This window comes from Rhinolophus ferrumequinum, chromosome 4, assembly GCF_004115265.2.
Source record: "Rhinolophus ferrumequinum isolate MPI-CBG mRhiFer1 chromosome 4, mRhiFer1_v1.p, whole genome shotgun sequence".
Taxonomy (NCBI): Eukaryota; Metazoa; Chordata; class Mammalia; order Chiroptera; family Rhinolophidae; genus Rhinolophus; species Rhinolophus ferrumequinum.
The window spans coordinates 58,969,671-59,041,759 of record NC_046287.1 but is presented as its reverse complement, the minus strand read 5'-3'; the positions used below and the strand labels follow the sequence as shown (position 1 = coordinate 59,041,759).

Here is a 72,089-nt window from a genome sequence, read left to right as displayed (position 1 = left end):
ATACCAGACAAAATAGACTTTAAAACAAAGACTACAATGAGAGACAACAAAGAACCCAGTGATCCCACCTCTGGGTATTTATCTGAAGAAACCGAAAACACTACTTTGAGTGAACATGTGCATCCATATGTTCATTGCAGCATTGTTTAAAATGGCCAAGATGTGGAGGCAGCCTGGGTGTCCATAGATGAAAGAATGGATAAAGAGGAAGTGATACATACATACAATGGAATATTGCTCAGCCATGGAATGGAATGGGTTCTTGCCATCTGCAGCAGCATGGATGGTCCTGGAGGGCATTGCACTGAGTGTCATATATCAAACAGAGAAAGACAGATGCAATATGATTTCACTTTTATGTGGAATCTAAGAACAAAATTAACAAACAAAACAGAAACAAACTCATAGATACAGAAAACGTTTTGATGGTTACCAGCTGGGAGGGGGCTTGTGGGTGAGGGTGAAAGAAGGGGAAGGGATTAAGAAATACAAATTGGTTGTTACAAAGTAGTTGTGGGGATAATCATAAGGGTTATGTAGGGTTCATCATAAGGGATAGAGCCAATAATATTGTTATAACTATGTAAGGTGTCAGATGGGGACTAGATTTGGTGATAGATGGAAGGGGGGTTCGGGGCAGAGTGAAAAAGGTGAAGGCATTAAGAAGCACAAACTGGTAGTTACAACATAGTCATGGGGATGTGAAGTATAGGGAATATAGTCAGTGACATGGTCCTAACTAGGTATAGTGCCAGGTGGGCACTAGACGAGTCAGGGGATCACTTCTTAAATTGCATTAATGTCTAACCACTATGCTGTACACCTGAAATTAATATACAATAATATTGAATGCCAACTGTAATTGATAAATTTAAAAAGAGGGGAAAAGGAGAAGGGGAATAAGAGGTCCAAATTTCCAGGTATAAAACAAATACTTCATGAGGATGCAGTGTACAGCATAGGTCATATAATCAATAATATTGTGATAGCATAGTACAGTGTCAGATGGTTGCTGGATTTATCATGGTGATCACTTTTTAGGTATATAAATGTTAAATAACTATGGTGTACCCCTCAACCAAATATAATATTATATATTAGCTATATTTTTTGTAAAAATCTTAGAAAAATTTACACAAATGGTTAAAAAATAAGCAAACAGTAACTTATGCTTATTGTAGAAAATTTGGAGGTATAAATATAGTGAGAAGTTTAAGAATAAAATAATTATCACCCAGGTCTCTCTTCTCCTCCCCAAAATAATTACTGCTAACATTTTGGTGTATTTCTTTCTAAGTTTTTAAATGTGGTCATATAAATATAAACTAGTTTTAGTAAAATTGAATCACGTGGCATGTGTTTTATTACTCTGCTTTGTTCTCTTAATGTTTTATATTTTGTTGCCATTAAGTTCTCTTTCTGAATAAAATTTTTAGGCATTCAAGTTGTTTATATTTTTTTTTACTATTATACATAGGACTCTGATGAACATCCTTATATATAAGTCTTTTATCACATTTCTGGTTATTTTTTTCAGGAGATAGTTCAAAGTGTGACAAATGACATAAAGATTTTTAAGAAAATTCCTACTGCCAAATTGTTTCCAGAAATGTCCCAATTTGTGAACAGTATGTTAGTGCAAAAGCACTGCAAAAACAAGTCAGTATTTTTTAATGTTTTTTTAGATTGATAGGAGGAAATGGCATCTTATTATTTTGATTCATATTTCTTTGATGAATGTTCTATTGACCAATTCTTAGGTTTGTTGGCCATTTGGATTTCTTCTATGAATTGCTTGTTAATTTTCTTTGGTCATTTTTCCATTGAGGCATTAGTGTCTTTTTATTGACTTGATATAATTAAGGCTGTTTATTCTTTGTCATATTCAGTGCAAATATTTTTGCCATTGTTTTCATTTCACTTTTAATTTTTATTATAGAGGGATTATTTTTAAATACAGAGAGTTTGGGGTATTTTGTTTGTCTTATGTAGTTAAATCTAATAACAGATTCCTTTGTGATTTATCTCAGGTATTTATGCTTATAAAGCTCTCCCCATCCCAAGATCAGTTAAATGTTCTCTATATTTTCTTTTAGATAATTAAGAAGACGTATAAAATCATAATGTATAAGAATTGGAAAAGCTGTCAGTGTTCTTTGCTATATAAATAAGAAAATTCAAGTTTAGGAGGTAAAGCAACTTCATAAATACAGGTCACACAGCCAATAACTGGTAAAGCCAAGATTTTATTTTTATATTTAAGTACAATTAGCACACAATAAATCCATAAATTTGATTAGTCTTAACAATTGAATACACTCTTGTAACCACCACCCAGACCAAGATGCAGAATATCTCCACCACTATCTAACATCTTTCGCTATAGACTCTATTTGCCTATATGGGATTTTGCAAAATTGCAATCATAGAGTGAGAACTTTTTTGCGGCCCCCTTCATCACTTAATATAAAATGTTTAAGATTCAACCATTTTGTTGGGTCTATAAGTAGTTCCTTCTTTTTTATTGCAGAGTAGTATTTCATTATATGAATATGCTATAGTATGTATATCTAGTCCCGTTTATGGGCATTTGTGTTTCCAGTTTGGAGCTAGTATGAAAAGGGCTGATACAAATATTTCTGTAGAAGTATTGGTTTAGACATAGGATTTCATTTCACTTGGCAATGGAATTGCTGTGTCTTTGGATAGGTGCATGTTTTAAAGCTTGGGTTTGCAATATGACTAAAAACCACGCCATTGGACCACACTTCCCATCACAGATCCAAGCTTTAAGATGTCAGATTTAAATTCTATTTCTTCCATTTCTTCACTGTAGAAACTTGGGCAAATTACTTCAGCTCCTAGTGCCCTGTTTCCTCATCTGCATCAACCCCTGTTTGTTGTGAAAATTATATATATGTGATGCCATTTAAATAAAATTTGAAAAATGCAAAATCATGCTATTGTTATTATGTTCATGGTTATGGATCCATACTATGTAGCAACAGTTCAAATATATATAATTATATATATGTTCGTGTACATGTATACACACACACACACACACACACACACACACACACACATATAAAATACCATGAGAATGAGAGACACTAAATTTAAGATAGAAGTCACATAATGTGCGGACAATACAGATAACTGTACTTTATTTGTAGAGAATAACTGAAAGTTTTAGAGTGTAAATGATTTGATCAGAGCTGCAGTTAGGGAGGTAAATCTTATAGGAGAAATAAGGAAAAGGTTTATTCATTGAGTGACCATTATGTGTCAGGCATTGTTACAGGCACTTGAGAGATATCAGTGACTAGGCAAAAGACGCTGCTGTCACTGGCGTTCTTGTTGCGTTCTAGGCCTCAGAAAGGAAAGCCTATTACACAGAAGTCCAGACAATAGCTAATGAAGGACTGGAGGTATAAAGGAAAGAGTGAAGAAGAGGGCCAGAGAAATCACCCAGGTAGAATACATAGGCTGGGCAAATGTGCAAAATCCTAGGAGAGGGGAAGAAAAGGTACTGAGTCGAGTATGAAACTGAGGTTTTGCATCTGGATAATCTGAAGGATGGGTGTCCCTGACAGAAACAGGAAACACAGGACAAAAAAGAATAGGCTCCTGCTCTAGGCCTAGCCGTGCAGCAGAGCCCAGCTCTGCAAAGGATAGCGTGTTGCCCGCCCCCGAGGAGCTCACAAATTCTTTGACAACCATTCATTCACCAGTTTGTTCAGCAAATACTTTCTGAATAAGTGTGCTGAAATCTGCACTCGATAACTTGTCATCCTACCAACCTAGCAAGAAGTTGATCTACAGACCCCGAAGGCTATGATTTGGGGGGGCCTTTGTGCAGAGATAAGAGGCGCCCTGGCTCTGGAAAGGAATGAATGTGAGAGAGTTACGATGTGCACTTGCCTCCCACTCCACTCAAGTACCTGCTCCTCTCTTCCTTAAACACTGTTAATTCCCAAGATCCTGGTCCCTTGATGGCTCAGCCCCCAGAAGCAGGCGGCCACAGCCATAACTTTTCAAACTCAAAACATCCACTCAAGGAAGATAAATTTCTGGTTCTAGGAGGACTGGGAAGGGCTGTTAAAAAGGCACACCCATGGCGGCTGGCTGCTCCAGTGGACTGAGTGTCAGTCTGGTGAACAGAGTCTGTCAGCGAGTCAGAGACCTGGGTTTCAGTCTCAGCTCTGCCACTAAATAGCTGGGTGACCTTGTGTAACCCAGCTCCATGCTTCAAGACTTGAAGACATACTTCGTAGACTTGAAGACATACTTAGAGCTCTTTGGGCCGCTCCAGCTACCATCACTGTATTAGTTTGCTTCGGCTGCTGTAACAAAGTACCACAAACTGGGTGGCTTATAACAGTAGAAATTGTCACAGCTGTGGGAGCTGACAGTTCAAGATCAAGGCTTCAGCAGGGTTGGTTCCTGCTGAGGACTGTGAGGGAGAATCTGTTCCAGGCCTCTGCCCTGGCCTCTGGTGGTTTGCTAGAAATCTTTGAGGTTCCTTGACTCAGAGATGCATCACCCTGATCTCTGCCTTCCTGTCCATACGGTGTTCTCCCTGTGAGCTGTCTCACCACATGGCATTCTTTTTGTAGGACACCAGTCATATTGGACTAAGGGCCCACTCACTCCAGTATGACCTCATCTTAACTAATTATACTGGCAATGATCCCATCTCAAAATAAGGTCTGCACCCCTTTCTGGGACTCCAATTACATGTACATTGACTGATTCATGTGTATTATTCTACATGTCACTGAAACTGTTCAAGTTTTTCACCCATTTTTCCCTTGTCTTTCATTTAGATTGTTTCTATTGTTATGTCTTCAAGTCCGCTGACCTTTTATTCTGCAGTATATAATCTGCTATACTCACCATACTGTGAAGTTATTTCAGATATTGTATTTTTTAATTCTAGAAGTTCTATTTAGCTCCTTTCTATGTCTTCCATTATCCTTTTTATCTTCACATACTCTACTAGATCTTTGAGTATATTTATTATAGCTGTTTTATTTAAATAAACTTTTTATTTTGGAACACCTTTAAATTTACATTAAAATTGCAAAAATAGTAAAACTTCCTATATACCTGGCCCATGTTTCCCCTAATATTAACATCTTACATACCTATGGCACATTTGTCAAAACTAACAGAATAACACTGGTACATTACTATGAACTATACTCTTGGCCTTACTTGGATAATACCAGTTTTTCCACTAATGTCCTTTCTTACTCCAGAATTTAATGCAGGATACCACATTGCATCCAGTGCCCCCTGCTTCCCTTTTGCAATCCTCCTGGATCAGCATTGTCCTGAGGCCTGTCAGGGGAACTCATCAATACTCTCTTATTTCCTGCTTCACTTCCTACCCAGACATGGATATCAATAACCTACTCAGTGGTTATTTCTGTCTGTCTTACCTTCCCTATGAGATTATAAGAGACTTGGGGACAGGATTTATTTCTGCTTTATCTTTGTAAACTTCATAATAGCTGGCGCAGTGGCTACCCAATAAAGTTGACTTTTATCAGTGATTGAAAACAGCAGAACCCTTTCCCTCAGTCTGGCTGGAGCAGGCTGGGAAGAGATAAATAGCTGTTTGTCTGTTATTCCTACCTCAAGTGCCAAGAAGGTCTAGGCCCTGATGGATCCCTGCCAGGGAAATCCCAACAGCAGTAAGGAAAATGGTTGGTTGCTAAGTGGACCCTTTTGAAGGGCTCAGTGCCTCTCTAAACTCTACAGAAAATGAGGACACCAGCTGTCCCCTGTCTCAGTCAAGCAGGACATTTCCTTTCATCTCTCTCAGGCCTCTTACCACCCAGCAGGGTGTCAGAGCCCAGTGACAGTTGTCCCAAGATGGAGAAGCAGACTTGACAGCTGGAAGATAGGTTAGCATTGTGTGAAGGGAAACCACTTTTGTTTAGACCCCCATGTGCATGGTGGGCACAAGGCTTGATTACAGGGTGATGAGCTGTGGAAGGAATGTGCCGCCCAAATGGAACACAATCATGGGTTGTTTAGTTCCTGCCTCTGAGGATGCACTAGGATGCGTGTCCTCATGCAGGCACAATGTGCCACATTTCATACCTACAGGAACCAAACCTGCCTCCCTCCAGCCTCTCCGAAAGGCTGTAATTCCGGGAGTTCCCCCAGGACGCCCCTGCCATAAGTCAGGCATAGCTACCCCCAAGTCACAGGCAGTTTGAATGAGGTGACTAAGAAATGTGAGCAGGAGGGACAGCCTCCTGTCTGGCTTTGCCTATACAGATGAGGCTCCCTGAACTTCCATGGCAGTGACAGATTCCATGAATGTGGCCCAGCTCGTGAGAGAGTCCCTGAGCCAGACCCTGCTGTGTCACGACTCAAAACAAGTGTTCCTGTGCCAAGGATTGTATCAGGTTGTGAAAGGGAACAAAGGAAGAGATAAAGACAAGGAAGGAACAAGAAAAACATACAGAAAGATTGCAGGTGGGGATAGGAGGGGCCAGAGGAACAGAAATGAAGGAAGACAATTTAAACAATTTTAAAAAAGAATGGAAAAGAGAGAAGAGAGAGTGAGCAGGGGGAAAGAAAGGGAAAGTAGGAAATCTGGAATTCTAGGGAGAAGACATGACAAATAAGAAGTAATGTTCTTGGTAACTGTTTTGGAAAACCTTGTTGATTGATAGAAACTTTTTCCTGGATACATATCCCCTCCAAGGTGGAGTCTTTGGTCCAAGCTCCCTCTATTCATTCCAGTGAGCAGGGCCATACAGGTAAAGCTGTGAGTGTCTCAATGAAGCCAAAGGAAGTTCCTTCCTCTTCTTCCAGGCAGCCCAAGTCCTACCTAGGAGGTCCAAGGAGTGAGTTCAGGGCTCAACCCCAGCCTAGCAGGAAGACCAGGAAATGGTTCATCTCATGGAGAATGTCTGCTGAGCTGGCTGGAAAGTGTGTGTGTGTGTGTGTGTGTGTGTGTGTGTGTGTGTGTGTGTGTGTGTGGGTGTGTGCGCGCGTGCATGTGCGCATGTGTGTGCATCTGTGCACATGTGGGTCCGCGTTGAGGGAGAAATAAGATGCTTGTCTGCTGGGGTTGGAAAATCTTGCCACTGCAAGAGTTCCGATCACTTTTGATTTGGGTGTAGCTGTTTACCTCTTGTAATCCCCAGTGTGGTAAGCAGAAGGAGGTGGAAAAAGCACTCCATGAAGTTTTTTCCATTTAGGAGGCCACTAAACTGCATAAGTAATTCAGAAATAAGGATCTGCTGCACACATAACTTCCAACTCACATATTCCTCTTTTGTCCCAGAAATGCCCAGGAGAGAAGGAACAATATTTTTTAAATTATTATTTTTTTCATATCAATTAATCATATCAGGGCTTTATTTTTTATTCTTTTTAAATTTTTATTAAATTCATTGGGGTGACATTGGTTGGTAAAATTATGTAGGTTTCAAGTGTACAGTTCTGTAATACATCATCTATTTGTCACCTTATGTTCACCACCCAGAGTCAGTTCTCCTTCCTTCACCATATATTTGAATCCCTTTACCCTCTTCTACCACTTCCTCTCCTTCCCCCTTACCCTCTGGTAACCACTAAACTATTGTCTGTGTCTATGAGTTTTTATTTGTTTGTTTGTCTTGTTCATTTGTTGCTTTCAGTTTTATATCCCACGTATGAGTGAAGACATATGGTTTTCAACTTTTTTCTTTCTGACTTACTTCATTTAGCATGATAATCTCAAGATCCATGTTTTAGTTGTGGTTAACACACCTAATAAAATTTACCATTTTAACCATTTTAAAGTATATAGCTTAGTAATGTTAAGTACATTCACATTGTTGTGCAACCAATCTCCAGTTCTTTTTTCATCTTGCAACCTTAAAATTCTATAACCATTAAAAAATTCTTCATCCTCCCTGCCCTCAGCCCCTGGCAACCACCATTCTACTTTCTGTCTCTGTAAATTTGACTACTCTGGGTACATCATATTTATTAGTGGAATCACACGCTATTTGTCTTTTTGTGACTGGCTTATTTCACTTTGCATAATGTCCTCAAAGTTCATCCATGCTGTAAAACATGTGTCAGAATTTCCTTCTTTTTTAAGGCTGAATAACATTCCATGAGTGAATATATCACGCTTTGTTTATCTACTCATCTATCTGTTTGCTATTGTGAATAATGCTACTATGAACATAGGTGTACAAGTATCTTTTCAAAACCTCACCTTCAGTTTTCTTGAGGATATATCCACAAGTGGAATTGTTAGATTATATAATAATTCTATTTTTAATTTTTTGAGGACTATCATATTTTCCCACAGAAGCTGTACTATTTTACCTTCCCACCAACAATGCACAAAGGTTTCAATTTCTCATATCTCTGCCAGTAATTGTGTTTTCTGGGTTTGAGGTATTTTTGTTGTTGTTGTGATTTATTTTGAGGGGGCTATTTTTTTGATAGTAGCCATCCTGATGGGTGTGAGGTGGTATCTCATTGTAGTTGTCATTTCCCTAATGATGAGTGATACTGAGCATCTTTTTATGTGCTTCTTGGCCATTTCTGTATCTTCTTTGGAGAAATGTCTACTTAAGTCCTTTACCCATTTTTAAATTGGGTTGTTTGGGGGTTTTTTTGTTTTGTTTTTGAGTTTTAGGGAATCTTTATACATTACGGATATTAACCTCTTATCACATACATGTTTGCAAATTCTCCCATTCTACCAGTTGCCTTTCAGCTCTGTTGACTGTGTCCTTTGACGCACAGAAGTTTTTAATTTTTATATAGACCAATTTATCTATTTTTTCTTATATTGCCATAAGGAAGAGTATTTTAAGCCAACTCCAATACTATGGATCTTTTCAAGATGCCACTGAGTGAGAGAAAAAACAAGATAAAAACCCTGTCCCAATGAATGCAGTGTGTGTGCCCCAGTGTCTCAGACCAGCAAAAAGGGAGCAGGCGTGGACCGGGTTGAAAGCTAACCCTTCCTTTCTGCTAATTCCCATGTTAGAGTTTGTATATGAGGTTATCAGAAATCCTTTCTTCGCAGACCAATGTTAAATTAGGATTTTGTTTTTTAACTTCATTGTTTTGTTATTGCTGGTTGGGTTTGATTTTGATGCTGGTGATGTTTTTTTTCCTGGCTTCTGAGTACGCTTTTTCAAGTCCTACAACAAGGAATCTTGAAGAATTAACTTCACATAAAAGATCCAAAATGAACCGCTTATTTAGGAGACAATGTCCCAGATTTTCTGGCACTACTTGCACCAGAAGGGATCATCCTAAAAAGTCAATAAATGGTCCCAAGGCTGGTGAGCCAAATGCAGACATTTAACTGTTCAGAAAGATAAGAGTTGAAAGTATCTTATGCGAAAATCCTCAGCATTCAGGGTCCTGGATCTATGCTTTACGAGCCCTCCTTCTGATCCAGTGTCAGTTGCCAGGTCCCCTGCCAAAGAAATGCTGGAAAACCAGCTTCTCCCTAATTTCATTGGTATGTCAGCAGCTGATGTACACCGTCTGTGAAGTCAGACCAACTTTTAACACATTCAGATCTGCTGGCTTGAATTCACCATTTTCCTCTCATAATGGAAAAAAAACAAAGCTAGTTTAATTGAAGACACCTTCAACCCAATGTGCCAATAAGTGGTGAGGAAGGAGCTCATGGGCAGGGACAGCAAAGCCATTGGAATCTGCTCAACTTCTTGACCCTTTAGAGTAACTTTCCTTTCTCCTGAACCTAAAGGCCACAATCTGCAAAACTCTGAAGTCCAGTTGTTTCCAACCATTCCTCTTCTTTCTTAACCATCCAACACAAGTTACTTGAGTATAAGCCATGTGCAAGGCTCAATTTTGAGGGCAGTGGCCATGATGAAGAGGCTATACAGAACTAGTCCATGTATGGTACTAGTATAATGTATTATAATGTATAGGACACTCGTATTATACCTCATGGTATCTACAAACAGATTGATATGATTAAAACATCCCAGAAACAAGAGTGATCAATACGAGACAGACTTGGTAGCACACAATTTAACATTTTAACATTCCATTGTACGTCAAACATAGTGGATGTTCGGAGAAGAGGGACCGGTGAGGAGGAGGCAATCCTGGAAGTGGCCTCATTTTGGAGCCACATTACAGAGACAGCAACACAAACTCAAGCACACACATCCCAAGGCCAACACCTACACACTTTGACACTGATATACAGTCACACCCACACACATGTAGACACCCATCCTTACACATTCACACTCTGAAAAGAGATGTGCTCCTGGCACACCAGTTCAGGGATACATTTTTTTAAGTTCCTCTTCTAAAAGAAATAAGAAATGGGCAAAAGCCCAGGGTTTCCTGAAGAAGTTTGGTGGCCCAAGAGGGCACTTGTGGCTGAATTTATAGAATGTCATCATCCTCTTGCCCCTTTCCAAACAGGTTTTTTGTGCATCCCATAAGAAAATGCACTCCAAGTTCCTGGAAGGGTTGAGTTCTTGAAAGAGTAACTTAGTGTTCATGGGAGGTGATCACTGAAATTACAAGTGAAAAAGACGCAATATGCGGTGTTTATCCCAGAATTCCAAGTACTCTCCATAGAGACACGTTTATTCCTGTAAACAGATGATGGTCTTTCTTTTTATGTACTCTGGCTCATTTTCAGCACAGGTCAAGTTCAAATGCTTTGTGCTGCCTGGAAAGTGACTGGGCCATGAGGAAGTCCAGGTGGTTCTGATTAGGTCTAGAAGCACATGACTTGTCCAATATAGAACCCAATCGATTCCAAAGGCCTATGTTCCTGTCCTCTCAGTCCAAGTTTCATTCCTGATGAATGCAACACCCAGTTCAAAGGCAAAAACTTTGATTTCTTCTTCCCACCTACCCCACTCACAAAAAGTCGTAAGGAAAAAAAAAAACAGGCTGGCTTGGAATAGAGGCCCTAGAGATTTGTTTGGACATCATTCGTCCTTTATAAATCAACATTTTAGTGAGTTAAGTGCACACGAATCAGAAACACAGGGTCACATTTCCTCTGAAATACTTGGGGTGAGGGTGCAAAACGTACTCCGAATCTAGCCTAATCCAAAGTCAGGAGGCAGGCCAGGCCCTTGTCAAGTCTCCCTTGTCAAGTGTCCCAATATTTGGCCCAGCAACCAGGAACCGCAGCTGGTCTGGACAGAGCTGTAGCTCACAGCCCTGAATTCCTGTGACGGACTCCTGACAGCCCAGACTCCAGAGGGCACAGCTGCCTGAGGCCTGCCTGCAAGGGGACCCCGCATGGGGCCCCATAATCGATACCAACCATACCAAAGGCACTGTGATGGGCCTTCTCTGGCAGGCAGAATATGAGGCAAGCGATAATGAGAACAATGAAAGGGTCTGACATGGAAATTTCAGTAGGAAACAAGCAATTACATGAGAACAAACATGCCCAATGCCACTCACAATCATCCGAACACATAACAGTGATTATGAAAACGAGACCAACAAATGCAAACTCGGAGCAGTCTGCGTTTTTGGAAAGAGTCCTCCTGCGGCAGAACAACGACCCTCCCTGGGAACATGTGTGACTATGTGCGCGTGCGCCTTTTGAAACACATGAATTTCATTTGACTTGATTTAAAGCTGGATCTCTTTCTTCTGCAGTTGAAACCACTTTTCCTGAAGAAACACATTTCCATCCACCAGGCGGAGAGGAAATAGTGAGTCAGAAAATAGGATTTTCTGTGGACCTATTGTAAGTTCAGTCTGAGGCTTGCTGGGAAATGTCCAGACCCAGAGAGAACAGTCCCCTGGTGGAGAGCTGTGCTCTCCAGCTCAGGGTGAGGGGTAGGATGGAAATGAGGAGGGTCGAGGATGCAAACATTTTGCTTGGAACCAAACCGACCGGGACACACAAGCTGTCCTTTTTCTTCAAGATTCACAGCACAGTCAAGCCAGTTCTGAGGTATTTAAAGTTGAGTTCTTTCTTTCCAACCCGTTGAGTGGAAACAAATGCAACTCTGGGTCCTGGTGTACATCTAAGCTGTCCCTACCTCGTCTGTATCATGGGATGCCTTCAACACCCATCTCCAGCTCCATATCGTAAGAGCTGGAAGTCCTGGCACTGCAGGGAAGAAGCATCTGAAATAAGGAGGCTGCTGGAGAGAATTATGAGAGGACAAGGAGAGTTTCCATGTGGCGGCTGGCAAGCTGGGGGTAGAGCTAGGAAGGCTTCATGCTGACATTAATTTCAGTTTACAGGCTGGTGCTTACTTTTTCTCTAGCCACTTACAAGCTGCCTCCTCCTGTTCCTCTGCCTCCTCTGCATAGGCCTTGGGGCCTCCTTGAGGCCTGGCCTAGGTCAGACAGAACCTGACTTGCCATGCTGGAGGGATGTACTGCTGCTGGAAGTCACTGAGTGACGACCGAGAATGGCAGCCAAATTTAGTGGCCTCAGCTGCCAGCCTTGGGAGGCAGTGCTGACCTCACAGGAATCCAGTTAATTCTGTGGAACCTACCCTGGATGTCCCTGGGTCACATTGCGAAATAGGCACTTGGGTTTTTGCCTGTGATAACTTTGTTACTTCAGATTATGGGCTTAATCTTTTAGACAAAGGCAAAATTACCCAGAGCTGCATAAACTCTCCAGAGAACTAGGCAGCAAAAATGGAAACTGGGGCCCTTAAACCAGTCCTCACCCCTAATACATTTCCAGGTCCAAACAGTGACAGTGTATGCCATTGAGAATTAGTAAAAAGTGCAACAGAGATGGGATCATGCACAAAGCATTTCAGTAGGGTCTCCTCTTTCCTTTCTAATTTTATGTTATTTTATTTTGTTAAGGAAATCTAACATGCAGTTCTGGGTTTTGACTGCTTTATCTTTAAGTCCTGATATCCATGGCATCTTGGGGAAGCTATGGACCATAACCCCACCTAGCGAGCCAATGAACAGGCTTCCTGAGCATGCACAGCTTTAGGGCCCAGGACTCAGGTGCTCCAGGGAAGGGAGGAGGTAAGAACCTTACCTTAGAGTTCACAACTGCCCACAGCAGAGCCTAGCTGAAACCCCAAGGACAGAACCGTGAGAATTGCGAATCCTTCACCTTGCTTCCCCCCGCCCTCCCCATCAATTCTGGTGCTCAGGTAATGGGAAGGTCATCCTACCTAATTAAAACCACGTGGTGGGGTTTCAGCCGTGGAAAATTGCTGGATCCTTTCTCCTTCTTCCCACCTCCTCTTTCTTTCCTTAAACATACACATGCAACTTTCCCTCCCTATATTTAAGCAAACAACTCTCTCCATGATTAAGTACAGCCCCTTCTTATCTAAATAGTCCACAGATGTATAAAAGACACAGGAGCTTTCGGCTCCTATTTGGAGCTTGCTCTGGTACCCATCTTCTCCAAACCTACAAAAGGCAGCCTTCCTTGGCCTTCGCTGACAGAAATTCCTAACGCCTGTTCCCCCAGTAAATCAGGCCTGCTTGGCAGCCTGTCCTCAATTTATCAAAGAGGTGGGATTTCCCCTCCAGATACTTCAGTTTCTCCCCAACCCCCTTTGCTTGGCCTCTCCCATAATCTGAGCTTGAAACTGCCCAGATGTGAACAAATGGAACATGAAAAGTCCCAATTCTGTTGTCAAATTCTGATATTACTTTAGAAGCCGAGGTAAATACCACCAGTTGGTTAACTCCCACGACCCCTGGTGGTCCAGAACTGGGGGCTGGGGAGTTTGTTTGGGAAAGGACGGAGACCAGATTGCTAAAACTTTGCTGAGGAAGAAAAAAAGGAAGGGATCTGTGAGTTTCCAAAATAAATGTAGTCTGAGGAAAAAGAACCCACTCTCAAGGCCCGGGGGCACAAGTGAAATCTAATGGGTGGGTTGAGAGGGCTAGCCCCCAGCTTTGGGTTTCTAACTGTGATTCTCCCCCCATTTGGTTTTCTTTCCAACCCAAAGCCTGGCTAGTATTTTGAGTCCCTAGGAGATAGGCTGTATGTGGGGACCCCAGGATGGCGTTATTACAATAGGGAGCAAGGACACTGCTGAACCCTAGCAGCCCCTCTCACTCGTCCCTGAGAGCCTCGCTACTCGGTATGCTCCGCGGACCAGCAGGTCAGCCTCCCCCTTCACCAGGGAGCCCATCAGAAATGGTGAACTCCAGCCCCACCTCAGACCTACTGGATGGGAATCTGCATTTTAACCTTGTCTCCAGGTGGATCACATGCATATTAAAGTCTGTGAAGCACTCCTTAGACTAGATGTACCCCGCTATTAAGGAGGTAGGCTCAGTCCCTCCCTTGTGTATCTAACTGACCTCTATTAAGTAATACCTAGTAAGAACAGCACACAGAACTTCAGAAAGGGCTGCAGCAATATGAAGCGTGTGGGGGGCGGCAGAAGGGAGACACCAAAATAACCTCCTGCCTCTCATCCCTAAGCCACTTATGTCCTGGTAGAATGTTTTGCAAAGTAAGAGCCCGTGGACTGCTGGCATCTGCTAGCTCTAATGCTAGTTCTAAGTTTGAATTCTAGGGCTCCAATGGCAAACCTTCCGAATCCAAATTTATAGGAGGTAGAAGCCAGAAATGGCACATTGGCAAGTTCCCCTCGGTGAGACATACTAAGATTTAAGAATGATTCTCCCTATTTCCTTTGACTACTATTGGAACATTTCTTTCTCAGGAGCGACAGTACATTGCTGGCATTTTGGACACATTGTGGGGAGATAGCCTTAGAAGTTAGACCAACCTAACTTGGTTAACATAGTCACCCTGCACCTCTTTCTGTCCCTGGGTAGGAGAGCACCTGTATATTTCTCTGAAGAAATGTGGGTGCTACAGAGCTTGAGGGCAAGGCTGCTGTTTTGTGGTGCTGCCAGCTTCTCTTAGGCACAAGGTTCAAGCAGTCCTGACCCCTGGACACCACAAACTCCAGGATGACTCCAACAGCTGAAGCCAAGATGTCTTTGTACACACTTCATCGTCCTTTTGCTATTTGTTAAAAAACACAATTTCAAAACAGCAATAGGCAATTATGGGTCATGGTGATGGGGCCTCAATGAGGGTGACAATGACATCCACACCCAGCCTAAACAAGCGTTTTCTTCTTATTAACCACAGGGGAACTAAAAGGAAATGTCAGTATTTTCCTTGGCTGGGCTAGCATATCATCTCACCCAGCAGGTACACTAACATGGGAAAATCTTTCCATACTGGAGCACAACTTTAATGGAATTTTTACAAGTCCTCATTCCATGTCTGAAAAATGGTGTCTCTGTGCTTAGGTGTGGTTTTGTGTGACTTGGGAGTATTTGCTCACTTTTAGGTAAAATTGCCAGTGGTCTGAGGTTTGGAAGTGCCTTGTTAATCAGGGAATGACATCACTGAAGTTGTCATTGTAATTGCTTACAGAATTAAAAGTCACATTGAACAATTCCTTAGGCAAGACGCACATAAACTAATATGAAACAGCCTGGGCTTGGCAAGGGCCACTCTCCAGTCCAAAGGGACATTCAGTGGTAAGTCACATGTTGTTCCCACGTGACTGGGATTTAGGGGCCCTGGGTTCTAGTTCCAGCAATGCCACTGACCTGGGAGCTCCTAGCTCAAACTCTTTGGGAATGCCTAGCCATCTCACATCTTCATTTCTCCATCTGGAAATTATAGGGGTGGGCCTGATCTTCTCTAAGGTCTCGTGTGGGTCTAAGATTCCAGATACCAGAGAGTTTACAAATTTTAGTTGGTAATTTTAACATTGACTTGGCTGGAGGAGAAATAGCATTTGAAACCAGGGAAAGAAACTCAGGCAGGATTGAAAAACACATTCTTGTAGAGCAAGTATTTAACCTTCTCTCTGATCTGAAACACACACAGCCAGGAGAAACAGTCCGGGAAGTTATTCATGGGAGCAGATGGGAAACGTGGGATGAGGGTGAGGGTAGCCTGGGGTGCCTCCAGGTGCTTCTCCAGCCCACCCATTCACAGTTACCCTCTGAAAGCTATTAAACAGAAATCAGAAAACATCACTGAAAAAAATCAAAAAGCGGGGGTATGTGTACAGTGGAACAAGGTGAGTGGTGTATCACTGGGGGGAAAAAGTCACAACTCACATTATCATTGATTAATTGAGTGATTTTAGTCAAGTGAATATTGATACATGGCAGGAAAAGCATGAAAATAAAATGAACACATACGGGAATTACTATTAACATAAGTGATAACATCAAAACATCTGGTAAAATGCAGTTAAAAAAAACACAAATGAAATGGAATGTAAAACATTTTCACAGTATTCAAAGCTTTTGTAAAAGATTTAGACTCTAAAAGGAGTGCTACATGAAGGAACTAGAGGAAACAAGAATTTCGTCTGTGTCCTATGTATCTGCTGGTGACAGGTCAGAATGGCCGGCACATCATTCCATGGGAGCCACCTAAGGCGTGCTTCTAAAACAGACCTGAGCCCACTGCATCTATAGAGTTACAACAGAGCAACTAGTTACCTGGAGTCTGGTGAGAAGCACAGATCTGAGGTTTGGGAAAAGGTGTTTCTATGTTTTACAGATGCAGTTGGAGCTCTGATTGGATTCTGCGCTGGGGAGACCTTGGTGCTAATCCAGTGACATCAAGAGCCAACTGTTATACAGGATATTCTTAAAGGAAAACGTTCTTGGAATCCTCACTTTGCTTGCTCTCTTCTAAGATAACTACTAATACTTTTCAAAGACTGAGCTGAGTTCTGCCAGTGACCTCAGATTCTACCCAGAATGTTTCTTTAAACCCTTACAAATATGACCTTTGCACTAGCAATAATTACCAAATCACATACACACCTCCTCTTTTGGAAACCAATGACCATGCCAATGAGTCTGCACATTGGTTTGGTTATATCCTTTGTTGAGAAATACAAAGGTTGGTGATAAAAATGCAGCTTTGGGTCCATAGCCTCCCTGAAATTGCTGATGTGTTGCAGACAAAGTTGGTGGATCTCTCAAATCCACAGTAAAACTCAAAGTCTCTGGTTGGGGTGAAACAGGCAGCTACAATTCACATTTCCAATTTGTTTTGAACTCTTTCTGAACATGTCCCTTCTACCTGAGAATTCCCATTTAGAGTTGCACAGCATGACCACCTATTCTTCCATAATCTTTCTGCAGTAACTGCTACTACCCCACATAAACCCCTCTCCCAAGGCCCCTGCCTTGGACAGGGGGCCCTGTTACATGATGTGCTCTGTCCAAACGAGGAGATACATCAGATACATACGATCACTGCACTTTTGAGTTAATCAACAAAAACTAAGACCCAGATCCATGCACTCATGAAATTGCTCTGAATTTTAGTTGGTAACAGGAACGTAGAATATTTCTAATTAACTAATATATATACACATTTTTTTTAAAAAAATCCAAAATTACAGGTAAATCACTTAAGGTCCCCAACGCTTTATGATTAAAGGTCAGAGAGAACCAAAAAAAAAAAAAAAAGTTAAAATGATGGGATCACTAATTGTGAAAGGTTAATTACATCAGGATAACCCTCAGGTAGGTAATGAAGTTGGCAGGCTGATTTTCAGACTAGAGTCTTGAGAAGTTAACAGAATCTTCCACTGCTTCTGTGTCAGGCCAAAACCATTGGGATAACACTGCCCAGCCTCAATGCAGCAACCAGACTGGGTATAACCATTCGCCCAGAGGTACAATCACTAAAGTCCTAGAGGTGTTACCGAAAATAAAGAATCAGGCTGCAGGGAAGAAATTAACATTGATGGTTTAGAATTACTTCCTACACACTGAACAAGAGGAATAAAGTTGCTTAAGTGAACAGGTTTATATACATCACTTATTAAACACAAGGGTTTTGAGAAATACCTTAGGGCACTCAGGAAAAACTGCAGAGATGTGTTGCCTTTGGAACTCTCTCCTTGAATGGGAATACCTGTGGCTTTTCCTCTGCAGACATATGTGTGTGTGTGTGTGTGTGTGTGTGTGTGTGTGTGTGTGTGTGTATTTAATGCAGGAGGACAAGGGAGGCTCGCTGTTCTTCATTTCTTTGATCTACAGCCAATCAAGTTTAAAGGAATCAATTTCTTCACAGGAAAGAAAAGACTGGGAAGCACTGCGAGTTCTGGTTAGCATTGTTTTGGGCCCAAAGCATGGCTATGCTACCAGGCCAATCCAGCTTCCACCCAAAATGCCTAGTAACAGCACTGCTCAGCTAGAAAATAGCCTCCAATGCACCAAGAGACCCTGCTCTTAGGATGCCTTTCAAATGTTCACTGCGGACTTTTTTTTCAAACAAACTTTGAAAAGTCAGTGGGCTTTTTATTGTTCTTTTAAAAAATGTGAAACAAACAAACCAATGAAATTAGAATACTAAGCTCTTCACTCAATTAGTTCACCCTGACTAGCAATATGCTGGGCTGATCTAAAGTTCTTTTTCTTTTTTTCTTCTTTAACTATGTTTTTTGAAAACCACTAACCATTGCCTTCTAAGTCTGAAAATCCTCGTCTCTCTTAGGCCATGAGTCTGGTCCATGGTGTTTCCTTTTCCTCACACAAAGGCGGGCACGTGCCACCCTCCACATTGTCTGGAGGTTAGATCATGCACTGGGGCTGATGTCAATGCCACTCACATGGCATCTGAGACTGGCTGATTCATAGCAAAAGACAATCACATGGGAAGGCCGAGCAGGCATGACCTCCCTTTGTTTTCACTACTACATACTGTTCTTGTGCTTTCCTCCCTGCACCTATGACTTTCTGGAACTGATCTTAAGTTTTAACTATGGTGTGTGTCCGTTTCTGTCTAAAGCAGACAGAAAGAGCAATTACTCTGGAACTGAAAGCAATGTGTCTTACCAACAGTTACAATTTTCTAGTTCCAAAGGCACAGATAGGGCCACAAGCAATTTGTAATGACACAAAGAAAATTGCAGAACTTAGTTTCTGCTGCTGTCTCTTAGTTTTTGCCTAACCCCCTTTTATTACTGGCAAAATCATCTTTTGTAGTGATTGTGTCTCTGGGTGACTGTGTCACTGGTTGAAATGGTTTTTCACCTCCTTTTATTTAGTGACATGCTGTTCCACATTGCAGATCTTAGAAGGCTTCCTAATCTAAATGGTTTTCCTTACCAGGTGTGTGGCTTTAAATATTGGCTATACTGGGGTCTGGAGCGTGGCTAGGGAGGGGAAGAGTGGGGATGCTGCAAGAGGAAAGCCAACTGGATTACAATGTCTTCTACCCACAGAAGGAGCAGTGAGTTCCAGGGTTGTCTGCTCAGCCCCCACCCCTCACCCCAACCCATGCTCCCTCCCCAACCCACCCGGTGAGATTCACTTAAACACCGACTGGAAAGTGGGACATTCGTGATTTTTCATTCTCTTCATGAAGTTTTTGAATTCCTTGTTTTTCTTGTCCCACTTGTGGATGGCCGTCAGCAAGTATTGGCTCTTCACTTTCCGGCCCATGATGAGAAAATGGTGGCTGAGGTTGTCCAGCTGGTGGCAGGGACAGTCAGCCCCGTTTTTCAGGTACAGGACAAGCTTCTTCAGTTCCTTCTTCTTGATGGGCCCCAACTTCAGGGGCTTCTTCTTCTTGGGGACAATCTTTTTGTCACCATTTTCTTTTTTCACTTCTTTTATTTTCATCCTGAGTGCTAGAAATGGTGAGGGCAGGGAAGGGAAAAGGAAAGAAGGGGGGAGAGAAAGCAGTTTAGAACACAGCTTTTCATCTAAAACAATAACCTACACTTATGGTCGAGAGATGGGTGAAATGAACGGCAAATAGCAAGCAAAAGAAGAGGGCAGTTTTAGAAATAAGTACCAAGATCTCCATTACCTTTATGTACGGAAGCTGCCCCCTAGTTTTGTGCCTAACTGTATTTCAGTAGTTGCCACAGGGTGCCATAAGAGTCTCAAATACATTTGCAAAACCAAATCGTATCTTTCTTTTTTAAGTCAGCAACTCAGAACATAATACAATGCATTAAGAGAAGAAGGGGATCACAAGGTCCGATATAATACATATAATCTAATGCTATAGAGCTCTGCATTCAAAGAAAAACTTAGCCTGTGTATTTTCCTAAAGAGAAAGTTATTGGTTTAGTTTTTTAACATCCAAAGCACCTAAAGTTCCTTGAAAGTTGTGTTCTGTAAACAAGACAGACAGAATTTATGTGTGTACATCCAGCAAGGAAAAGTTACTGGATGCTTCAAATTATCATGCTCAGGTGCATTAAATATCAATGTCCAACTTCAGCATTTGAAGAAATCAGAGCCTCCACCAGCGTGCCTCTAAGGAGTTTTCACAGCAGGTACTGCTAATATTCTGTTAGCCCCTAATCAGCCTCTAGTGGGCGCCACAAATATTCTATCCACTGCGTAGACCCACACAGAACCAAACTCTACTTTGAATTCCTGGTAGATTAGAGCAAGTCCTGGTGACATCCTAATACATAAATGCAGGTGATGATCTCTCCTACGATCTAATGTGGTGCGTGGGATTCTGTTCTCAGCACATTCCCAAGACAGCATGTCCACCATCTCTGCCTTCTCTTTCCTATGTCTCTATAGACCCTGAGGAACCATTGTTTTCACGTTAATGTGTGGACCAGATACTTTAGTGACGGCTATGCAGGGGCCAATGATGAAGGTAAATCAGTGTGGAGTCATTCTATCAGTTGTAAATGCAGTAACACGTGCATCGTTGTTACAAACAACCCCCCTCTAAGCCAGCCAGCCCTAGATAGTTCCAAAGATGTTTGAAATAATTTTCTAGATGCTAGTCACCAGATAATTTGTCCATCCTCTGAATTCTTCTGAATTCTAAATAACTAAGCCTCCTCTTTTGAACAACTCAAAACTTCCACCCACACTCCATGAGGAAAGGCTTGAATCTGAACTCAATAACAATAGCTAACAATTATGAAAGCATATGGCATGACGGGAAGTGTACTGAGTATTTTCCATGCATTTCCTCAATTAAACCTAACAACTCCATGAGGATGATACAATTATTTTCCCCATCTAACAGATGAGAAAACTGAGGCATAGAGGGTTAAGTTTCCTTGCCCAAAGTCACTAATCCTAAATTGAAACCCATGTCTGAAATGTACACTTTTAATCACTGTGGCTGTCCATGCTGATTCTATGGTTGCAAAATGCTTTATAATGAACCCCAAATTTAGAGTACTGATTAAATGGACCAAGATATAAATAAGGGGGAGGAGTTCAGACTCTTCCCAGTTTCACCCACATTTCAAAATGACTTTACTAATGAAATGGTAAAAGAGTTCCTCCTGGTTAAAAAAGACTATTCTGGCAAAGGAAAAACTGCATTTGTAAAGGCTTTATTATTTAATTTTTAGTTGATTAGAAAACACAGCCTTGCTTAACCCAAGAATAGAGAAGAGGGGATAAAAATCCTAGGAACAAATCTTTAATGAATGAGTCAAAGTCAGTAAACTAAACATGCTCCCACTGCTTTCTTTTTCTTACAAAAAGAGCTCCAGACCTTGCAGCCCATTTAACCCTATATAATACTGTAGACCCAGCACTCCCAAGGGTGGCAGAAGGTTCAGGGCCCTGAGTAGCAGAATGCTCTTGCTGAGGATTAGTGTTGACCTCGCAGGCTTGTCCAGCTTCCCAGCACACAAGGAGTGAGCTGAGCACAGCTCCCCCACGAGTTCCTTTCTTTAGGTCTCCCCCCAGCCCGAACCAGCCATTGCCCAGCACTCCTGATTATGCTCGACTCCCACCCCCACTGTGGACAGAGCAGAGTGGGACCAGCATGGGGGAGTGCAGAATAGAAAGCAGCAGAAAGCACCCCTCCAGGACCTCACACCAGACATGCCCAAACAGGCCCACACCTGGTTTAGCTTCCCTTTTTGGTTTACAAACCTTGTGCCTGGGGTTCACTCAAGAAAAGATTTCAACTGTTCCAGTCTGTGGCTTGCCCAATGAAAAAAGTTCTCAGTGGGGTTGAGTGAGGGACCAGCAGAGGAGACTCACTGGCCAGGCCCAGGCAAAGTCAAGTCTCCATCTCTGCCTCCCCTCTGCCAAAGAGAGCAAATGGGACTGGGAGAAACCACAAAGAAGGGCAGCAAAGAGTCCTGCAGGGAGGCAAAGCAGTCAGAACAATTCTACTCCTTTCACAGACCCTCTGAGAAGTGGCCCCACATGTTGGATGAGTCCCAAACTACTTCCCAAAGTCTAAGTCTGGGAACCAAGTGTTGCCAGTGATTGATTATATCACCAGGTGAGGCGAATGAATGCCTGCCCTAGCTAACAATGTGGGCCCCATCTTTTCTGCAGAGATGTGAGCCATCATTTTTTGAGTACCCACCGCGTGTCAGGCTTTCTATGAGCACAGGATCGGTGCTGTAGGTGTGGCTCCTGATTTCATGCTCAACAGCAACCATATGAAGAATCACCATCATTTTTTATTACAACCAAGGAGAAGGACTCAGGTTAAGTAATGACAGCATGAGGTCACCGTTGTAAGAGATAGAATCAAGACTAGAACACACACCTAACCCCAAGGACCACACTCTTTCCTACTATAACATGACTGGGTTTAAAATGATATTGCTTCAGTGGAAATTATTTCGCTTTTTTGATTGTGTTACTTTTAATCACAACTCAAATCAAAAGTTAATGGTCCTTTGCCATGACCGTGTAAAGGAACTTAGTTTACATAAGTGGGGGGACAGCAAGGAGAGAGAGGAAATCAAATGATGGAAATGTGTTCTGCATTAGACTCTTTATTTCTTGCCATTTGGCTCACTTTCTTTTCTGAGGTGGGGAAAGTAGGGAAGGAGGAGGCACATATGGCCAGAAATTACTAACATCTTTCCCTCTTTCAAGGGTTTATTTTAGGGATGCAGATTACCAACGTTTGGATAGGTGATTAGCCATCCAAGGTTGATTTCCCTGTGCCTATAGATACGTGGGCAACCCCCCACCATGCTTCCTCCAGAGGCAGCTGGGGTAGGTGCTGGCCCCAGAGTCGCCTGGGACTAATCACCACTTCTTCCCACCCCCAGCCCCCACCACACTAATAGTGCCTGGACCCCAGGGATTTCTACCCTGGACTGTGTTCAGTCTGCAATGCACACAGTGGTTGTGGCAGGGAGGAGAAGTCCCAAACAGCAGCTGGGGCAGCCGCTAGTGCTATGGATACAATCCTGGGTCCTGGTTTCTAACTGTGTGACCACAAAATCTGGTTTTGAGCTGCCAGAGGGTCAGTGTTCCATCTAAAGTGCAAAGTGCAGTCTGCAGGCCTAAACCACGCTGGGCAGGGCTGGGGAGCCAGCAAAGCTCACCTCCAACAACCCCACCCTGTGCTCATTCTTCTCTTCCCTAATCACAAGTTACCATGGGGGGAGAATGCTATGGGGTTGGGCCCTTGATCTCAGCTACCGGAATAGCTAGACCCTAAACTAAAACAAAACAAAACAACAAACAAACAAAATTCTTCATGGTTTTTTTTGTTGTTTGTTTTGCTTTGTGGGTTTGTTTTGTTTTGTTTTTAGCAACAACTTATCCTCCAAGAGTTGAATATTACTCTCAACTCTCACCTTACTGGTCAGAGACCTAGAAACTTTGCAAACCCAAAACTTAAGGTTGCCATTAGGAGCTGGGCCATCTAGGTCTTGCTCAGCAATCTTAAATAATCCCTTATATTCAGGTAGAAACTTAAAGTTTCATTCCACTTTCAGTCATCTAAGCCATATTTTTTGCTCACAAATTATACTCCTTGGTAGCCTCCTCATGATGTTTGGCCATATTTCTAAGGCTAAAATGAGAACAGGTAACTCATTATACTTGTCCCAAACCAATACTCTCTTAAAAACGTCTCTTTCTCCTGACCTGCTTATACTAATGGTGTCACCATTTTTCCAATGACCTAGACAGGGTGCTTAGATGTAGCTAGTATTAGATGTATTTTAGCCAAGGGTCAGTCATTTTATACAACCAACAACATGGAATTGCTAAAGGAATGTAAGAAGGATCTGGTGGGAAAGGCGGGAATGGGGCTAAGTTAGTAATCAGATTTGTGATGCATCTGATTACAGATAATGAGTGCAGTTAAGAGTAAAGTACAAAGGAGAGAAGAAATGAGAGACCCGAGAGAGCACTGGGATAAGAGGAAGAAGAGTTATTACAAAAGTCATCAGAGTCACAGATGGAAAAGCCAAGCAGCCCAGTATCTCAGAAAGCACAGGACGAAGGTGTTTCAAATGGAGAAAATGCTCCTCAATCTCAAATGCTGCAAAGTTTAAGAATGAGTGTGGGACTAGATCACTCAACTTGGCAATTAGGGGGTCACTAATGACCCCCTGGGACGCCAGGACCCAAAGGGGCAAAGGTGAATTCCAGAGAGCTACAAATTAATGGGAAGTGAACCTAAACATTAAGACCTGAAACAATAAACTACATAGAAGAAAACATAGGTACTACATGTATGGACCTTGGGTTCAAAGAGCATTTTATGAATTTGACCTCAAAGGCAAGGGAAGTAAAAGCTAATAAATGAATGGGACTATATCAAACTAAAAAGCCTCTGCACAGCAAAAGAAACCATCAACAAAATAAAGAGGCAACCAACTGAATGTGAGAAGATATTGGCAAACATTGCCTCCAATAAGGGGCTAATATCCAAAATATATAAGGGACACATGTAACTCAACAACAACAAAAAACCAATCCAATTAAAAAGTGAGCAGAGGACATGAACAGTCATTTCTCCAAAGTGGACACACAGATGGACAACAGATATATGAAAAAATGCTCAACATCACTAATCATCAGAGAAATGCAAATAAAAACCACAATGAGATACCACCTCACAATGAGATGTTAAAATGGCTATCATCAACAAGACAAACAGTAACAAGTGTTGGAGAGGCTGTGGAGAAAAAGGAACCCTCATACACTGTTGGTGGAATGTAGATTGGTGCACCTGCGATAGAAGGCAGTGTGGAGGTTCCTCAAAAAAATGAAGAATAGATGATGTCATAAAAATGGCGGTGTGAGGTGAGCCTCTTGAAATCTCCACTGGAATTTACAGCAAACTGAACAACTATAACTCCACAAAGGACTCCCTGCACAGCAGACAGGCAAGACTAAGAGGCGCACTACTGAGTTCACCTAAAGGTGGGTGAATCGCGCGAGTGTGGGAGGAGGGAAGGGAGAAGTGCGGAGACGGAGCCGAGCGCGCGGGCGGGTGCAAGACGCAGACCTAGCTCAGTGCTCCGAGTTCGCTGCATCCCAGAACTACCGCAGCTGCGGGAGACGGAACAACTAAGACTGCTAGCGCTCCACTTATGGCCCACACGGCTGAGGGGGCAGCATATAACACGGCTGAACCCAACACTCATGGCAGAGACCTTGGAGAAAAGACGGAGGGAAGAAGGCTGAAAACGGTGGTTTAAGCCCTCACTGCTGAGCAGAGAACGGAAGCCTTAGGCACTGAGACTAGCCGCCCCCTCCCTACCCTCCCAGAGCTCGCCCCTCTCCCACCTGCCCGGTGCTAGAAGCGGAACAGTAGCAGTGTCAGATCAAAAGAACAGAATATTTGCAGTTCTGAGAACTGTGGTCCACAGACACGAACTCACAGTCCAACTAGTTCTGGCAAAGGGAGGGAGCCATGGAGTCAGGACTGGCTTTGGTGGTGGTCATTACCATTGCTCTGTGCCACCTCCCACAACCCACCCCGTCCCTGTCCCCACTTATCTAGGCAGATCCCTGCAGGAGTAAACAGAACTGCTGAAACACACAGGCTCTGAATCTGGTACAGGAAGAGCTTTGGAATGTCAAAAGCTCTCTACATTTCCTCACGGAGGTGGTGCCCAATGACCCAGTTGAACTGTTCACAGAGGAGAAGCCCGCCTTCCAGGGAATCTCCCCATTGTGTGAGAAGCAAGAATAGTGCAGAGAAAATATAACACTACAGTGTGAGAGAGAATAAAAGGCTGCAGTCAGAGAGAAAATAAAACATTCTACCAATACCTACTGGAAAACAAAAAGAAGACCTCTTTCTATCAACCTGTTGCAGAAACCACTCCTGTAGATGTCTAGGAAGAGAAATAATAAATCATTAATTGCCATGAATAACCAAGGTAACAAGACAGCTCAGAAAGAAAGTGAAAAGTCTCCAGAAAAATGAACTTAAAGACATGGAAATATGTGACTTAAATGACAGAGAATTCAAGATTGCAGTTCTGAAAAAACTCAATGAGATGCAAGAAAACACAGACAGGAAGTTTAATGTACTCAGAAAGACAATCAAAGAACAAAATTAACATTTTGCCAAAGAGATTGAAATTTTAAAAAAGAACCAAATAGAATTTCTCTGGAGATTAAGAACTCAATAAAAGAAATGAAGAATGAAATAGCCAGCTTAGGTAATAGAGTTGACCAGATGGAGGAAAGAATCAGTGACATTGAAGATAGAAATCTGGAAATGACACGGATGGAAGAAGAAAGAGACTTGAGAAATAAAAGAAATGAAAGAACTCTACAAGAACTTTCTGACTCCATCAGAAAGAGCAATATAAAAATAATGGGCATACCAGAAGGAGAAGAAAGATAGAAGGGAACAGAGAGTATATTCAAACAAATAGAGGGAACAGAGAGTATAGTTAAACAGTCGATGAGAACTTCCCGAACTTGTGGAAAAAAACGGATCCTCAAATCCAAGAAGCAAATAGAACACCTAATTACCTCAACCCCAATAGGCCTTCTCCAAGGCACACTGTATTGAAGCTGTCAAAAATTAACGACAAAGCAAGAATCCTCAAGCCAGCCAGGGAAAAAAAGACCACAACCTACAAAGGAAAGCCCATTAGATTATCATCAGATTTTTCAGCAGAAACTCTACAAGCCAGGAAGGAGTGGAATCAAATGTTCAAAATATTGAAAGAGGTAAATTATGAGGCAAACATAATATATCCAGCAAAGATATCCTTTAGATATGAAGGAGGAATAAAGACCTTTCCAGATATACAGAAGCTGAGGGAATTTTCTAACACACTACCTGCACTTCAAGAAATACTGAAGGAGGTGATGATTCAAACAGCATAAATAGGGATAATTTGTGACAACCACAACATAAAAGAAGGGAGAGTAAAGGCCTGAACTGGAATATGGGAATGGAAAAAGTAAGCATGCTGAAGAAAATGGAATACTCTAAATATCAAACTTTCTTTTACATAAACTTAATGGTAACCACTCAAAAAAAAATCCAGAACTAAAATGTATAACGTAATAAAAGAAGAAACAGCAAAAAGTCATAGAATACCACCATACAGAAATAATAGACAACAAAAAAAAGGCAAAGAAACAATGAAGATACAGTCATACCAGAAAACCAACACAGAATGATAGGAAATCCTCACACATCAATAATCACCCTAAATGTAAATGGACTGAACTCACCAATAAAAAGGCACAGAGTAGCAGATTGGATCAAAAAACTAAATGCAACAATATGCTGCCTCCAAGAGACACATCTCAGCTACAAGGACAAACACAGACTCAAAGTGAAAGGTGGAAATTGACACTCCAAGCAAATGGTATCCAGAGAAAATCAGGTGTAGCCATACTGATATCAGATGAAACAGACTACAGGATAAAACAGGTAACAAGGGACAAAGATGGACATTTCATAATGATAAAGGGGACTATACAACAAGAAGACATAAGAGGCATCAGTATTTATGCCCCCAATCAGGGAGCACCGAAATACACCAAGCAACTACTAACAGAACTAAAGTGAGAAATTGACTAAAACACAATCATATTAGGGTACCTAAATACAGCTATGGATAGATCATCCAAACAGAAAATAAATAAATAAATAGCAGCCCTAAAAGACACATTAGATTAAATGAACATAATTGACATAGAGCACTTCATCCTAGAACATCAGATATACATTTCTTTCTAGTGTACATGGAGCATTCTCAAGGATAGACCATATCTCTCAAGGAGATAAAACTAGCCTCGGTAAATTTAGGAAGACTGAAATCATATGAAGCATAATCTCTAATCACAACGCTTTGAAATTGGATATCATATCAACTGCAAAAAGAATGCAGGAAAAACCACAAATATGTGGAGACTAAACAACATACTTTTAAAGAATGACCAGGTCAAAGAAGAAATAAGAGGAGAAATCAAAAGATACATAGAAACAAATGAGAATGAAAATACATCCTACCAAAATTTTGGGGATGCAGCAAAAGCAGTTTTAAGAGGGAAATTTATATTATTACAGGCCTATCTCAAGAAACAAGAAATATCTCAGATACATAACCTCAAATTACACCTTAAAGAACTAGAAAAAGAAGAACAAATGAAACCCAAGGTCATCAGAAGAAAGGAAATAATAAAAATCAGAGCAGAACTAAATGAAATAAAGAACAAAAAGACAATAGAAAAAATTAACGTGATAAAGAGCTAGTTCTTTGAAAAGATTAATAAAATTGACAAATCCATGGCTAGACTCACGAAGCTAAAAAGAGAAAAGACACTAGTAAACAAAATCAGAAAAGAAAGAAGGGAAGTTATCACGGATGCCACAGAAATACAAAGGATCATTCAAGAATACTATGAATGACTATACGCCACAAATTCAATAACCTAGAAGAAATGGACAAGTTCTTAGAAACATATAGCCTTCCTAGGCTGAATCACGAAGAATTGGAAAATCTAAATAGACCCATAGCCAGTAAGGAAATTCAATCAGTCATCTGAAACCTTCCCCAAAGCAAAAGTCCGGGAACAGATGGCTTCACTAGTGAATTCTACCAAACCTACAAAGAGGATCTAATACCTGTCCCACTCAAACTCTTCCAAAAAATTGAAGAAGAGACAGTACTCCCTAACTCATTTTATAACGCCAACATTACCTTGATACCAAAACCTGGTAAAGATAACACAAGAAAAGAAAACTACAGACCAATATCTCTGATGAATACAGATGCAAAAATCCTAAACAAAAGTCTAGCAAATCGAATACATTAAAAAGATTATTCATCACGACCAAGTGGGGTTCATCCCAGGGGCACAAGGATGGTTCAACATACGCAAATCCATCAATGTGATATATCACATAAACAAAATAAAGGACAAAAATCATATGATCATATCAATTGATGCAGAAAAAGCGTTTGACAAGATACAACATCCATTTATGATTAAAACACTTATTAAACTAGGTATAGAAGGAAAATACCTTATCATAGTAAAGGCCGTATATTACAAGCCCTCAGCTAATATCATAATTAATGGTGAAAAACTGAAGACCTTTGCTCTGCTACGTTCAGGAACATGACAGGGCTGTCCCCTATCACCTCTGCTTTTCAACATAGTGTTGGAAGTCTTCGCCAGCACAATCAGGCAAGAGAAAGAAATAAAAGGCATCCAAATTGGGAATGAAGAAGTTAGACTGTCACTTTTTGCAGATGACACGATGCTATATATAGAAACCCCTAAAGACTCCACCAAAAATCTATTAGAAACAGTAAACGAATACAGTAAAGTTGCCAGCTACAAAATCAACGTACAAAAGTCCATTGCATTCCTATATACTAACAATGAAATCTCAGAGAAAGAAATTTTTAAAATTCCTTTTGCAATTGCAACAAAAAGAATAAAATACCTAGGAATACACTTAACCAAGGATGTGAAAGACCTATATGCTGAAAATTATTAGACATTTTTAAAAGAAATTGAAGAAGACACAAAGAAATGGAAAGACATTCCGTGCTCATAGATTGGAAGAATCAACATAGTTAAAATGGCTGTATTACCCAAAGCAGTATACAGATTTAATGCAATCCCCATCAAAATCCCAATGGCATTTTTTATAAAAATAGAACAAAAAATCATCTGATTTGTATGGAACCACAAAGACCCCGAATAGCCAAAGCAATCTTAAGAAAAAAGAACAATGCTGGAGGTATCACACTCCCTGACTTTAGCTTGTACTACTGGGCAACAATAATCAAAACAGCATGGTATTAGCAGAAAAACAGACACACAGACCAATGGAATAGAACTGAGAACCCAGAAATAAACCCACATAAATATGGACAGACAATTTTTGACAAAGAAGCAAAAAACATACAATGGAGAAAAGACAGTCTCTTCAATAAATGGTGCTGGGAGAATTGGAAACCCATGTGCAAACGAATGAAACTAGACTCCTGTCACCATGTACCAAAATTAATTCAAAAGGGATCAAAGATCTAAGCATAAGACCTGAAACAATAAATTGCATAGAAGAAAATAGAGCTACTAAGTTTATGGACCTTGGGTTCAAAGAGCATTTTATGAATCTGACTCCAAGGGCAAGGGAAGTAAAAGCTAAAGTAAATGAATGGGACTGTATCAAAATTAAAAGCTCTGTACAGTAAAAGAAACCATCGACAAAATAAAGAGGCAACCAACTGAATGGGAGAAGATTTTTGCAAACAGTTGTCTCTGATAAGGGGCTAATATCCAAAATATACAAGGAACACATACAACTCAACAACAAAAAAACAAACAACCCAATTGAAAAATGGGCAGAGGACCTGAAGAGACATTTCTCCAATGAGGACATACAAATGGCAAATAGACATATGAAAAAATGCTCAACATCACTAATCATCAGAGAAATGCAAATAAAAACCACAATGAGACGTCACTTCACCCCGGTTAGAATGGCTATCATCAACAAGACAAATAGTAACAAGTGTTCGAGAGGCTGTGGAGAAAAAGGAACCCTCAGACACTGTTGGTGGGAATGCAGACTGGTGCAGCCGCTATGGAAGGCAGTGTGGAGGTTCCTCAAAAACTTACAAATAGAATTACCATATGATCCAGCAATCCTTCTCCTGGGTATCTACTCAAAAAAAATCTGAAAACATTTATCCATAAAGACATGTGTGCTCCAATGTTCATTGCAGCTTTATTTACAGTGGCCAAGACATTGGAAACAGCCAAATGAATGAATGGATAAAGAAGTTATGGTATATATACACAATGGAATACTATTCAGCGGTAAGAAAAGATGAAATAGTACCATTTGTGAAAACATGGATGGATCTTGAGATTATTATGCTAAGCAAAGTAAGTCAGACAGAAAAAGTTGAGAATAGTATGACCTCACTGATATGTGGGATATAAAACTGAAAGCAACAAAGGAACAAGACAAACAAAGAAACAAAAACTCATAGACACAGACAACAGTTTAGTGGTTACCAGAGGGTAAGGGGGGAGGGGGAAGATGGTAGAAGAGGGTAAAGGGGGTCAAATATGTGGTGATGGAAGGAGAACTGACTCTGGGTAAGCACACATGTGATATATAGATGATGTATTACAGAATTGTACACTTGAAACCTATGGAATTTTACTAATCATTGTCACCCCAATAAATATAATTTTTAAAAAAGTTTTTAAAGAAAGGTATACCGTACTGATAACCACAAAGCTCCTGGAATGTTTGTGAAGAATTACCACTGACCACTTCTAGCCAAAAGTAATAGATTGAACACACAAAATCATTTCCACTCCTTTCTAAAGTCAGTTTAAAATTATAGTTAAATAAAGTTATAAACACATGCAGGAAAATAGTAAAGTAAACAAAAATATATCAACATTCGGTATAACAGAAAGCAAATGAATGGAGTGGAACCTGGCTTGACAGAGAGAAGAAAAGCTGAAACCCAGCTGCCAGGAAGAAACAAGTCAATCCATATGGCAGGACCCAGAAATGCTCATGAATTGGGGCCACTGGGTGCTTCCACATTCCATTACAGAGGTTGTGTTAAATACAGAAATTGGTAAAAAGTCTGTACAAGGACATTATTATCCACTTCTCTGTGCCATAAATCTAGGTGACTGCCCCCACCGATTCCAGCAGCAGCCAAGAGCTTTATTTTCTACAGAAGGTTTGAACCAGACTGTGGGCTGGGGTACACCAGACACATAGGACAGGGTGGTATGGCACTGCACTGACACCAAACGATTAAGTGAAAGTATGCAGAGTAAACAGTGAGACCCTCAGGTCTTAGAGCACTACATTTATGTCCCCCAGTCAGGAGACTGAAGGGTTTCTATGCAAAGAAACTAGTAGCACAACAAAAAAAGACCTATAGTTCCCCACAACAAAACTCTAAAGTGAGACCCAACAAATCACAGGCCATGCATACACTCAGTTTAGGCCATACACACAGGCTATGCATACACACACAGCTTCCAATAGCACTAGCTTCCAAGAGCACTAGCTTCACTCTTAAATTCAAATGGCCAGCCAAGGATCAGCAGGCATTTAAGAAAAGCTTCTAAATGTGAACAACAAAGACAAAAACATACAAAACAAACAGAAAAAAAATAATTTGGAGATAACAATGTAGGGAACATAAAAAAACTTTTAAAAATATTAGATAAGATATTGTATTCATTGAAAGCTATTGAAAGGAATGTTCAGAGCACAGAAAGAGTATTTGGAAATTTAAAACATAAGAACAGAAATAAGGAATGCAATACAAGTGCTTTAAGATAAGGATGAAAAAATTTCCTGGAAAGCTGAACAAAATGACACAGAGATGGGAAATAGAAGACAAAACTGGGGATCAACCCAGGAGTTTCAAGATATGAATAAAAGGAATTATAGAAAGAGAGAATCAAGAAAACGAATAGGAGAAAATATAAGAAAAATAACACAAGAAAATTTTCCAGAAATGAAGAACATGAGTTCTCAGATTAAACAGTGCCAAGCTCAATGAATCATGACACTTAGAAATACCAGGGATAAAGAGGACTTTTAAAGTCCTCTAGAGTGTACATCTAATACAGAGGCTCAAGCACCAGAATGGCAGTGGATTGATCAATAGCAACACTAGAAGTTGGAAGATGATGGAACAATGCCTTTAAAACTCCCACATTAGATACTGAGCCTAACCATCAATCAGTGTGTGAGAGTAGAATAAAACATCTCCAGACATTCAATGGTTACAGAAAAATAATCTCCCACATATCTTTTCTTAAGAAACTACTCCATGAAGTACTCTACAAAAATGCAGAACAAGAAGACACAGGATTCAGAAAAACCAAAGATCTAGTTTAAACTAAAAGCAAGGAAGTCTTAGAATGGTTTTTCCAAAACAATTGTGTGGCAGGCCTAAAGATCAACCAGTCCAGACTGCAACAGGAGGAGAGAGGGCTCAGACAGATTACCTGCATGAAAGTTTGGGGCCAAATTCGTAATACAAACATAGGAACTGAGAAAATAAAATGAGGCAATTACCAACTCAAGGAAAGACAAAATGTTGTACAAGAAAGAAAATATAAATGCAGTATACTACATGGCTCAGCTGCAAATAATATTTACATAATTAGAATAAATTAAACATTGAATATTAATTCATCCAAAAGTGTGATACAATTATACTGGAAAAAATGGTGAGAACTGGGGAGATGGTACAAAACAGGTAGATCCTGATCTTCAATAACAGCAAATAAATAATGTCTAAAAATTAAAATTAAGAAATCAAATTAAAACTATATTATTTATTTACTCCATTTTGCTAAATATCACAAGAAATATCTAAAATTATTACTTCTTGGTTGTGGGAATTAGCAGTGGAAAAGCATGGGGCACAAGAGGGCAGTTTTTTGTTAAAAGCCTTCTGACTTCTTAAACTGCACTTATTTTGAAGCAAAAAATTAAATTTTAAAAAAACTTTTAGTCTAGTAAAGAACTTAAATGTACATAAAATATACATGAATCACGAAGTGTGAGATCATAAAAGAAATACAAATATTACATTTCCAGGGCCTCCACTGTGCCTTCAACTAGAGCAGCTTGGCATTAGTTAAGGCTTTTTTAATGGTTATATTTGAGTATTGCTGCTTTTTCAATTGCTTCTGGGGCGAAAGGGGGTGGCCTACAGATCCAATCAATCCCCACCATTTTTGAGATTAAAAAAATCAATTAGGTTAGAATTTGGGTTATTTCCTTTGAACCGGAGGGAATGTTAAACCAAGTTCAACTGATGCTCAGAAGTAACTTGCCCAAGGTCATATAGCTGGAGGTTCCCAACCCTCTGCTGAGAACCTGTTCCCCTGTCTCTCTACCAGAGCTCACTGCTTTATTCCACAGTTTTTTCAAGCAGGGAAGCAAGAGGGGATGAATGGGGTCCTGGCAGATTCTGGGGACAACTGGACAAGCAGGGGGATACGTTTTCTCTAATGAAAATGCATCCCGCAGCAGATAAGAGCACCCACCCAGATTCCCAGCGGCTTGCTTTTTTTCTAAATTAACCTTCTCTTGCAAAAAGGGCTAAAGTTCCCAAATAGGGGGCTAACACTGGCAAACTCTTTACAAAATGTCTTGTCGCTGGCCTCTTGGATCAGGAGAGGCCCATGGATGGGCGCCCAGGCATCAGCCCTGTGGCTTCGGCTCACGCCCCTCATCCCACCGCGCCTCCCAATGAAAAAGACCTCGCTAAGCAATAAAGACAGAGAGGACCTGATTTTCTGCTTCCCACTCTATTTGCACAAATCTCTTGGGTGGGCTTCCCTGAGGCACAAAGTACCATCCCCAAATCCAACTGTGCAAATGAGATTTGGTAACAGCGCTGGGTAAGGGCTGGTCTGTGAGAAACTTGCAGCCTCCTTCCAACACTCAGCAGAGGGTCTGGGCACCATGGCGAGCTGGCTTTGAGACATTATGGCCAAATGAGTCCTACTGACAAAGGCCCTGCAATGGCAGCTTAACAGACCTCTCTGTTCCCAGCAGGAGCCAGTGTTTGGCATCATTAATTCATTTAGCAGAGAAAGGAGCTCAGCACTTGGTCATAAAAACTCATACTCTCTCCCCTGACCACAAACCACACGCTGCATACTTACATGAATTTACTGACTACAGGACACACGTTAATATGTTACCAAAAAAAAAAAAAAAAGGAAAGGGCAGGGGAGGGACCTCACTTACACTGACCACGCCTAGAGTGAGCACAATGGACAAGTGTGGAAAGGAAGGAAGGGCGGAAGGAATGGAGGGAGGGAGGGCGGGAGGGAAGGAGAGAAGAAGGAAGGAAAGGAGAGACAAATCCACCCCCCACCAAAAAAAAAAAGTTTGAAAGCAGCTTTCCTTTTCTCTTAATTAAAAAAACCCGCAGAGGTAGAAAATGCTCCTGAGTGACTTATTTGTGGCAAATTATTTATTTATTGTTCTGTTTTCTGGATCCCAGACATCTGGGGGGGGGGGGTCTGTCACGCAGGAGAGTGGAGTTTGCAACTTTACAGGCCCCTCTCCGAGACACTCACACACAGCACAGCAGCGCTGATGTCAGCCAGCCAGATCCCGCTGCCTAATTGCTTGATTTCATGGATGGTGTTAAGTCCCCACTGGCTTAAGCTAATGGTGCAAAATGAAAACCCCACTTTGACAGCAAAGAGCTGCCTGGTGTGGTTTTCTTTGGGAAGACGTGTGTGCGTTGGCAGCCGCAACGGCAGGGGCACGGGCCTCCGAGTGAGACAAAGAAGAGCTTTGGCCCCTTCCTTCCCAGTAAGCACGATATCCCTCCTCCCCACCTCTCCAAGCAGGAGGCAGAGGAGAATAGTCAATCATTAGGATTGATTGAATCTTGGCTCCAAGTCCAGGCGAACCTGCCAAGGCAAACAGCTTTTCCTGCCATGGGGTCACTGGTTTTCCATTCCTCTCCATTCCACCCCTCAGTGTTCACCCAAATGGCAAGTTGAACAGTGGAATGGTCTCTTGGAAGGAAAAGGATGGGGAGTGGGTTTCACAACCAGTGAATCGGAAAAGCCATGAACTACCCCTGGCTCTAAGAGGTGCTTAAGAGAGGGGTCCTCAAACGTTAGTGTCATCAGAAATCACCTGGAGGACTTGTTAAAAATTCCGTTGCTGAGCCATCCCCCGAGTTTCCGATTCGGTAGCAATGGCATGGGGCCCATGACTTCGCAGTTCTAACATGTTCCCAAGTGATATTGATGCTGCTGGCTTGGGGACCACACTTGAGAACCACTGGTTCAAAGAGTCTGAGGGTGGGAGAGGATGGGCTTTTTCGTGTTTCTCATTGATCCATGGTGTAGTCTAAAGACTCTTTCTGGGATGGTGTTTAAACATCCTGGAGGCCCAGGATAGCCCTCCAAACTCACTGACGCTCAGGCTGAGGTCAGAAAGGTCAACATAGGCATGTCCAAGACCTTGGGGGAGCTGGTCTAGCACTGTTCGCAGAATCACTGAGCTCTATGGGCCCCTATCTGTCAGCGGTGGATTCTTGTAAACTCGGGAAAACAGAGGCTTTGATAGCAAGAGGCACACATTTCAGAAGAAAGGGCTCCTAAGCCCAGAGGCACCAGACTCCAGCATCTGTCTCAGTAGCCATCACTAACTTTTTGTGCAAACTTGGGCAAATTACTTTACTTCCCTGAGTCTGTATAGCCATTTGGACCAATTAATCTCAATGTCGATTCCAGGGCTGGCAGGCTTTCTAAATCTTCGTATTTCCTTTCTATGTCTTGAAATCCAATATAGAAACCCTAAGCATACAAGGGAAAGTATCCTCCATCTCAGGTGGAAACCACTGCCCTGGGCTGTTCACCTCTCCTGGGGACCACGCCCGGAGTGAGCACAATGCACAAGTCTGGTTCCGGCCGTGAAGCTGTCTAAACTCAAAGACAGCCCCAAACAAGGGTCCGGCACACTTCGAGCACGGTGGAGTGTGTCGGATGCTGTCCCATGTGACAGACGGGGGAAGAGGCCCAGGGTGTGTCCTGACCCCTTGGCTGGGCCTGGGCCCTTGGCTGGGATGTCCCTGAAGAACGAGGAGTCCAGCGCCTCTGAGAACTGGCACAGGCACATCTCCACTCTTACCCTTTATTGTACCCTTAGTTAATCTGGCCAACCTACAGACGATCTTCTTCCTGGAGCCTCCCCAGCCTGGTCCAGCCATACCCAAGGAAAAAGGCATTCTAGGTATAAAAGGATTCGGAGAGGGACGCACCTCTCTGTGTCATCCTGGACTTCTTCTCTAAAGTACTGAGCTAACAAAGTGCAAAGAAGAAGCCTATGTCCCAAATCCTTCATTCTAACCATCACAGGATTCACTGTGAAGCAGAAACAGACGTCTCATCTCTAGACCTGAGCCCACGCCCCCGCTGGTATGAAGGTTCTTAGTGACTCACATTTGTTCATCCACCAGACTTGATGTGGATCTCCTCTGGGCCTGGGGCTGTTCACATTTCTGACCCTACATACCTGTCCAAGTTTCTGTTTCTTGTCTCCCCCAGTCTTTCTAGGCTTTGTGTTAACAGCAGGGAGGCTCAGAAGACCCAGTCATCCTGACAGCCTGCCTTACTCTGTTCCTTGGCAGGCACCGGGGGCCACATTGTACACCTTCCCTCTCCAGGAGATGAGGCAGTGTCCCGGCTTCACTACAAAGTCCCAGGAAGGGGCGAAGAGCATGTATGGTATTCCTCTCCTACCTGGCCAACGCCCACTGGAAACAGACATACATCTGGTTGGATTACAATGTACACCAAACACGATGGAGACGAATGCTGGTCTCCTGAAGGTGACATTTGTCTTGGCCTGAGGTAGGTTTGGTGGAAGCCAAAAACCTAAAACATGAATGCGAGTCAGCACCCAGTGCTGGCTCAAAGCTGGCCTCCCCTCGACTTCCTACGGTTTACACTCTCTGCCGAACTCAGCTGGCACACACTCAGGGTGGCCAGCTGGTATCGACATCGAGCTGGATGTCCTGACTCCTACTTCTAGGTTCTCTGACTTCCACTGCCTTTTCTTTCTCTCTGCCCATTTGGAGCCTCACACACAAGAAATGGGGCAGAGGTTCTGAGAGCCTAAGGACAGAGGTGGTGCAAGGGAAAGAAAGGCTATGGGAATGCATACACACACTCCCGCTCTGTGGTCCTTCTGCATTTGCAGGAAAGCCACTTATTAAAAAGAGACAGAAACAAAAATAAATGAACAAACAAACTCATCCATGGCTGTGGAGGCCGAGTTGGTCCAGAGGAAGGACAAACATCCCCAAGCCCAGAGGAGATCCACATGAAGTCTGGTGGATGAACAAAGATTTGGGATACCGTAGAGACAGAGCTCAGCAGGAAACAAGTGTCCAGACCACGTTCTGGGCTGCTGCCACCATTGAGGTGGCAAATACTTTCTGGGCATTTACCAAATTCGTGACTCCAGAACCAGCAGGTTTTCTTTGAATGTGCCCCGGTATTCTCCATGTACAGTGCATCCCTTCTTACTGAAGACAGTCACAAGCACAGGGGTTAGGGGAACCAGCTCTGGCTTGGAGCCCCGTGGGACAGTCCTGTAAGTGCCCAGCTCCCCCAGCAGGTGTCCCATTTACTGACAGAGCATCCGTGGAGCTGAGCTCAATATGGACACACTCACGTTCCCTCAATTCTTTTCCCGTTCTCATGCCACCCGCCAAGTGCTCCTACATGGGCTTCTGTCCTACTCAGGAAGCGAGCGGGGGTCCCTTCTCCTGCAGCAACTCTCCAAGGCCTCCGGTATTATGTCAGAGGGCCCTCATCACCCCCTACCACACAGGCTCTCCAGCAAGCTTTGCCCAGGTACAAACCTGAAGAAGTCCAGCAGACTGGGCAGGCCCTTCCTGGATTTGCTAATGAAATAGAGTCACAGCATCCCTCACTGTCTCAGCCTAGGAAGACTGATGTGACAGCCACAGACAGGGGAAGATGGAAGGCGGATGTCACCTTGCATGTGACCATAGCTAGAGAAGCAGCAGCACAGTCACTTCAGAACACAAAATACCTATTTGAGCTCATGGCTACCATTCAAAGATTTCAGAAAAGCTGGTAAGCAGAAAGGCACCTTGTCAACTGTCAGGCGCTGTACAAACACCAGGACCAGTTTAGATCTCTCGTGGACAGATGTGTATAGAGAGACACCACATAAATAATAGCCACGGTGCCAATTTGTCATAAATTGAGGGTTTGCTATGAAACCACCCCTAATACAGCATGCACACCACGGCTAATTAGGATCAGCAGCCTGAGGGGCTGTGTGCTGTGTTCAGAGGAAACTGACACACCCTCTGGTATAAAGAATTTCACGTACATGTCCAACCAGGAATGATGCAGTCTCAAGATCTAGGACTGCTGTGCAATGCTGCTGACTCTTTCCTGGAGAGAGGCATGGAAAAGACTCCCCCTCAGAGCCTCCAGAAGGAAACCAAGATTTTGCACCTCTGGCCTTCCTGAACTGTGAGAGAATAATTTGCTATTGTTTAAGCACCCAGTTGGTCATTTGTTACGGCAGCTCTAGGAAAACAATACAAGCCAAACTCAACCCCACTGCATTACCAATCAGCCAATCAGCTATGAGGAACATGAAGGGTTTGCTGGGATGTCTGATTCCTGAAGCCTGCCCCGTTTGAGTCTCAGCTCTGCTGTGTGACCTTGGGCAAGTCACTTAATCTCTCTGAGCTTCATTCTCCTCATCCTAAAAGGCGGGATAATAACACTTTACACACCGCACAAGGCCTTTGGTAGGCTCAATACAAAAATAAGCTCAGGTATGGGAAAGCCTTTCGAAAATGGCAAACTTCCCCTTATTTTTAAATCTTTACTGTCTCATACATGATTTTTATTTTATACCATGTGAATATATTGCCTTTTCAAAACTACATTATATAGTCAAAAATAAATTATATGTAAGTATGTGTGTATAGATTTATGTTTTTATTTACACTTTACTCATTCATTCATTTATTTTATTCACCTAAACTTCTGCTCAATTTTTAAGTACCCCTCTGCCTTCAGGGGAAGTAGAAAAGTGCACATAAAATTTTCTATTTCATTTAAGCCAAAATAACTCTAGCTTTAGAATTTTGGTTCAATTCCCTGTGGCCTTTCCAGAAGCTCTCTGTGACTATCTATGATCTCATTCTTCATCCTGCTCCCAGAGGAGGGAAGATTCTAACTATTTCACAGATAAGAACACTGCTGAATTTCAATCCTTGATTTTTATCACTTGACCTTGGACAACATGTATCCCCTGCCCTGTTTCTCCCTCTCTTTCTGTCATTTAGATTTCAATGTCTTTATTTCTTGAGCTCCGGGACATAGACACATCTTAGCTTCTTCTTCCCTTTGTTATAACAAAAAGTACATTTCCCTGACATGTATTAGAGAGACTACTGGGTGATGGTCACGTGTATCTCCTCCTCATGTCCCTCTTCAAAGTTTGTGGATCTCCCTTTGAAATGGGAATGGAACAATTTTTAGGCCTTTTCCTGGGATTATGACAAGTCTGCCACATCAGACAGACCTAGTGCTGAACAGGAAACCTAGTGAAACCATCCTTGGAAAGATAGCACACAGGCACCAGGTGGCTCTTTCAGCCATTCTCAAGATTTACTTAAAGACAATCCAAAAGAGGGATCAGAAGATCAGACCAAAATCAGCAGCTGAGCTTATAAACCTCCCAGATCAACACTATTTTTCTAGACAGGAAAAAAAAAAAAAATCATTCCTCCTTCAATTGCCTTATATGTATTGATTAGTTCAAATAATACACACAGTTGATTAGTTCTTGTTCCTTAGACACAGGTGTCCTAGTGGGGTCACAGCACAACTGGTGGCGGCGCCCACCCTGCCTCCGATCACACCATTATAATCTATTTGCAGGAGCACAGAGGAACGTTCTGGAAAAAACAGAATCTTAAGATTCTCAGTGAGTAAAATCCATACATATGCAGGAGCATCTAGAGGAACTGCCAAGAGCCACATCACTGATAGGATGTGAAGCCACTGGAAACACACAGGAGGAATAAGAGTCTGGCTCATTAGCCCAGGACCTGTGGGAAAGAGGAATGGTGGCTCCGGGTAGAACTCAGGCTGTGGTGGACCAGCCACACTGTGGGGAGAATGTGTGCTGTGGAAAGACATTAAAGAGCGATTTTACTTGAGGCTGTAACATATCGGCACCCAGGTAGCCTTGGTGTAGGGTCCCACCCCCAGAGAACCCCTTCAGGGCCAGGCAGAGCAGTCCTGTGGCTCTCTGAATACTGGAAGCTCCAGTTCAAGCACAGTCTTTCGCAGAAACTGCCACCAAGCCTTGCGTGGCAGGTAAAGAACTCCAGCAAGAGCAGGCTAGCTGGCTAGCACAGTTTGGACAGAAATCATTTATACACGCAGACAGTCAGGCTAGGGACCATTTGGTGAAGGCCCGTGTGTTCCAGGAAGAAAGTACAGGGAGAATGTCTCATTGGATAATCCAGCCCTTCTTCCTTGAGGTCACACATCCTTACACATGCCCCGGTTACTTAAAAGAGTGTCAGATGTGCCCTCGGAGTAAGAAGTAGCCAGGCCAACCCAGTTCCAGGTCCCCTCCTCTTCCAACCCAGTGGCCTATGTTGACCAGTTTTCTATAATGGAGTTCAGGGTAAGATTTCCTTTGAAGAAAGGTTCTGCTTCATGGCATGTGTGTGTTTAAAGAACAATACATTAGCATACAGAAGCACAGATTCTTACAATGGAATGGGATTTAGAGGCCATCTAGTCAAAGTCTCATTTCAGAGATCAGAAAACAGAGGCTGGGAGGAAATAAGGCCAGTCTCAGCTGGCAGCAGCTGGAGCCAGGGCCCTGACTCCCCAGGACCGCCATGTTCCCCCTCATTCCCCAACCACTGTCCCTCTCATTTTCTGTCCTGCACACACACTCTATCTCAGAAAAATAATCTTCCCAGACCCCCAGGCTCCAGCCCCATGTGATCACATAGCCTCCTTTCCTCCTTTTCCAAATGCAAGCAACCCTCTCCCTATTTCAACGCCAGGAAAAAAATGCCAAAAATTGGAAAACTGAGCTGCATTTAGGCTAAAGAAGACCATCCCAGCTCACTATCAGGTAAGTTTCTTCCTGCAAGAAATGTGGCTGTGGTGAAGGAGGAAACCTGGGACCAGTGGTCCCTCTGCCAGCAGCCTCTTCAGGGAAAACCTGGGAGGTGCTGCTCGGCCCCTGGCCCCTCATCTGGCCCAGGACCACGGATCAGATAAAACAGCAGGCTGCAGCCCCACACTCAATCCCCTCCAATTCAGGAAACTCTTACTGAGCAATACTGGGGCTTGTCCAGGTAAGTCCCTGACCTACCTTCCTCTGAGGAACATTGTGGAGGGAGGCAGGAACTAGGACAAAAGGATGTGCTCCTGTGAGCTCACTCATTAGAGAACAGCACCGGAAATGGGCTCCTGGACCTCACACCACCAGACTATCAGACCTGGGGGATACCAGTGATCCCCTAGACCACTTCACAAGGAGTTCTCTGTTGGTGTCCTATGCCAGAGTTTCTTGGGATATGCCGCCACCCCACCCCAGGAACTTCCATGCTGAGGGCTCCATGGGAGGAACAAACAGCTTCTCAACTACAATCTAAGTTTCTCATTCTCAGGAACCCAGAAGGCAAGGCAGGAGTACAGTTTTCCACTGGCGCAGACCAGATTCAGCTCACCAACAGACTCCCAAAAAGCATCAGGATGGGACAGTGAGCAAAAGAAAGGGAAAGTCCTGAGCTCTTTGCTAGGCTTGCCTGTTCTCCACTTCGAGTAATCATTCAAAACAAGGAAACCTGCCAGAAGACACATTAAGTCTGTAAGAAAAGAAGGCTGCAGGTGAGCTGTCAGTCATGCAGAAAAATCAACACAATCCACTGATTCTTCTCCTTTTCCAGGGAAGGGGCAGCTTCACGCTCAACCTTCTCACCACCCTCCCCCATCACACACACAGTTATACAACTGTGAAGGCAAGAAGGGTTGGTTTTGTTTTTTTGTTTAAGTCATCAAGAAAACTGATATCAGGGAGTGGGGGGGGGGGGAGAGAGAGAGAGAGAGAGAGAGAGAGAGAGAGAGAGAAAAGAAGGGGGTAGACCAGATGGTCCTGCTTGAATGAAGGAAAGGGCAAGAGAGGGAGCAGAAGAGGGAGGCCCAGCCCAGGGCCTGTACTTCATTCCAGATCCGCGGGTCCTCCTTTTTGGCAACTGGAAGACCATTCCCCAAGAGTCATGACCACCAGAATGCTCCAAGCCATCTGGTCTTCATTGTGAAGACATGCAACTAGGAATGAATTCAAGGTTTTGTTTTTGCACAACCAGGAGCCAGCCCTTACCTCACTGAAGAGTGGGTCTACACGTGAGGTTGGAACTGAATAGAAACACATTTCAGGGGTGGCATTCTATGTTGCTGGGTGATCTAGTGAGCTGGGGGCCTGTCAACTGATAGTCACTGGCACCAATTCAATGCCAACAGGAATCCCCAATTTGGGATGCAGTGAGGAAGGAAACTTTACTCAGTACAAACAGATCAATTGTGATACAGTATAGCTGTGGAACAGCTCACTAGTGTTACCACTCAATTATGAAGCAGCATAGCTATGAGGGTACCGTGGGGTCAGGCAGCCCTGGGGTCAGGCCCCTCTCCAACTAGACAGCTCTGCTTTGCCCTGCTCTGCTCTGCTCCAGTGAGACATCTTCCATGTTTCATCTTCAGGATTTCAGCTCCAGCCAGGCAAATACAGTCTTCTGTCCTTGGTGGAAAGGGAAAGTGCATTCTCTGAGCCAAAGGGGAGCTGATTTATATAGACAGAAGTTCCAGCCCTTGGTCCATGATTGGTCTATCTTCATGCAAATGAGGACTCCAAATCCTCACAGTTTGATTGGTCCAAAAGGCACTCTCCTGATTGGTCAGAATGGAACCACTCTGATTGGTTGGTGAAGATGCAGATGGAGATATAGCTGCACAGCTCCAATTAGGGGGGCAGTGTCTCAGTCCTATTGGTCGGAATAGGATTCCAGGAACTCCTTAAAAGGGATGGCTCAGATGCCAGGAACACAGGGCGGGCAGGCAGTTCTGAGCAGGAGGCAGGCAGCTTGGTGCACGCTTCTCCCTGAAGTGTGGTTTGCATGAGAGGCCCATGTATAGAAATGGCTGCTAGGCTCTGGGGGTTTTTTGTTTTTGTTTTTTTGTTTTTGTTTGTTTTAAATTTGAGCCTAGTTAGACACCAGGAGACCTTCTTACTAAGTATCTTCTTTCTCAGGGTCCACAGGCCCCAGTTTAATTCTTCCACCTTCCTTAAGAAAAGGAAGGTCCATGAAAAGGTAGGTTTACCCATCAACACAGCCACCTCCCAGGTAGAAGTCACCAGCAGGAAGCAGACAGCAGGCGCTCCATAAATCTCTGAATCATGGAATCTGCAGGGTTGGAAAGGACCACAGGGTCATGCCTTTTGGCTTCCTGCAATGTAGGCCTTTCAGGTATCACAGGAAAGAGGCCATCCATCCAGCTTCTGTGGTGGAGACCCCACTACCTTGTTGATCAAGGTTTTGTTTCCTCAGCAAGCCAGGTACTACCGGAGCCATGCCGAATATATCTTCCCTTTGCTGGATAGTCTCAGGTCTCTCAACTACTGTCCTCCTAATATTTGCAGTCCTGGGAGGCAGACATCTTCAAACACACAGGCTTATCCATTTGAAGGAGGATATGGAAGGAGAATTGGCAGGCCCCTTAGAAAGTGGGCAACATCCAACCTGACCGTGCAACATCTAGGTCTAGGAACAATGGTTGAGCAGCTCAGTTTCTGATACTTCACAGCTCCTGTACACAAAATATCCATTATCGGCCATCATGGGCCAAAAGGGATGTTGAAGACTCATTCTACATACTAGTATCTGAGCAAAGGAATAGTATAGAGTGTCAGTGAGAGCACTAGGTCACTCCTATATGTGACACATCTGTCCCAGGGCCTGCCATGGTCACTGTCCCCTCTTTGGGCCAGGCTGGCACAAAGACTCATGTCTCGATTTTCCAAGTTTCCTCTCCCAACCTATGCTTTGGACCTGTCTTCAGGTAACATGTGCTCTCTTGTGAGCCCAGAGATGCTGAGGGTTAGATCAACCTATATTTTAATAACTTCTAAAACTGTTTTTAAGCTCTTCTGAGAGAAACATCACCATTACTATGCTGGTTCAGATTTGGTATACCTGTAACAATGCATTCCTCGTTTATTTTTCCTTTTTAAGGGAAGCCAAGTGTACGGCTTGTGTTATAAATGTGTTAGGGAAAAGACAGCCACGCTGGGCATGCTGACAGCCCCTGCTTGTGCAGAAAGCCTTTCCTGAGGATGTCAAGCAGAGCTGGAAGATGGCACCTGTGACCAGCTGCCACAGGGTGAGTAACATGTTAGGTGTGAATTTGCACTTTGCCGTTTCTATACCATCTCATGGGGTCTGTACACGAGTTCTGAGAAGAGAAGTATGCACCATTATCCTATTTGGCAGGTGAGGAAACCAAGGCTCAGAGAACTGAACTTGGCCAAAGTCTCATGGCTGATAAACGGTGGAGTTGGAATTAAAGCTCGATTCTGAGGTTCAGATAGTACTCCTTAGATCACTTGCTCATGCTTCCAAACTGCTTTCCCATCAAGCTATCTTCCCCTTGCAGGCAAAGAGGGTTCTATGCCCTCCGTCCCTGGGTTTCTAAGTAAGCACAGGCAATAGCAAGAACCTTGGGGAAACGGTCAGAAGAGGGATCCCAAATTTGGGACCAGTCCAAGGAGAGAGACTGAAGTCAGGACGCCCAGCAGCCCCCAGGCCCTGTCAGGGAACGCTGATCTACAAATGTAACAATGCACTGTCCTTTGTGGTGGTCCAAACCCTAACTGTAGACCCAACTCAACACTCCAAGAAGGGCGTCCAACTCATTTTTCACTTGTTGTACAGTCTTAGACGCTGGCTTCTCTCCACAGGTGCCTATGATGAAGGCCAAGTGCTCCCAGTGAACATACCTGGGGAGCACGTAGGAGCAAACAAAAATATCCTGTTAAGAAACCAAGCCACAGAGTTTTTGTGGAACAAAACCATACAAGTTCAGAGCTGGAAAGAGGTTTAGAGATCACCGAGGGTGACCCTTTCGATTTGCTTAAGGAAACAGGCTCTGAGACTGACTGACCCAAGTCACAAAGCTGTTTAGTGGCAGTGCTGGAACCGGATCCCAGGACTCTGGAATTTATGTTATTGTCTATCACGTCACATGTTATCTTCTTGCACAGAAGTTTTTCTTTTTGTTTTGTGACAGGTGGGTAAACTGAGTCATCAAGAAGTTAAGTGGCTTGCCTGAGCTGACACAGCAGGTGGTCAAACCAGGCCTTGACCTCAGGTTGTATGACTCCTAAGGCTATACATGTTCTCTCCAATCTACTTTTTAAATCCTTGGGATTACAGCATGCCCGTTATGACAATCCCTGCTAACCACTGAAATTTGCTAAGGAAGTAACTCATGCCCAGAGAACCAGCAATTCTAAAAGGACTTGCTGCAAAAACTGAAACCTAAACAAAATAGGCCAAGTTGGCATTTGGAGTAATAAACAAAACACCAAGACTATAGGAGTGTTCCCCGGACTGAAAAAAATGGCCCTGCGTTTACATAAAGGCACGCTTCAGAAAAATCCTTATGGGCTTCCCTAAAGCCTTCCTGAGCCAGGGGAAATCAAGGGCATGTTCTGGATGGCCTTTCTGAAGAGATGGGGGAAGGAGTAAGCCTCTGACCTCACCGCTAGAGACGAAGCACCCGGAGAGGCCAGGGCAGCTGTAAGAGGCCGTCTTCCATTAGCTATGCAAGCCGCCGCCTGCTGTGGTCACGCTCGCCTGGCAGACATGCAGGGCGCACACAGACAGCACACGTATGTGCACAGGCACATGGCCCACTGTACCACACAGCTACACACATGCGTCTACCACCACCCCTCAGACCTACCCATTCACACAGACATAAACACACACACAATCTACGCGTACAACCCATCTGGCATCTCCCTTTGTCCCTTATTGTAGACCAAGCGCCTCTTGCCTCCCTCCTCCAGAAAGCCCCAGACATCTGAGCTGACCCAGCCCCTCAGACCCTGACTAATGCCGTTACCCATCCAATGATTACCGGGCTAGCGCCAGAAGCGCTGCGCTTGCTGCCTGCCTGGGCTACTAACAAGGTCTGCAGAGAAACATCAGGGCAGTTTATGGCAGCTCCTAATGACGACTGCTCCTGGTAACGACCAACTCTGCGGTGACCCAAGTATGACTTGATTACAAGCTCTGGCTCCTGCTCCGCACATCCAGAACAAAGGTTTCTCAGGGGCCCTGACCGCAGCAGACGGCCCCTTCCTTCAGGTGGGTCGTCCACAGCTGGCCCAGGCCCGGCCAGCACTGCCCTGAACCACCGAAGGGATGTCACTTGAGGGCCTCCTCTCTCGCCTTCCTCAGATTCTCCTGTCCTAAACATCTCACCCCCGATGCCTCACGCGCTGCTGTTAGTGCTTCAGCACATGGATTACCTTCTCTTTCACGTTTCCTTTTAAATTGGATTCTGAGTGAGAGCCCTGCATAGAGCCACCTCCCAGCAGGATACACAGCCAGTGGTGACTCAGAAGGACCAACTCTTCTTCACACCTCAGTGCAGCCTTTGAGACCCCACATTTTCATCAGGGGCTAGTAGCCCTTACACAGGATGCTGAGTTAGTTGCTAGAAAAGACAAACGACATGCTTTTGTTCTCCTGAATTAGGTTTTTCTCTTTAAGAATTACTATTTGTTTTGAGTCTTCACTCCCTTTCCCAGCCCTCATCTCCTGATAGCAGGAATGCCTGTCTTTACTTTCTCCATTAATCTTAAGCCTGCAGTTAGAATACGCCTCTCCTCTAGGAAACTTCCCTGAGCTTCTCCAGCCCCCAAAGACCCTGTCCTCCTTCAGGCATGACAGTTAGAACTATGTACGAAAGCATCTGAAATTACTGGGAAAGAGACAAACCAACATAGCCAAGGCCCACCTCATCCACCAGCTTCTTAAATCAGGGTCCTCAGTACGGAGCTGAGACCACAGAAAGCCTGGAAGAAGCACAAGCCATCTCTGCCACAGCACAGGTACCTGCATCCAAGAGCTGAGCCTGGCAGGCTGGTGCCACGGCCCCTTGTGGAGTGCTTCATGAGGGGACTCGTCCTTCAGGGGCCAGCTGTTTATGAGGGTTTAAAGTGCTTATTCCAGCCCCGTTTCTAGCTCTGCTGCCAGACACAAAGGTAGAGATTTCCTTCAGCCATAAAGTCATTTCCAGAAGCTGAATGGATCTGTTATGGAAGACACACCTGTGTGAACTAACTTTCAGAGAGCTCACAAAGAGAAGAGAACACAACTGAGGTATTCCCAGGAGGACATGTCCTGGGAAAAGCGCTGGTGGAAGGGCCAGAGAAAACAAGAGGGAAAATCCCACTCACAATCCTGCCCAAAGGAGTGAGAACATAGTTTAGGGAAGCTGGTTCCTCATTTCTCCCCACTGCCAAAGTACCATTTTTCCATCTTTTTACAACTCACAGACATCCTTTCCGAATTTGTAAATGGTTTCCCTCAATTCTTGCCCTAAAGGAAATAGTCCTTTATTCCCCTAAATACCTTCAAGATGCAAGTAAGCATCTACTAACTGTATCTCAGTCCCTAAGAGCAGTCAGAACAACTGCGCCTCACATACCCGCAGCCTGTCCAGCCCAGAAAGACCAAAACTGTTTATTCTCAAGACTCAAATGTGAGCATGGATGCTCTGCCCAACCCCTAAAGACCTCATCAAACAGATACATATGTAGCCTCTTCTCTGGGGCCCTTGCTTTCACCCTCTGCTCCCCCCAGAGGAAGTCGGGTTGCGTTATGCGTGGTATCCATGCACACCTTTAAACTCGGTCTTGCACCAAGGACCCCGACCAAGACCAGGGTTATCTAGAAGCTCCAGCTTCTGGGACTGGGGCTGAGAATAAGCAATTTATAACTTAGGGGTCTCTCCCTGAATAGCTTCTATGAACAATGACCACAATATCTTCCTTTCAAAGATGGAGAAGGCTTTATTTCCTCTCTTCTCCATCATCACCTTTCATTTATTCATTCACTCATCACTCACACCTGTCCTCTACACTTAATGTAGCACTCACAGAGCTGGATCTGCCCTCTTTATTCCCAAATGGATCTCGCACAGTCATCAATGAGCCATGCCAGAGATCCAGGGGAAGCATCTCATCACTTTCTGGCACTATAATTCCAGCTCAGCAGAACTCACAAGGTGATTTCACCCCCTTCCACCATGCTCTGGCCCCAGCTCCCAAATCATTCAACACGCCCCAGCCCCCTGCCAATTTGGTACAACAAATGTCTATTTTCAAAGAAACCTAAACTGGCTGCTTCTGGTTCACTTGCCTCATAACTCATCACAGGCTGTTTGTGTGACGGTGAGGGAAGCCGTCCTGTGGCTTGTGCTCTCTGAACCAGGATGTCCCTAGTGCCAGTGCTAAGTGGCACTCAAGCCCAGCAAGGCCCACACAGCGGGAGCCGCTCCTGCAAACACGGGCCCTTCCAGTTCTTGCTACTGGTGGCCCGTTCAGCCAGGCCTCAGTGCCAGGTCCTCCCAGGCACAGTAAGAGTGACAGTGCTAGTGACAGGCTGGGGCCTCTTACACAGCAAAGCTGTAGCTCAAATATTTATTGTATGTGTCTGGCTTTTACACGGAATTTGCAACCTGCCAGTTACCAGTGTTTACCTTGGTAGAAATTCACGGGAAATCTTAGCCTGAACAGGCCCAGAGTTTATTTTACTGCCAAATAAACAACTTTCTTTGATAAATCATCCATGTGACAATGTTCCTGAAAGACTAAACAAAGATTTCAAGTGCAATCTATAGGGCTTTGAGAAGCCTTCCCAAGTTAATGCATGTTTAATTGGCTGCTCTCCGCAAGCTGAAGCAGGGAAAGGGCCTGACATTTCTTTGGACATTTGTTCTCCTTTAAAAAAAAAAATACAGATTGGAGCTTTGGCTCACTTATGCAAAATGGGACAAAATTTACCAATATTTAAATATTCAGTGGCTTCTGAACATAGCCTGTTTTTTTTTGTTGTTTTTTTTGGTTTTTTTTTTGGTTGAAGGGAGTGCATGTCACAAGGCAGCTGTTGGGAAAGAAATTAAAAGCTACCCTGGATATACTACTCGAGGAAAAGGGGAGGACAGAGGGAAGTACAACACGCAAGATCTACACTATCTTAAACACACCCCAATAAATTCTGAATAGAAAAACTCACATTAGGAATAAGATTTCTAAAAAAAAAACAAAAGAAAAACTTGGGTGGGCGTGTCCTGGAATTGGTCTATACTCAGCCCAAGCTTTGAGTGTTCTGCAGTCTGAATTGTCTGATGACGTCCAGTTTCACAATGACTTAAGGATGTCCAACTAAAACTGCTAGTATGGAGGGTTGTTTTGTGTTTGCCTTGAGTTTGGTTTGAGTTTTGGTTTGGTTTGGTTTTTTAACTATAGCACCTTGAAGCTGCATAAAGTTTTTGCAAGTTTTTCCAAATGAACTTAAAAAGGCTCCTTCAGTTTAATTCTCTGTTAGCCAGAGAATTAACAAGGACATTCCGTTCTAGTTCATAAATATTTTTGCCAAACTGATTTCATTAGTGCTAGAATCTTCTTCCTACCTAGGCTAATTTCCATCCTGAAACAATTCTTTCAAATAAGAAAAGATTATTATTATGGTTTGAGCAGTCACCATATTGATTAATTCAATTCTTCCCACAGTAACACGGGAAGCACCATCCACATTTTGCAAATGAGGAGACAGGCTCAGGGAGGTTAAGAGATTTCCTCATGGTCTCTCAGCTTATCGGGCTGGGATTTAATCCAAGCCTGTCTGGCCTGAAGCCTATGTTCTTTCTAACCTACTGCACTGTCTGTGTGCCTCTTTCCACAAAGAAAGAAATCAACTATTGCTAAGCTCTTTCTATAGGTTAGGCACAGACATCAGTCCATTTACATTTCACAGACTCGGAAAGTAGTGAAGGAGCACTCTATGCCCCCCTGCCAGGGAGCTTCCTCGACCATTTCTGACAGGATGAAAACGTGATGGGCATGAGAGAACACGAAAGAGGAAGGGTATGGAATCTGGACTGGCTACCTAGGTAGATGCTGATGGGAATAAAAACTGTAAGGGATGCCAGGCAGTGGCGTTGGGCAATCAAGTGACTAACTCTCTTATGTGAGTCTTATTTTCCTCAATCTGTAAGATGAGAGCCCTGGACTGGCTGATCTGTAAGGTCCCACACCAAGCTTGGCATATCTTTAGGATGACAGAGGGACTAAGATGAGCAAGGCAACACCCAAAGAAATGGGCTGCTTGTGTGGGCTGTGAATAGCCCCCTTATCCCATCTCGTCCCTTACACCCTTTTCCTCCAACCTCTCTAAGGAAGCTTCAGAGAACAGGGGTGAACTTGAGGGCAAATACTCCTTGCCCCCCCTTCTCCATGATAGTTTATGTATATGTCAAATGATAAGGAGGACATTTTGTTAAGTGAAATAAGCCAGACACAGAAGGACAAGTATTGTAGGATTCCACTTATATGCGTACCTAGAATAGTCAAATTCATAGAGACAGAAAGTGGAATGGTGGTTTCCGGGGGTGGGGGAACGGAGATTGGGGAGTGAGTGTCTGAGTACAGAGTTTCAGTTTGGGATAATGAAAAATATCTAAAAAGGGATAGTGGTGATGGTTGCACAACAGAATGTACTTCATGCACATACTTAAAAAGGGTTAAAATGATCAATTTTATGTTATAGATATTTTACCACAATAAATTAAAAAAAAAAAAAAAAAAAAAAAGGAGGGCTAGGCACTGGGGTGGGGCCACTCACAACCAGACAATTACAGAACTGCAGGTTGGAGAGTACATCAACAGACCCCCAAACTACACAGTTTGGCAACTGACCATCCCAAGGAATAACCTACTCAGAACTGGATTTAACCACAAAGAGGGGGACGTCATGTGTCAGCCTCTTCTGAACCAACCATGCCCATGCTTACGTCTGTCTTAGGACAAAGAAAAGCAATCATTTCAACATGATGCAGGGAGGGGCGAGGGCTGTAAAACAGAATTTGGTTCAGGAAAGATCTCAACTACACTGAGAGCAGAGGACAGAGAGTTTCTGTCCTTGTTTGGTGAGAGCTGTGAAGGGAGGCCTTGTCTGCCCGGGACAGGTCTTAGGGGCTACTGCCCTCCCTGCAAAGAGCACCTATGAATGTGTACCGAGTCCAGCCTACATGCCGGTTCCTTACACGCTATTTCAGCTACACCTCAACAAAACTTATACCTGGCTGTCAGTTGCCATTTCACAGAGGGAAACTGAAGCCTGGAGAGGTTGACAGATTTGCCCAGTATTGCAGGGCATACATATAGTAGCACAGAGAGCATTAAACTCAGTTCCAGAGAATGCCATGCGCCATCCATGGATCCTGGGTTTCTGTGTCCTTTCTCATACTTCAGCATACTTTTATAGGTTCAAAGATGCTAAAGAGAAATGCTTCTCGTTGAAATGTGTTTCATCTATCTTCCTGCCACAGATACAGCCAAGAAGGAATCAGAGATGGAGATAGACTGCACCATGCTCACCGGAAGGGAAAATCTGGCTCTTAGCCCAGCTTTTCCTCAGTTCCTTGATGTGGATTCAGAGTGCAAAGTGCTCCCGTGTGACTTCAATCTAAACTGCCCAAGGCCTGATTCCTCTGACCACAACTCCAGGTTTCGGGGCTGCTCAGGAACTCTCCAGTCTGAGATTGTAGGTGAGCAGGGAACTGCCATCACAACTCACCCAGCCAACTCGAAGGCTGCAAAGGCTCCTGGTTCCGCTCTGGTCTCTGCACTATCCAACCCAGCCCCAGGCACGGGAAGACTACCTAGAATGGCACTCAGACCGTGAGCTGGGAGCGACACTTCCAGTGTACTTAAAGCACCCGACCCCATGTTCTCCTGCACATGAGATGCCACAACTCCTTGCAAGTACTTAGAGATCTGTGGATGGACTATGTATTGTAGAGATCATCCCTGACAATAAAAACCAGTTGTTTTGAGTCTGCCAACTCCCACCTAGGCTAACAATTCCTTCTCCCTTGTCTATTTAATTTTACTTGGACTAAACTAGATTGCTGAATATTAGGGCTTTTTTTGTTCTTTTATACATACACTCAGTCACCTAAAACATGGCATGTAATTTTCCTTGAACTTAATAAACAAGAGACACAGAGTCACTTGGAAAGGAACTTTCTCCGTTTATGAAAAAAGGAAGTCCAATTTCCAAATCCCAGCATCCCGTCATTCATATTCTCATCTGACAAGCTTTTATTTTATGCCGCCATGTCTAAGACACTGTGCCAGAGACTATGTAAGTACAAACAAGCCTTGTTTCTGTTCATGTTAAGACACAGATTATCGTTACATTTGAACATGAAGCATGTTTTCTTTGTCAGGGGTACAAAATGAATAACACGTCTCACAACTCATGGGCATCTTACACTAGGTAAAGTATGGTACAAGATACAGACCCTGCTCTCAAGCAGCTTACAGATGTTCCAATTACTGTGCTGGCAGCCGGTTTTCCTCATCTGCGGGAGGAAACCACGGTTTGGTTTGGAAAGGCTGAACCCATTTTTTGCAAGAGATCAAACTGCCCTTCAGAGTAAAACACTGTGCCTTCCAACAGCAGCACAGCCAAGACACCTTGAGAAAGGGGTGCGAACAAATTAGTGAAGGAGCAGGAACCTCTAAAAATATTTCTTTGAGGGGAATACTCCCAAATGCTACCTGTGAGTGCTGATTTTTCTTTCCTATTTGACTCATTTTAGGGTTGCAATGTATGGTTTTACTCTTTATGAGGAAACATATAGTGGAAAAAAAAAATCCAGAAGGCAAGGAAAATTTCTGGAGGCAAAGTAATCTTTTTCCACAGCGAGAAAATACTGGGCTTAAAAAAAAAAAAAAAATTTGCCACCTGAATTCTCAAGCTCAAAAAACTGGAGAAGCCAGTACAAGAGAAAGCTCTAAACTATCTTACCGTGTTTCCCTGAAAATAAGACCTAGCCGGACAATCAGCTCTAATGCGTTTTTTTGGAGCAAAAATTAATGTAAGACCAGGTCTTATAATAAGACCCGCTCTTATATTACAATACAATAAGACCAGGTATTATATTATATTATATTATATTATATTATATTATATTATATCCGGTCTTATAGTATAGTAAAATAAGACCAGGTCTTACATTAATTTTTATTCCAAAAGATGCATTGCATTAGACCTGATTGTCTGGCTAGGGTCTTATTTTGGGGGAAACACACACAGTAGCAGAAGTATATCGTCATGCACATTCCTACCAGAAAAGCTTACGGGTATTTGCAGATACTGGAGAAGAAGCTAGAGAGAGTGGTCAGAGGTGGGGTCCTAACCTCACAGCAATTATAAATCAGATCCGCACATCCCTGGGATAAGTTAACCTGAAGGAAAGACAGCTATGGGCACTGAGTTGTTAACAGCAGGATTATTAGTATGGCAGCTTGCAAGTACTATATTGGCCTGTTTAAGAGACGAGGGCAGCACCCCGTTGTCATACAGCGGGAAAAGCAGAGAGAAAACAAAAAGCAGATCAGTACAACCTAAGTTAAGCACAGCAGGCAGGCTGACCACCATGTTGAATTCAGAGACTTTGCACCACCTAACTTTTGGCTTTCCCACATCTGGTGCTTGATCCAGACTGATCCAGCTGCATTCCTGAGCATCAGCACACAGGTGTTTCTACTGATGCTTTTCCCTGTTGGGGGAAAAAAATGTGCTCTGAACTGAGGAGGTACAGTGCAGGGGTGGAGAGATTAGTGGCCAAGCAGACCAGCCAGAGAGTTAAAAATGTACTGCCTGAGGAGGAGGTAATGGGTTGGACATGCAGGAGTCCAAAGATGCACTGGCAGGGGGGCAAGTGTGTGTGCTGACCCAGAAGGAATACACCCCTTGTTCCTGGAGCTCACAGAGAGCTTTCCAACAACCTGATATCTTTCCACCGGGGATGTCAGAGCCACTTAATGCAAAGTTTGATCCCTGGAGTAGGGAGTAAAACATTCTTTTTCTTTTCTGTAGTGTGTCAGCTTGCATTGCTGAATTTCTTTGTTTCCTAACTGAATCCCATCAGCGTAGCTGACTGCCTCACTTACTTGAACTAAACTAGGAAACAAGTTTCTCAACAAGCCTGCATTCCCAGGGTGCTGAGAAGGGCAGAGCTAAGCTCAGCCCCTGCAAAGAGAGAAAGGAAAAACAAATCCCTATTTACTGTCTTATAAGATTATAAATAAAAAGCCAAAAAGTCTCTCCTGCATCCAAATCACAAAAGCCTGGCATACACCCATACCTACGCTGAGGAGACAAATGCCTCTAGGACAAAGTCCAGCAGCTGTTGGTCTTCCCTTAAGTGGGGGAGGCAGCATGACAGAGAGTAAAAAAGTTCTATAAACTCAAGAAGAAAATAATCTCAGGGCTAGAAAAACACAGTCCCAAACAGCTAATCTCTCAGATTCACCAAGACTTAACTGGTTATTAAAATAAGATATACCCCTCCCTCCTAGAAGCAGTGAGGAAGTGCTTGCTGCTTAGCAGGTACCTACTACAGTGGGAAAAGGATATCCATCCCCAGGTGAGTTACCTGAGCACCCTCTAACCCAGGGGTGTCCAAACTGCGGCCCGCGGGCCAACTGCGGCCCGTGATCCAGTTTTTATTGGCCCGCAGCAAATTCCAAAAATATATTTAGTTTACTTAAATAAACCAGGTGAGGCAATACGTACTTCACCTCGAGTGAGTGGCCCGGCTGTTTGTGTATTTTACCACATATGGCCCTTGGTAAAAAACGTTGAAAAAAGTTTGGACACCCCAGCTCTAAACCCTTGCCCTACACCACAGGTCAACCTTCCACATTCAAATTCTTTACCCAAGGCTTGCCTCTTCAGCTCATGTCTAGGGAATGTCTCTAGTTTAGCTAGTTGCCACAAAGTCCCCAGCTACCAACCAGAATTTTGGTGGGCAACTGGGAGAAGAGGGAGAAAACCTGCTAACAAGTTCAGGTTGGTAAGTTCCAGGCAAAAATCTGAGCATAAGCATGGAATCTCTTCTCACATAGTTCCTCAGCATTAACTTTGGCCTTGAGTTTCCACAGACCGCTGTCAGCTGGTGAAATAAAAAATGACTCCACAGTTCTCTAGGAAATCAGTGATTAGTGTTTGGTCAAAATTTTTTTTCAACTTTTAGTTAAATTTTAATTTATTCTAAATATTTTGGGATATGGCATCTAGTACAGTACCTTCCACTCAAGAAATGTTGAATGAATGAGTAATCAATGAATGATCAGATGCATTGAATTTGAGTTTCTAAACTCAAATTCAGGCATCACCTGCCAGTCACCTCCACACACTCAGTTCCAGGGTCTACCATCACACTTCCCTCAGGAGCTGAGCCTAACGAAAGTTACATGAGCATATACATTAGCTAATATATTACCTGTCAGACTTTATTCTAACATGATGCCCTGGATTTGATGAAATGTCGAGGGGCCAGTTTCTAACAGTGAGTGTGGTGATTTACAATATCTGAAGAGGATCAATGAAATCCACAAGAGCGGCCCCTTAGTTACCCCTTGTAAGGATCCTTAAGGAACACAGCTACACTTGAGCAGATTCTTCCTGCCCCACACATGCAGCAAAAATTTTCTCATCAAGATTTCTGAGAAATTTTACTTATGTCCTTTTTCTCTATATCCAAATGTGTCTTTAGGAAGGAATCGCATCCCCATGTGCGGAAGAAAAGCTTGTTGCTAAGGCAGTGGGGGGCCGTGGCAGGAGCTCTGCCAGGCTCAGCCTGGTGTTTGGCACCCACAGACGAAGCAAACGTGTGACCATTGAGAAGCAAATGTCACCACGATCAGATGGAAGGGTAATCAGAGCCCACTATAATTTTACCTGAGTTCACTTAAAATAACAAGAAAAAGGGTGTGACAAACACAAGCAGCAAAATGCAGAGTAGATCACATCTTCCTAGTGGTCCTGCTGTCCTCTCCCAAGAACGAAGGAGGCAGGCAGAGACAGCTAGTACAGAAATAAAGCACACAAAAAGCATCCATCCTCAAGAAGCTCTCTGTGGCAGAGTCTGAATTCTCCAACTTCTGTCCTCAGTCACAATGACACATACCCTGAGAATCTGTCTGTTACACGTATAATTTCCTTTAACTCACACGTGCACTCACATATGTGCGGCTCATTCAAACACAGTATTCTGCCAGTACAAGGCCCTTATTATGCCTGGTTAATGACATGGAGTAGGTTTCTGAAGGGACATAAAGACTCATGGTACCTACCGTTCTGCTTTTCCTGGTAAGAATTCTGTATGAAATCCAGCCTGAGGGACACAGTGCAGGCACCATGAGAAACGCACTGTTCGGTGTCAGGCTAAACCTGTCCTTCAGCAAAGTGGGCCTGGCCCAAGCCACTTCCTGGCATCCGTATAAAATGGAGGCAGGCGCAAGGGAGTCAGCCCTTCAAATGGATGTGGTTTACGTTTACTTTTCCCAGAGGAGAGACTCCCAGGGTGTCCGGGGCACAGGTCTTCTGCAGGACAGACTACAAGGGACCATCCCTGATAGGCCCCTTGAGATCTGCTCCCCAGGCCACATCCAACCCTTCTCCTGGGGCTGTAAGTGCTGATTCGATGTTCCCTTATTAAGCCGGAGTGATGTGTGGGAAAAGGGAGAGAAGTCCTGCTACTGTGGAGATGTCAATTTTCTTTGCCTGAAAGGACTCCTCCTCTGAATGCCCTAAGGTTGGACTCTCCCCTCCCTGGAAAGGCACCCCATCATCAGCCATTTCAGATCCTGGGTAGAGTGGTGCTGACACCTAGGGGTGGATGGAGAAAGAGCCAGCATGGAGAGAAGGCCAGCTCAAGCTGCCCGCTGCCAAGGAGTGGTGTTTCCCCTAGCTCCTGTCCACCTGTCCCAAGTCTCCCTCCCTCCATTCCTACAGAAAGTCCCTAAAAACCTGTCCGGTGATCTCCCCTACAGAAGGACGAAAGCAAAATTTGACTTTAATAAATACTGGCCAGTTCCCCACCCTATCTGGTCTTCCATCTGCCTGAGAAAAGCAGCCATTGGGAAGATTGGAGGTAGAAAGTATAAAGCTCCATAAAGATGCATCAACAGGCTGTGTTCAGCAGGGCCAGGAGGAACCAGGGAATGTCAAACCTCCCTGAGGAGGTCGGGGACGCTTTCTTACCAAATTCGCTCGCACAGAGATGTTCAATTATGGCTTCAGATTTCAATTCGTTGTCACATGGAGGACACACAGTTGTGCCTAGGAAGGGAAAGGGGGAGAAACAGGAGTTGTGAGTTATAGGGGTACGGGGTGCAGGCAAGAACCGGCCCTGGGAAAGAGATCAGCCCATGGCCAGGATGAAAGTAGTTAAAGGTCTTCTTGAATTTCTGAAGGGCAACCTGAGAATCGAAAACAAGAGTCCCGGAGCCCAGGGCCTAAAGCTATAAACCGAATGTGGTTTCCTGAAAATTTGGGGGCTAGAGCTGTTGAATATGGCACAACAACTTAAACCAACTTTATATAGGGCTGGATGGGGCAGGTCCTATGAATTGTGGCTTGATGGGGTATGATAGGTTCCTGTGAAAAGCTGACTTTTCACATATAGTCCAGTTGTTTGTTTCCTGTTCTTTTCTCCCCTCTCCTTTAAATATTCCCCTCTGATTCCTGCCCCCTTTCCATTCCCAAACTCCCAAGACAGCAGATCAACCTGACCAGCTCTCTAAGAGACAAGAAAAAAAAAATTTTCCAGACTCACAAACTCTAACCCCAGGCCCTGAACACCCCTCTCCAAAAGGGCTATTGCAGTATAAGCTCCTAGCAAGAGCTGCCAAATGGGAGGACAGAGGTGGATGGGACAGACCCTCTGGAGGCGTTTTCACGGCACTGTGAAGTGCTTTGAAGAGGAGGTGTGTGTGTGTGTGTGTGAGTGTGTGTGTGTGTGTGTGTGTCCAGTATGAGGGCCAGTGGGAGGTGGCTAAGCCCCAGGGGAGGAGGCACCTGAGGCCAGGGCTAGAGGCTTCCTCCAAGCCAAAATTCTGCTCATCCTGGAGGGATCCCTAAGAGGTAAAGCGCCTTCATGGAAGGACAGGGAGAAAGTGGTACAGTGGAATCCCCAGAAGGGGGTCTTATCATCACCACTACCACCATCACCATTATCATACCATCATCATCATCACTGCCATCATCATCATCATCACCATCACCACCTTTCAAACAACCTGCAGTTTAATCCATGGTCTAGGGAAGCATTACCATGTTTTAAGAGCAAGCCATCCCTGGCACAGCACTGAAGGCCAAACCAGCCTGGAGCTAAGGAGCACAGGAAAGTCACCACAAGGAAGGACAGTGTGCTGAGCGATCCCAGCTCACATATAAGGCTATTTGTCCCCTCCCTCTCCACTGCTTCTGGGACAGTATCTCCTCCTCAGTGAGCTCCCTCCTTTGTGGCTCAATGAAATGGGCAAAGCCTCCCAAGATGGATGATAAGGAGGGAGCTGCACAGCTCCTAGGACACAGCTGATCCAGAGCTGATCACCCACCCCCCACTTCCAAGCAGGGTCCCTGCATGGCCTTAGTCTCTGTTGCCAGACTCCTCTCTCGCCTTTACTCTATACTCAAGGCCAAACACTATCCAGATTCTCAGTGCAGCAAGAACCACAGCTGCACTCGCAGCAAAAGACTGTGTGACTGTCTTTTGGCCCAGATGTTGGAAATTTGGTTTTCACCTAGAGCTTGGGACTGGTAGTGTTCATATCAAAGGGAATACCTTATCCAAAATTTTGCATATGGTTCTTGCTTCCATGGGGAGAAAAACAGGGAAAGGAAGCCCCACAATAAAAGAAGGACCACGTTATTTAAACCCAGAGAGTCAATTGTGCTTTGGGGTTTTCCTTGTTTAGGTTATTTTTTAAAAAGTAGAAGTTACCACATTGCAAGGTTCCATAAGTATAATCTTGACCAAACAAGCTGCAGAGCCAAAGCTATTGCCAGGTTGCCATCCACGCCACACTCTCACATCATCGCATCCCTGACCCTACTGGCAGCCAGGGGCTCTGTACCCCACAGGGGCATTTTCCTCAGGCCCATCAGTTACACTTGACCTTCCGTGCCTCCCAGGATGGCAGGAGCTCATTGAGGTGAGCTCTGTGTGTTCTCAATATGGCTTTCCCCATCTTGCTTTCCTTACAGCCAACTCTGGAGCAGCTCAACCCAGAGAAGGGAGGAATGTTAATGCAATATTAATCTGTGCCCCCTCCAATTGTCCTTGGGGCCCCTCAGGCTGCCTCAGCAGGAAAAATCCATCCCGTCATTCGTCTGCGAGGTAGAACTAAATCGCTGTTTTAAGGCATATTTAAAATAATATTTAAAGCAAAGGAACAAAAAACTAAAATGTTTTGTGTTTTATCAATATTTAAGGAGGAGTAGAGGAGAAAGTACAACACTGGAATCAGGATTAAGTGCATTTTTAAAAATCAATGCACACACACGCACACAGCACATTCTCTCCCCTCCCGTTCTCTCACACACATTCGCACAAGTGTTCTCTCTCTCTCTCTCTCTTTCTCTCTCTCTCTCTCTCTCTCACACACACACACACACACACACACAGAGCAGGCCTTTCCTGGGCAGCTCCTTGGTACATGGAGAAGGGACCTATAGAAAGCGCGAATGAGGGTACTGTGGCCTCTGCAATCTGTGACTAAAACTGCCAGGCTAATTTAATGCACAACATGCCTAAACAACAACTCAACTAAAAGTATGTGCTTATTCATACAACTTGAATCAGGAAAACCTGGCAGGGAGGGGAAACAACTATTTATCAGCCTGGGAGTACACAGGTCTAATGTAAGTACAAGATTTAGAAATAACTTTCCTGGAAAAAGAAAACTTGCCTCTCCTGGAACAAATGCAGCTCGGGCAGGAGTAGCCTTTTGGGGGGAAAGGTATCTTCTGACTCATTTCTCATTATCAAGTTTATCTTTAATAACAAAGGGCTACCCAATACCCCAAAACTATACATGTCCAAGGATATGAACAGAAACCAGTCAAACCATGCAGAGATATGGTGCTGTTTTGAAAATTCAGTTTTAATCTTAAAGAAAAAAAGGCAATAAAAGTAGTGCACGTGTACTTATTGTTATCCACAAGTAGCAGTTCTTATTCCTGAGCCACCAGCCTTAAGGTAATGAGGACCAGTAATGTGGTCAGTCTCAACCTGCCCCTACACACACACACACACACAGCCCTCCCACCTCCATGCTCAGCTGACAGTCTGTGGCCATTCAGCCTCAGAGGAAGTCATGTGGGGCTCCCTCCCACTGAGCAGCTGCAGTCCTGGGGAGGAATGGATGCCCTCTCAGGATACAGCCTCTCACCAAAAATGCCTAGGGGAGAACCAGTTCCCTAGTCCCACACCTGAACCGGTCCTCTCACAGCCTTTCTATCTGTTCAGCAGCTGATCTTGGGAGGGTGACTACCTGGGCACACCTGGGATGGAGGGAAGGGGAAAGGAGGATGGTACAAAGGTCCAGACTGAGGAAGTGGCAGACAAGTGGAACAGCAGCCAAGGAGTAAAAGGCTTCAAGATGACAATTATTCCGTTTTCTGCTACTTCATTTCAGCCTTTTGGGGGGGCTCATCTGGGAGGATTCTTTCCCCTTCATAAGGAGACACCCCAGCCAGTCCCCACATCTCCCCCTCAGAACGTGTTCCCCCAAAGGTCTCCACTTCATGACTACCAGCTGTCCCAAAAAAAGGCAACTGGGAGTGGACTCAGCGCGAGCAGAGCTGACCACAGCCTCCAGGGACAGGGTTGAGCCAATCCCCCAGAGCCAGTCAGAGGAAGGGGAGAAGGAATATTCTGTGGGCAGCAGGGGCTGGCTCCACACCCGCAAAACACAAAGTGCTTTGTTTGCTCTAGGGAACTGCTCAGCTCCCGATCTCAAAGGGCTGCCCTTCCCGGAGGTTAACCCTGTGCAGACACCCAGGAAGCGGAGAGCAGAGGTTCTGAGACCTCACCCCTGCCTGCTGCCTTTCCCACCTAGCCGGGATCCATGCCACCCAATATTGGTCACACTGGACTTATCTTCTCCCTCCTTGGAATAAGCAAGAGCATTCAAAATTCGAGGTGCCTCTTTCCCCATACCTATCCCTACCCTCACTCTGGGGGAGCACACCCTTCAGTGGACATCTTTTAGGCATCACTTCAAGATGCCCTAAGTCAGCAAGCAGCCCCACCCCCACCCTAAGCCCCCTTCCCAAAAAACACTCCGGATTTAGGCCCCTGTGCTAACAGCACCTGAGTATATGTCTCCCAGCTCAGATTACTTCTACATCCTTGAGTCTCAACTCTGCTTTGGAAGAATTAAGGATTGAAATCACGCCTATAAAAGTTAGGCCACTGCGTTGGGTTTTTTGTTTGGTTTGTTTTGTTGCCTCTCTGGGATTTTTTTCCTCCCACTCAAGAATTGCCCTTTAAGTGGGAGGGGGTTCGAAGAGGAACCTCAGGCCCTCGGAAACCAGAAGCGGTTAGGAAAGTCTCCAATTTGCGGAGCTCCACTCCCCAAGGAGAGACGAACAATGAACTAATTACACCTTTATCTTTCTAATTTACCTGAGGATTTGCGTAAATGAGAGAAGCCGGGGGGTATGCAAGAGTGAGATACAAGAGGCTTTCCTTCCCTAGCCCTCCTGAAGCTGTTACCTGAAAGGGGTGGAGAAACAGAAATCCCCACTTTCTAAACTTTTTTTTTTCTCTCAGCCAGTTCTGCAGCAGTCCTGGTCTACTTGGCTGAATGACTAGTTAAGGAAAGAGTTGTTGTTCAGTTTTTTTGGTTTTTTTAATCCTCATGGAACCTATTAAAACAAAGCTGCGCCTTAGCATGTTCCGGGCTTTCTGAGCTTTCTACACTTTGGGTTTGGTTTTTTCCCTATTGGCGCATCCCGTCTTCGGATGTTAAACCCTTCGGTGGGGACGTGGTTCCCTCCCAAAAGAGGGACGAGCTGTCCTTTTATTTGGCACATAAGGCTTTGTTCCAGGTATGGAAAAACGAGACTGAACCCCAGGAAGAGCCTTTCCAGGAGCAGGACCGAGTTTGTGTGGGGCGGAGGAGCAGCCGCTGCTGCGGGGGAAGCCCCGCCGTTCGTGCATCTGGGTCCGCACAGGCGCTAAGCAACGCCGTAGAAAAATACTTCTGCACAGCTTGAGAGCAGTCTCTGGGGAGCACGTCCGAACTACCAACTGGAGCGGCGGCGGTGATCCAGTGGCAGGGGCTTTCCCGCAGCCCCCGCAGCAGCCCGGCCCGCCCCGGGGTCCCTGGCCGCTTGGGGCGTCCGAGGGGGTGGCCTTACCTTGGGGCTTGGAGGCTTCGGTAGCATTGGGCGGGGTCATGGCGATGCAGACGTCCCCCTCGGGGAACTTGTCACACTTGAGCATCTCGGGCCAGTAGAAGCCGAAGAACTGCATGACCGGCTCGCACGAGTCGCGGACGGCCTCGCAGAGCCAGCGGCACGGGTAGATGGGCCGGTCCAGGCAGACCGGCGCGAAGAGCGAGCAGAGGAAGACCTGGGTGCCGATGTGGCAGTTCTTGTTGAGCAGAGGCACCCAGCTGCTAGCCTGCTGCTTCACCTCGGCCATGGTCTCGTGCTCCAGCAGGTTGGGCAGCACCATCTTCTTGTAGCCCACGTTGTGGCACAGCCGCAGGTCCGCCGGGATGTCCACGCACTGCGGCGGCTTGGTGTAGAAGCGCCCGCTCTGGTACGAGCCGATGTCCGACTGGAAGCTCACGTAGTCGTACTCGCTGGCCGAACCCGCGGCCAGCAACCCGGCGGCCAGCGCCAGCAGCACGCCCCCGGCGGCCCCGCGCCCGCCCCCCGCGCCGCGCCCGCTGCCCATGCTGGCTCAACGCACTCGCTCCCGCGACGTCGGGGCTGCTTCGGCCGCCTCCCCGCGCGCGTCCCGCCGCAAACTTCCAGGAGTCTCCGGGGACAAAAGGGGTCGTACCCACCCTGGCCTGGGTCGGTGGCCGCGCGCTCCTGCCCAGTCCTCGGCGGGTGGCGGCCCTCGGCCTGCCGCGGGGAGGGTAGCGCGCGCGGCCTGAGTGCTGCCTGGGCTCCGGGGCGCGCGGCACCTACTCCCGAGGCTGCAGGACTCGAGTGCCCGGTGCTCCTGTTGCAAAGCCCTCGGAGTCTCCCGGTGCAGCCAATCAGCTCCGGGCTGCGGCGAGCCGCACTCATTTAGCACGTCAGTCACCGGCGCAATTAGCCAATCGCTTCACTTGCTGGAGGGTTTGGTTTACTAGAACCAAACACAGGTCAACACCCCTTAAAAAAACAAAATCAAAAAAATAAATAAATAAAAGAAGGAAAATAATGAGAGAAAATAGGAAAAGTAAAGAAAGAGGAAATAGAAGTGTGGGGTGGGTAATGAGAATGTTTAACGCTGTAATTAACTTGCTTAGGTTCTCAAAGAAGCAAGGAATTTAACAATACTTGCAATTCCATGAGATAACGAAGACTCTTTTTTACACTTCTTCCTAATTTCAATCAGCAGCCCACCAGACAAGCAGCTCACCTCCTCAGTTTTGTTCTGTGTAGCTGCAGTACAAAGACAAGGCGGTTTCCAGACAAACATGGGCTCAGAAAGGCAGAAGCGACAGAGGTCTGCTTTTTAATCCCCAGCCGGCCAGGCTTGGCTCCTGCAAAGAAAAGAGGAAGGTGTAGTTGGGGCTCTTTGCTGTTTTAAAAATGCAGCACCTTTCCAGGTGGAATAACCGGATGGTAGCCCTCCAACAAAACCAAAGGCACTAAGTAAATGTTGCTCAGTGTGGCAGGAAATACTGCTGCAAAGGTGTTAGCTTTGGGAGGGCAGTTTTTAAAAGTAAAGGAAAAAAATAAAAGAAGAAAAAACCTACTCAAGTCCCAGCCCGACAGCGTGTCTGTGTGTGCACGCATATCCACATTGACATGTTTGTGGTGTAGAAAGCCAAAACATTAAAAACACATGTGCACTTATCAGCCTGGTGTGTGTAAATATCAAATCCATCACTCCGGCACACATGCTACATTCAGAGCTGGCCCAGGAAGCTCAAGTCAAAACCGCGGGCTCCCATTAAGGCAAGAAGGCAAGAGGAGAATATTAGCAGAAACACAGTCTGGCCTTCTTATCTAGCCCCCCAGGAACAGAAGTCTCCATGCCACCCTCCATCTCAGAGTTCCTGGGAATTCTTTGCTTCAAACATTCCCCTGAGAGGGAGGGTCAAGCTCCAGAGACCTGGAAGTGTGACCATGACTGACCCAAGGGACAAGAGACAGCAGCAAGCAGTTCGTGAAGTTCACTGGGTCTCCACACGGCATGTGTCCTGAAGTGTGGGTGGAGAGAGGTGAAGGATGCTAAAAAATCCACCTCTGAGCTGTGTGATACTAGTGCCCCATGTGGCAAATGGGCCACAGATCTTAGAGCTGAAGGCAGACACTGTAGGAGGCGCTGCCTTGCCAGGCCAGTTTGTTTGTAAGGCTCCGGGGAAGCTGGCTTTGGACTCTGCAGACCAAATTTCTTGATGGACAGATTCCAAGTAAAACTACTTGAGTTTGTGAAGAAGCGAGGCTATTTTCTTAAAGCACTCATACCCATACAGAGATTGTGATTCCACTATGCACACAGGACGCAACTGCAGATGGTCAACTTCTCTGTCATTTCTAGGCTAACGAAAGGTGCACCAAAACGAATGGGGCAGAAAGGAGGAAAAGAGATCTGAGAAAGATAAAGCACTACTTTGGATGGCAAAGGGTTAATCCGTAAACAATTGGTAATGCTCAGCCAGAGAAGCTGGGGAAGACATTCCTCATAAAGAATAGACTGCAGGAGACCGGGCAACTGTGTCTCAATTCAAGGGGCATTTAGAGAAAAATGTTGTTTGGTAGGGGGTCCTTTTCTGTCCTCCAGCCAGGCTCTCAGGCCCAAGCCAAATGTGACTGTTTACTCACTCCTCAGAAAGAGTTGTGTTAGTAGATAACATCCTCTCACCTCTGAATCCAGGCTTGACTGATCTCTCACTCATGTTTGCACAGTTTACACTAACAGTGGGAGGACTTGGGTCTGTCCACCATCTCAATTCTGGAAATCTGTCCAGCTAACCGCACATCTACCAGTCCTGGAGTCTCAAGTCAGGAGTAAATCTCACAAATCCTTTCAGGGAAGGACCTAGCCTATGTCTGGTTGGTCCCCATTGACTTTGATTACCCCCAATCCCCAAGTCCCCATCCCACCCCCAGAAGATCTTACTGCTTTAGAGAGAGGCCTCTCAGGCCATGCCAGGGTCACAATTTTCTCAAGAACAAACAGGGAGTGTGGGTGTAAATAAGACCCCAGAACCTCCTGTACATTTTTGGCTCCTTCCAAGGCCCAACTGGAGAGGAAGAACTTCAGGGCTCAGTCCCACTGACAGACTTTAACCCACACCTGGGCTTTCGGAGGATAAATTCCAGTCAGTTCACATACTATATAATGGGTGCCAGACAGAAGAGCTGAAGACTTTGTATTGTAGTGATGCATATAGTCTTTTGGTCCCTTTTCATACTGTTACAGCTTTGCACTTCAAAGCCCTTTGCACTCCATTTTCCCAATGGCAAGAATATGTGTGTGTGTGTCTAGAGAAGAAAGTTTTAAAACAAAGGTTCTTTAAACATGCTATTGACATGACAGAGCTCCCAGAAATCAATGTTCTTCAATATGAGAATAGGGGCAAAATACAACTTTCAACTTGTGTTTTTCATTTTAAAAGAGTTCTGATTTGCTCGCACTTCCAGGTGCCCACACATGAAAATTGGAAGTGGGTTCCCTGTTGCTTCATAACACCAGCTCAAGGAGGCATTCTTCAATCTGCCTGTTGCCCAAAGCTGACTGTGGGGCCAAGCAGGGTCATCGAGGGGCCTCCCAGGTGCCTACCTGGTGGCCTCTTCCCCCACACAGAGCTCCTTCCTGCCCTCTCCTAGAAAAACTGGGGGTGGAGGGGTGAGGGAAGAGCCTTTCCAGCCTGTTCCTCCTATTCTGTTCCATTATCATATCATCAGTGATTTTTAGGACACTCTCCAAAGATACAGTCAGAATCCTTTCCGGCAGCCAGGCGTGGTACAGCAAGGCAGGAGGTTCTCTTGCCTGTGGCTGGGTGGTGATAGCTTTGGTGCATGCAGAGAAAAGCATTCTGGACCAGTCAGGATGTATCGAGTATGGCCTCGGTTCTGCTCCTTACAGGCTGGTGGCTCCAATGTTATCCCTCTAGCCCTAGAGTTACCATCTATAAATCAGTGCTGTAAATAATGCCTGCCCTACTACCTCATGAAGTAAAATATGTGAATTCTCAATAGCCAGTATCAGTGAGGCACACAGTTAGGTTTTCAGTAAAGTCTGAAACGTTTAAAGGGTATTCCACATAGGACATCATGAAGCACAGTCATGTTCTTACTTGGACAAGCTTCTTTTCCATTCCGCCTCTGCGGAGGTGCAAATACTGTGCCCACCTTATTGATCCCGAGACCCTCTGACTCAAGAACTGGCCTGACCTGCTATGTAGGGTTTGGGACTGTCTAGGAAGACTCATAAAAATTTGGAGTTGATGACAACTCCACCCCTAGCCGCTGTCACCTCCCTGCACCCACAGCACCGGGGCACCCTTCTCACAGTACTCACACTGATGTCTTATAACCACGTGCTGTGGGGTATCCACTGCATGACTGTGAGCTCTGGGAGAGCCAGAAGCTTGTCTTATTTTGTCTCGCTTGTCCCTGCATCCCAGCATCTAGCATGGTGGCAGGCATACCGTGAGGGCTCAGTAAGGCCCTCCACCCCAACAAATACATAAACATGTAGGAGAGGCAGGAGCCATGTGAGCTACCCAGGCTAAGAGAGGTACTACACTTGAGCATTGATTTTTGCACTGCATTTCCCGAGAACCAAGGCAATAATGAATCACTCCCAGTTCTCTTTGTCTGCAGGAAAGGACCATCTTTCCTAGATCTGAATCCTAAGGGAACTGATCATTAAGGCCTCCTACAAAGACGGCAAAAAGAGCGGGGCATTTTTGCATTGGCTGTCCTCCTGCCCCAGAGCTGACCTCTGGCCAGATGTCACTTCCAATTCACCTATCTCCCCGGGGCCTGCACCCACTCGACTGCTCCATAGAGGATGGGCAACAGGTGGCTTGATGAATGTAGTGGCCACTTCCAGGAGGAAAACAGAACTTCCTGTAGATCCTGCATGGACACTGACCCTCAGACCCTAAGGCAATCCTGGGTGAAAACAGAGACTGGTGCCTAGAAGGCTGGGCTTTCTGGGAGCCTCTGACAGCACGTGGGGTGGCGGCAGTGGGTGAGAGAAGCTGGAAGGGTGCTCCACCTATAACACCTGTGCCAGGTCCTGGCTTCAGAGCTCGAGGCTTCGAGGCTTCGCTGGGACACCACGAGCAGGAAAAAATGGGTCTTTAGGAACCAGCCCCGGTGATCCCCGGAGTGAAAGTGAAGTGGCACATGCTTCGGTGACAGGAGGCCCGTAAATCTGCTGAGATTGCTGCAGGGAGGGCAGCAGCCCAAGCAGACACATTCCCCTAGGAGCCATGTGCTTATTTACCTAACCCTTCGTAGCAGGCGCGCCAGACAGCTCCACCGCCTTTCTCAAGGGTTGGAGCCGAGAACAACTTGGATATAAATGAGGTGCTGGGAGGAGGAGTGGGAGAGAACCCATCATCACACTCCTTCTCCCTTCAGGAGAGCCTTTCCTTTCCCTCCCCTCCGGGTCTGGTGACCTCACCCTCGGCTGTGAAAGCACTCACCTCCAGGTCTCCATCTGGGCCAGTGGGAGGTCTCCTCCTCCCAGGCTCCCTCCACCTGAATAGTGCCACCCCCATCCGAGAGGCAGTGCTCAGCTGGCTTAAGGCACAGTGCCCCTTCGAAGAGCAAGCTGCCTTCCTGCAGTCTTTCCCAGTTTGCACTCTATGTGCATTATTGCATCGGGGCCTCATCAAAGGCCTCTGAGCTGGCAGAGAAGTTGTTATTCCCGTTTCATAGAAGAAGACACAGAGGCTCAGAGTGGTGGGACCCTCACCAGCAGGCCTACCACCAAAGCACTCTGGTGCCCAATCAGCTGGCTCAGGAACACTGATCTTTGGATTCCAATCCTGTTGACTCCGCACTAGGCCTAATATCCTTTGTTAAATGCCAGTGCCTGGACTGTCGTTACCTCTTATCATTAATTCATTTGTCAGACTCTCCCAAGAGGCCAGCAGGAAGGAAACGATGGTTCTGAAAGAGGGAGAGGATGGAGAGATAGATCTGACTGTCTGGGCAAATGCGTGAGGTGTCTTCCTGTGGGGTCTTGGGATGGAAGGAGAGTAGGATAAAGTAGCGAGTGCCTGAGGGGTCAAAAGTGGCGGATTTGAGACCGCTGCAAGAGAGGGTACCCGGGGACAGTCCTGGGTTGCAGAGGTGACACAGTGCTCTGTGCAGGCAGCTGCCAATAAACCGTGTGTAGCTAACCTATCATCATGTGGATACCCAGAAGAAATGCTCTAGGGATAAAAGATTGTGAGCCATGCAAGGAGGGAGAGCACACTATATGCCCATGAGAGAAAGAAGACTATACAAGAGCTGATCCAGGTGGTAAGGCAAGAGGTCTGTCTGTGGTCCTCTCTAGGGCCTGGACATTTTGAGAGTTTCATGGTCTTTCCAGGGGTGATATTAAAAATATTTAAAACCTGATGTGGCATGACCAATCAGATTGTATATCAGACAAAAACCACCTGTGCCATCCTACAGGTGTGTGAGGGCTGGATCCCAGCCCTGGGGCAGTTCCAACAGAGGTGTGAGTGAATGTGCAGTTCCCAGGATGCACCAGGCTGCCTCCCGCCTCTGTGCTGAGCTCATGCTGCCCCTGCAGGCCCAGCTGTCCTCCCAGCCCCTATCTAAGACTCAGCTCACCACCTCCTCTTGGCTGGCCCAGGGTCCCCCAGCTAGAAGTAGCCAGGTATACTGTCTATCCCATGCACTCCAGCTATCCCAGCACCTCTTCTCACTGTTTGCTTGTTTACATGTCTAGAGCTCCTCTGGAGCTTCTTGAGGACAGAAATTATATCTTTTCAATCCTTGTATCTCTAGTACTTAGCCCAGTGCCTGCCACATAGTAGGTGCACAATCGACATGGGATCAGTGGATGAGATTGGCCCTATGACCCAGCTCTGAGCAGTGAGAAGTAAGTGCAAGTTGGTAAGTGGGGCACAGACAACCTTAAAGGGCATACACCTTGACCGTCTCCTCTTCTTCCTGCCTGGAATTCAGATATGATACCAAGACGTACAGCAGCTATCTTGCAACTATGTGATCACAAGCATGAGGATACATGCCCACACACGAGGGTGGAAAAACAGAAAGATGGAAAGAAGCTGGGTCGTAAGGAACGACCTGAGTGGCCTACCCTGGAATTCTTGTTAGGTGAGACCTACAATCTCTCTCCCTCACTTGCTTCAACCTAAAGTCATTTGGGTTTTCTCCTTCTCTTGCTAGAAACAAACCTAACTGACACAGGTCTATAGTTTAGGGACTCACAGCAGACAGGAAACTCAAAGGCTGTTTTACTGTCTCCTAGGACTGTACTGTTTAACACGTGGTCCCCAGAGCAGCAGTACCAGTACCTCCTGGGAACATGTCACAAATGCAGAACCTCAGGCCCCACCACAGATCTATTCAATCAGAAGTTACATTTTAACAGGATTCCTAGGTGAATCCTATGCACATTGAAGACTAAGCACCATCCTAAGAAACTCTCCCTTGTGCCTGAAAGTTTGTATATCTTCCTCCTGTTTTGATTCCTATGGCTGTAAAACACTCTGTTTCTAAGTGTCAGTGGATTTGTCACACACTTGCACCTGTATCCCCCAACTTAGCATCCAACTGAAAGGATCTTATGAACCTCCACTTTCCAGAAGAGGAAATTGAGTCACAGAGAGGCCCATCAGCTACCCCATGTCCAGAGCATTAAGACAATCCTTCAACAATGAAACCAAGTTTTCAGGCAGAAAGAGTAGACAGGCAATTCTTTTCTTAAGGAAGAGTGTTGTAGGAGTGTTGTAAAATCAAAGAGCAGGCAGCAAAGAAGCTTTGCCCTTTGGTCCTTCTGAGGCGGAGTGCAGCAGGCGGGAGCCGACAGACCCTGCTTTCTTCCCCACGCGCTATAACATAAGCAGCTGTATATCTGGAGGCTTCTGTAATCTTCTAGCAGTTTCACACTCTATCGTATTTAATATCTGTCACTATACAAACATTGCCTTTTCTCAAATCCTTCTAACACTTATAGTGTTACAAGCCATCCCCTCCCAAGAAAAGCATAATTTGCCCATCAAATCCTTTTGTTCTTTTTTTATTTTTAAGTGTAGTCTAGACCACCAAATTACTTAATACACAGTATAAAGCTCCATAAATAACAGCTTCCCAAGTACAGCCACTCAGCTCTGGAGGACTTTCCAAGTTCTGCATTAACTCCTCGGGTGTAAAGGGTTTTCCAGCCATTTTGGTCCATAAATATATAACCGGCTGCTTCCTAAGTGGCCATATAATTCTTACCGCCATCACTCATGTTTTCTTTTATTGCCATTATCCTTGGCGCCTTGACAGAAGAATAAAATATTCTTTCTAGAGGATAAAAATGCTCTATATCTTGAATGATTTTAACTCACCCAAATTCCCTGATTTTTGGGTTTATTTCCATCCCCACCCCAAGGAAATTGCCTCCTCACAATCAGGAGGTATTTCAGATAGGAATTTCATTCCCTCCTCTTTTCTCTTGATATAACCTTTGCCTGGGCTAGGTCATGTGGGAAAGAGAGCACATCTAAGATGGATTTCCAAACACTTAAAAGAAAGACACAGATCAAAGATATGGTGGTTGGGGGAAATGTGTGCAGAGCAAAGGGTTGGGGGGCGTGGATGTAGGAGGAGCTTGGGTTGAGATCAGAGTTACTCAAGACACCACGATTCATCTTGAAGCATTCATCTGCTTACCCATCGTCCAGCAACTCAGAGAAA

General features: G+C 44.7%; 1 protein-coding gene across 1 annotated transcript; it reads right to left on the bottom strand.

Moving 5' to 3' along the window:
- Positions 1-16,116: 16,116 nt before the first annotated feature.
- On the bottom strand, positions 16,117-64,229 carry SFRP1 (secreted frizzled related protein 1). The gene is made up of 3 exons (XM_033104818.1): positions 63,372-64,229; positions 58,203-58,280; positions 16,117-19,649 (listed from the first exon to the last, which is right to left on the bottom strand). Exons 1-3 carry the CDS (start codon positions 63,913-63,915, stop codon positions 19,327-19,329), a joined length of 945 nt encoding a protein of 314 aa, XP_032960709.1. The 5' UTR covers positions 63,916-64,229; the 3' UTR covers positions 16,117-19,326.
- Positions 64,230-72,089: the final 7,860 nt, after the last annotated feature.

What these genes read in the sequence shown, in the direction of transcription:
- SFRP1 (XM_033104818.1), bottom strand. Translation starts at nt 63,915, where the DNA reads ATGGGCAGCGGGCGCGGCGCGGGGGGCGGGCGCGGGGCCGCCGGGGGC. An exon ending in CGAAGCCTCCAAGCCCCAAG is followed by an intron (nt 58,281 to 63,371) that starts GTAAGGCCACCC and finishes TTCCCTTCCTAG; the next exon opens with GCACAACTGTGTGTCCTCCA. An exon ending in TCTCTGTGCGAGCGAATTTG is followed by an intron (nt 19,650 to 58,202) that starts GTAAGAAAGCGT and finishes CACCATTTCTAG; the next exon opens with CACTCAGGATGAAAATAAAA.